The sequence below is a fragment of the Siniperca chuatsi genome, linkage group LG7, assembly GCF_020085105.1.
Source record: "Siniperca chuatsi isolate FFG_IHB_CAS linkage group LG7, ASM2008510v1, whole genome shotgun sequence".
In the NCBI taxonomy this organism is placed as follows: Eukaryota; Metazoa; Chordata; class Actinopteri; order Centrarchiformes; family Sinipercidae; genus Siniperca; species Siniperca chuatsi.
The window spans coordinates 31,124,805-31,185,752 of NC_058048.1; the positions used below are offsets into that span (position 1 = coordinate 31,124,805).

Genomic DNA, 60,948 nt, shown 5'->3' on the forward strand with positions numbered 1-60,948 from the left:
GGTTCAAGTCCATTTAGGGCATTTTGTTGCAAATCTTTTAATTAACAGCAAAAGGCCCCAAACAGCTTTCGGACTTTCCTGCCTCTCAGCCTCCTGAACCTTCTTGAAATCCGTCCTAAAACATCTTAAATATCTTTAAACCCTCTCAGAAGTCCTTCCTGAACATCAGAAATGTCCCCTGAGCTTTCCCCAGACCTCCTGAACTTCCTCTTCAAAATCACCTGAAACGTCTCCCAGCGTTAACCAACACAGCTGGTCTTCTTCTTCGTCTTCATGTCAACACGTGTCCTGAAACAATCAAACGCCGTCGTCCCTGTGGACCAGTGGGCTGAGACGCTCTCCGTGTAATCCCAACTTCACCTGTTCAAGTCTGCCTTTGTTGGTTTAAAAAAAAAACCCAAAACTTTATTGACAAATCAGAACAAGGTGTGCAGACACACAAACACAGCAGCTCCAGAGATCAATCAAAAGTTGGCGACGTTTAAAAAATAGATTTGATAAATTGTTCGGGGATAGAAGTTTTCCACATACAAAGTTTGACATTGTGAACATTGTTGTTTGGATTTATGAATGTGATATTTCTCCAGCAAAGAAGTTTTGTACAGTTCTGTTATCAGTACTAACAGATATTCAGAAAAATAAATGATCAGAATCAGAATCAGAAAGACTTTATTGATCCTCGAGGGGAAACTCTTCGTTACAGCAGCTCGTCTTCACGTCAGCGCACACAGGAAGAGAAGCGCCGAGCAAATCAGAATATAATACGCTGTAATACAGGACAGAGTGGATATAAAGTATAAATCTAAAGCAACTAATTATTAACAAAGACACATCTGATCAGAATGTTTTAGAGTGGCAGCAGGTTTGATACCGATTCAATGTCCGATTCACAAAATGAGCATAAATATCTTTTATTCACTGATGAATTTGTTATGCAGTATTTTGCTTTACTGGTTACAAAGATTCATTTAAAGAATCGCATTGAAACTGGAAACAGCGGAGGCTCGCCGTCTGAAAGCACCTTCACTGCCGGCCTGTGATGTCAAAGGAAAGTTCTGCACAACTTAACAAGAAAAACACAGATGATGTCATGGTGACTCCGTCACTCCTCACCGGGTCGGTCCTGCACAATTACACAACCTCCTGTCTCCCCACCTGTCCCCTCTCTCCACCTGTCTCCTCTCTCCACCTGTCCCCTCTCCCCACCTGTCCCCTCTCTCCACCTGTCCCCTCTCTCCACCTGTCTCCTCTCTCCACCTGTCCCCTCTCCCCACCTGTCCCCTCTCTCCACCTGTCCCCTCTCTCCACCTGTCCCCTCTCTCCACCTGTCTCCTCTCTCCACCTGTCCCCTCTCTCCACCTGTCTCCTCTCTCCACCTGTCCCCTCTCCTCACCTGTCCCCTCTCCTCACCTGTCTCCTCTCTCCACCTGTCCCCTCTCTCCACCTGTCTCCTCTCTCCACCTGTCCCCTCTCTCCACCTGTCCCCTCTCCCCACCTGTCCCCTCTCTCCACCTGTCCCCTCTCCTCACCTGTCCCCTCTCCCCACCTGTCTCCTCTCTCCACCTGTCTCCTCTCCTCACCTGTCCCCTCTCCTCACCTGTCCCCTCTCCCCACCTGTCTCCTCTCTCCACCTGTCCCCTCTCCTCACCTGTCCCCTCTCCCCACCTGTCCCCTCTCCCCACCTGTCCCCTCTCCTCACCTGTCCCCTCTCTCCACCTGTCCCCTCTCCTCACCTGTCCCCTCTCTCCACCTGTCCCCTCTCCTCACCTGTCCCCTCTCCTCACCTGTCCCCTCTCTCCACCTGTCTCCTCTCCTCACCTGTCCCCTCTCCTCACCTGTCCCCTCTCTCCACCTGTCCCCTCTCCTCACCTGTCCCCTCTCCCCACCTGTCTCCTCTCTCCACCTGTCCCCTCTCCTCACCTGTCCCCTCTCCCCACCTGTCCCCTCTCTCCACCTGTCTCCTCTCCTCACCTGTCCCCTCTCCTCACCTGTCCCCTCTCTCCACCTGTCCCCTCTCCTCACCTGTCCCCTCTCTCCACCTGTCTCCTCTCCTCACCTGTCCCCTCTCTCCACCTGTCCCCTCTCCTCACCTGTCCCCTCTCTCCACCTGTCCCCTCTCCTCACCTGTCCCCTCTCTCCACCTGTCTCCTCTCCTCACCTGTCCCCTCTCTCAGATGATGTCATGGTGACTCCGTCACTCCTCACCGGGTCGGTCACAGCGGCATTTATAACAGAAACCGCGATCAGTGGATTCACTCAGAAAGTCAGTGTTAGACAGACCCTTTACTTAAGTACCGCACTGTAAAAATACTCTGTTACAGGTTAAAGTATGTATCAACTGAGTGATTAATTGGCTACATTTGTATATACTGTTGGGTAGTTATAGTGCATCATGTTTTAAAAGTTATTCATACGTTTTGTTCGTCAGATCTTACAGTTATTTTTACAGTTGCTGACTCGCATTTCTCTACAGGAGGTCGCTTTTTCTAAACTCTTCACACAGTTTTGTTTTCAACATGCAGCTCAGCTTCAGTTCATGTCAGATCCACAGACACGCCTCACTGGTTTACAACAGAAACACTCATTATGTAAGGACCAAATAATAATAATAATAATAATAATAACTTTATTTGTATGGCACCTTTCATACAAGAAATGCAGCTCAAAGCGCTTCACATGAATGAACATAAAAGCAGGGGTGGAAAGCCATATTTAATGTCAAATATGATGGAAAATAAAACCCACTAAATAATAATGATAATGATAAAAAATAAAGTTAAAAAATAGAATACATAGAATGCATAAAATCAAGTAAAATCCAGCATTTTAAAAGAAGTGCAGCACTTCTACAGTCACAGCTACTTAAAGGCTAAAGTGAAGAGAGAAGTTTTTAACTTTTTTAAAAACATTTAGCGAGCTGCTTCCCTGATAACAGCTAGTGATGCTGCACAGCTGACAATAACAATAATAATTATAATAATAATAACAATAATAATAATAATAATAACTTTATTTGGATGGCATATCTCATGCAAACATGAACCAAAGTGCTTCACAGACACATCAGGTCAATAATAAACAACAAAGGCAACAGAAAGAAGAAAATAAACGAACAGTTTGATAAAAGACACCAGGAAGGAGAAGAGACACCTGCACAATTACACAACCTCCTGTCTCCCCACCTGTCCCCTCTCTCCACCTGTCTCCTCTCTCCACCTGTCCCCTCTCTCCACCTGTCCCCTCTCCTCACCTGTCTCCTCTCTCCACCTGTCCCCTCTCTCCACCTGTCTCCTCTCCTCACCTGTCCCCTCTCTCCACCTGTCCCCTCTCCTCACCTGTCCCCTCTCCTCACCTGTCCCCTCTCTCCACCTGTCCCCTCTTCTCACCTGTCCCCTCTCTCCACCTGTCTCCTCTCTCCACCTGTCCCCTCTCCTCACCTGTCTCCTCTCCTTACCTGTCCCCTCTCCTCACCTGTCTCCTCTCTCCACCTGTCCCCTCTCTCCACCTGTCCCCTGTCCCCTCTCTCCACCTGTCCCCTCTCTCCACCTGTCTCCTCTCCTCACCTGTCCCCTCTCCTCACCTGTCTCCTCTCCCCACCTGTCCCCTCTCCCCCCCACCTGTCCCCTCTCCCCACCTGTCCCCTCTCTCCACCTGTCCCCTCTCCTCACCTGTCTCCTCTCCTCACCTGTCCCCTCTCTCCACCTGTCCCCTCTCTCCACCTGTCCCCTCTCCTCACCTGTCCCCTCTCCTCACCTGTCCCCTCTCTCCACCTGTCCCCTCTCCTCACCTGTACCCTCTCTCCACCTGTCCCCTCTCCTCACCTGTCCCCTCTCCCCACCTTTAGCCCACTTCAACACGAGGATCGAACCTCCGACCTGCTGAGACTCAAACTGCTGCGATCAGGTTTCTGCGTCTTTAAAGCAGAAAATGTTCTGCACCTCCGGGTTCACATGCAAATATACTGCGTGTGTGTGTGTGTGTGTGTGTGTCGTGCTGCGCAGCAGTGTGTGTGTGTGTGTGTGTGTGTGTCGTGCTGTGCAGCAGTGTGTGTGTGTGTGTGTGTGTGTGTGTGTCGTGCTGTGCAGCAGTGTGTATGTGTGTGTGTGTGTGTGTGTGTGTGTGTGTGCTGCGCAGCAGTGTGTGTGTGTGTGTGTGTGTGTGTGTGTGTGTGTGTGTGTTGTGTGTGTGTGTGTGTCGTGCTGTGCAGCAGTGTGTGTGTGTGTGTGTGTGTGTGTCGTGCTGTGCAGCAGTGTGTGTGTGTGTGTGTGTCGTGCTGTGCAGCAGTGTGTGTGTGTGTGTGTGTGTGTGGTGTTGTGTGTGTGTGTGTGTCGTGCTGTGCAGCAGTGTGTGTGTGTGTGTGTGTGTGTGTGTGTGTGTGTGTTCTCATTACTTTGCCTCCATTAACTGAAACACGACTGAGAATCTGCAACAACTGATTTACATCACACACTAAAGAACCAATCAGGGATCTCGATTCTCCTCCAGCGTTTACTCTGATGTCTCCTCTCTCGTTTCCTCCCCTAGTTTCCTCTCCTTGTTTCCTCTCCTCTCATTCCTTGTTTCCCCTCCTTGTTTCCTTGTTTCCCCTCTTTGTTTCCTAGTTTCCTCTCCTCTCATTCCTTGTTTCCCCTCCTTGTTTCCTAGTTTCCTCTCCTTGTTTCCTCTCCTCTCATTCCTTGTTTCCCCTCCTTGTTTCCTTGTTTCCCCTCCTTGTTTCCTAGTTTCCTCTCCTTGCTTCGTAGTTTCCTCTCCTCTCGTTCCTTGTTTCCTCTCCCCTCTCTCCTTATCTCCTCTCCTTCTTCAGATCACTGACTGAGTCTTTAACTTCCTGTCAGGAGGACGTTCTCTCTCTGTCTGTCTGTCTGTCTCATCAGCTCTCCCAGAATCCCGCTGGGCGTCGGCGGGGGTCACATGGTGTGTGCTGACCTGCTAATCATGTGGACGAGGTGAATCGGTTGTGTTTGACGGACGCACGCCCGCTGTGTCTCCGCTCATTGATTAGTCTGGGCTGACGGACACATTCGCCTCCAGCCGTGCGTTTGATTGGTCGGCCCACAGCGAGGCGTTCTGCTGGTTGGCTCCTCGGCGGGGGGGCGGGGGGGGCGGTGTGACGCGGACCGTCCCGCTCCTGTGAACACATTAAAGGAGCGTTTCACACATACATACAAGTTCATTATCAGCCCGGCGAGGACAGAGAGACAGAAAGATCATTTGAACAACATCGGTTCTCTTCTGTCAGCGCTGCAGCTGACCTGTAACCTTCACTCGGACGCCTGCAGCCGAAGGGCACCTGGGTGGTGTTAAACAGGGTGGAGCAGCGCTCACCCTTTCACTTTCCCCTCCCACATTTATCCCACTTCTCTAACCGTCCGCTCAACCAGGAGCGACTTCACGAAGAGTGAACAGTATTTCCTGACATGTGCACGATAAAGATGAGAAATGAAGTGAAGCGTCTTCGGCGATTCCACCAAGTGGATGAAGGTGGAGGTGAATGTGGTGGAGGAGGGTCAGAGAAAAAATAAGAGGCACGTCACTTTAAGACTCCAGAGTTTTAATCTGAGAGTAATTCACAAAATAAGACGGTGTAGTCCCTCATTCGTCCAGGAGTGCTCCATCGTAGAAAAGGTTTCAGTCGTAGTCGTCTGGACGCTGTTTTCAGAATCAAGACGTTTCGGCTCCCATCCGGAAGTCATTCTCAATTGTGAAAAAATGGACCGGGAACTAGAAATTTAAGCTACTCTGTGTTACATAAGCCCCGCCCACAGGGAGGAGTCTACCTGAGTGTCTGTTAAACTTTGGGCAGATTGAATCTTTTTTTTGTGAAAAAAGAAAACCCCTCTTTGAACAGAAATGGTGGTCTGAGATTCAATCTGCCCAAAGTTTACCACAGTGTATTAGCACCTTGGTCAAGCCAATCACATGCTAATCAGGTACTTAACAGTGATGAGGGAGGTGCAGCCAGAAAACAATAGGCCTGATTACTGATTACTGGGCCATCATGGAAACTATTAGGTCAGTTTCAGGTGAAACTAGCTATTAACAGATACTCAGGTAGACTCCTTCCTGAGGGCGGGGCTTAAGCAACACAGAGTAGCTTAAATTTCTGAGTTCTCAGACCATTTTCACAATTGAGAATGACTTCCGGATGGGAGCCGAAACGTCTTGATTCTGAAAACAGCGTCCAGACGACTACGACTGAAACCTTTTCTACGAAGTAATTCACAAAGTATTTTAGAGCTAAAAGCAGCTCCTAACCAGATGTTCAGACCCGCAGTCCTGGCTCAGGTTCAGGTCCAGTTTGAGTAACAGATCTGTGAGCTGCTCGTGTTACACAAAAAATCTGCAAGAACAGATCTGAGAGGATGAAACTCACCGATGATCCCGTGGATCTGGATTACTAAGTGGGTCACTGACCCCGTGGCCCCGGACCTTCAGGTGACAAATAGCTCGTGGTAACTGGATTAATTAATTAAAATAGGACTCTTACGGCTCCCGCACTTTTATCCAATTAGACACAACTTTATGTCAAAATCCAGTCTGAACACTTGATGTTGTGCGGACAACGAGCATGTTCTTAAATAATTAAATCTCCTCTCTTTCCTTGTTTCCTCTTCTTGTTCGATAGAATAATACATCTGCATTCAATCAACTTATAGCTGCTTTGATTTGATTGTCGGGGGCCCACGGCTATGTTTTTGCCCCAGGGGCCCCCTGGCAGGTTAATCTGGCCCTGACTAACATATAAAGGCAAAACCAATCAAATATATAAGACTTATGATGCCTTGATGCAGAGTTGTCTTCACCCTAACCCCCCTGTGACCACCCCGGGACCACCGTGTCTCTCCCACAGGTGCTGTAGAGGACAGGAAGTCATTTAACGTCACCTGGGGTTTTGCAGAATTGCCTGATATCAACTTTCTGTCTGGTGTTTGGTAAAAGTGGATGAACTGTTCGTCTAACTTCTGTTGCTTCGGGCAGCAGCTGCAGCATTTTGTTGTGTTTGCTGTAAATCTGGAAATTGATGAATTCACCTTTTTTTTATTGTTTTAAGAAAACGTTACAGTTTAATGTGCTGCACCATTTTAAGCCAAATCAAGCTGTCAGTTTTAATGATCTATATCCCAAAACCACAGTTGTGAACGTTCCTGTAGAGCTGCGTGTCAGACAGTGTGAACAGACACTAAGTTGATTTACTGTGACAGCAGCAGATATCGCTCATCATCAGTCCGTCAGTCTCAGCGTTTTCATTGATTCTGCAGATCAGACCGCGTGACTTGTACTTCATTCATCTGACCTGTATTACAGCGTATTATATTCTGATTTGCTCGGTGCTTCTCTTCCTGTGTGCTCTGACGTGACAGCGAGCTGCTGTAACGAAAGAGTTTCCCCTCGAGGATCAATGAAGTGTTTCTGATTCTGACGCTGTGTGGGCGTGGTTTTGCAGGTGCAAACACACATAAAGACACACGTAAGGTTATATTTAAAAATGCTTTCAATAAACTAAGTGAATTAATAGACAAACTGTGTGTTTTCATGTTTCATTTTCCAGAAAACAAACCGTCCACAGACTTTATAAAGGCAGGCGTTGTATTGGACTGCATTAGATTTCACAGGTGTACCTAATAAAGTGGCCGCTGAGTGTAATTCCCCCACTGAGGTGCTGAAGGCAGATGTGAAGGTTCACAATCAATGTTTTCATTTTTATTGCTTTTGATGTTGCTGTTACAGCTCAGCTCAGCTCAGTCGGGCTTCATCACAGGAAACAGACGGGAAATGTGCTATTAGAATATATAACAATGATAATAAATATTGACTTGCAGTTAAAAATACAAATACAAAAAACTTAAATATTGCAATATTTTTTTAATGAAGGTGTGTGTGTGTGTGTGTCCTCAGGTTGTGTTGATATATATATTGATCAGCAGGATCGGCCCTGCCTCCTTCTCCTCGGAGATTACAGAACAGCTACTCGTTACAGTCTCTGCATTAACAGACCTGTCAATCAACCTGTGAGTGAGCGCAGCGACCAATCCTCTGGCTTGGATTTTGGCAGTGGGCGGGGCGCCGGTTCAGTTTACATTAGTGAGAGGGTTTATACATTTAAAGACACGTCTGAGTAATGTTGTGCTTTTAGTTTTGGTGTAGTGGCTCAAACACACACACACACACACACACTCAGCAGTGTTTAATGTGTTGAGTCAACATTTGCTGTCTCTCTCGCTGATCTCCTTTAAAGGTTAATTAGACTCGACCCTCTCTCTCTGTTCAAACGCTGAAACCTGCTGCTGTTTCCACACACGCCGATCACTCCCAGTACTCCCAGTACTCCTCCCAGTCACGCATGCTGGAGTCTATTTTCAGCGAGGCAGGGGGACACGTGCACTCTCACCACTCCACACAAACACCCTGTCCTTTCTGCATATTTAGGTTGTTTTAGATCATTTAAAATGAAGAAATATTTGAGGTGGAATCTGTATTTTATGATAAAATACATTTATTTTTCATTAAAGTGTAATATTCATGATAATCAGTGTAAACTGTTCCCGATGTATAAGGAAAGACGGTCTGTTGATGTTTGGTACAAACCGATAAAAAACCTTACTTACTGTTCTGTAAGTCACAGATGTGTGTGTGTGTGTTACGTTCAGGTTCACCATCAGCTGTAGAAACTGGTTTAATGTGTCCCTGAAAAGAAAAGGGTCTGTTTGTTGTCTGTGAGACCGAAGAGAGTTCATTTCATGATTTATTGCTCTTTAAATGATGATTTAATGGCTACACTTTTGAGGAAAATGTCCATCTCTGCTGACTGAAAATACCTGAGTTGAGTTTTAGGAAGGAACCAATATTTGAGTTATGTAAGAAGTTCTGTTCTTGTCTGACAGCTCCATGTGGACTGGACACGTGTACGTTATCAGGAAACTGAGGTACAGAAAACCAAACACACGTTTATCCATCAGACTGACCTGTTTTTCATCCTTGAACCACAGAAGAATTCGTCCCCGAGGACTTTAAAGACCAACTTCACACCCCCTGAAAATCTTGTCTTTGCTGACCTCCAGTGGTTTGACTTCTCACCTTGCTGCAGTGATGTACAGGTGTACTCCAGGACACTGTGACATCACTGCTGGCCACACCCGTCAGTGATGCTGGCTGTGAAGGTGAAACAGGCTTGAAACTTGCCAAGAGGGCAGCAAAACACTGCTTTTCAGCCTGTTGCTAAGTTACTGTTTAAAAAGCCCCGAAGATAATTTGTATCAGCGTGACCAGCAGGGGGCGCTGCAGAGCCCTCAGCACCCCGTCTTCTCACACCACTACTCCCAGTACCTCTCCCAGTACTCCCAGTGACAACAGTCCACACAACAAACATTCTGTGATTTCTGAACGTCATCAGAGTTGCAACCAAGTTTTACTATTGATAATCTGTTTCTTATTCTTTCAAATAATCGATTTTAGAATCTCTAAAAAGTTGACAATAATAAGAAATGTCCACAGAAAGTTTTGTCTGCAGATTTCTTATTACGGTCAACAGCAACCAGAAACTTTATCATGAAAATCCAAACATTTTGAAACTCTGTGTTTGCTAATATTGAATTGGAAATTAACTAAAAGGATCGATCAGTTATAAAACTCAGCTGATGGTTAATGGACACATGTTTCAGCGTTACATGTGTTTACAACCTTGTTTACAAGATCTGTTTCCTGTAATCTCTAAAAAGTCTGTTTATATAATCTGTCCATGATCTCTGTTCTATAATCTCTAATCTGATGTTCACCTATATGTTTTCAAATATTTCCATTCAAACTCTGGACAGACGAGAGGCGGAGCCACAAACTTGACTGATTTCTCTCTTTAATTGATAATTACATTAATTATTCAGGTACACTGCAGCCAGACAGCTTCTGATTGGTCCGTCCAGTCGCTCAGGTCAAGGCCAGGTAATCTGGGATTGGTCAGTTGGTCTGGTGAAGGTGTGGCCTCAGCTGGGAACAAAACAACAAGGACAGGTGAGACACAGAACGCAAGTTACCTGGGAAGGGCTTAAACAAGCAGTCAGGTACCTGGGCAGGGCTTCAAAAGAAAACCAGGTACTTAGATGTGGCTTAAACAGGGGAGTCAGGCATCTGGGCGGGGCTTTAACAGGTAAACAGGCATCTGGGCAGGGCTTAAAAAGAAAAACAGGGACCTGGGTGGCGTTTAAACAGGTAGTCAGGTACCTGGGCGGGGCTTAAACAGGCAGTCGGTTACCCGGGGCGGGGCTTAAACAGGCAGTCAGGTACCTCGGTGGGACTTATACAGGCAGTCAGGTACCTGGGTCGGCCTTAAACAGGCAGTCAGGTACCTGAGTGGGGCTTAAACAGGCAGTCAGGTACCTGGGTCGGCCTTAAACAGGCAGTCAGATACCTTGGCGGGGCTTAAACAGGCAGTCGGTTACCTGGGCGGGGTTTAAACAGAGAGTCAGGTACCTGGGCGGGGGTTTAACAGGAAGTGAAGCCCTTCCAGTAGAAATTCTTGCAGCCAGCTTTCCGTTCGCGGGGAGGCAGGCTGTTGGGGGAGTCGACGGACCGCTCCAGGTTCATCCTTCCTCCTGTTGCCATGGAAACAACCTCAGCCTCCCGCTGGGTGTCGGCCTCTGGCAGAGACATCTGCGCCAGCAGGTCCTCCACTGCACGTTTACTCCAATCCTGAACAACAACAATAAGGTCAGAACAATTTAATACAAGTTTGAAGATGTGGAGACTAAAAGTGGACAAACATTCTGGGTACAAACCAGCACAGCAGCAGTGCTGATGTAGCCTGCTGTAGTTCAGGCAGGAATGTAACTCACTTTATAGTCACATGTTTCATACACCATCCAATCACGTATGTCCATGACCTGCAGTGTCTCTCACAGTAGGCGGTCCACATCAAAATTTGGCGCTCACTAAAATTTTACGTGCAAAACATATGATGAACTTATAAAACATGATAGCAATGCATCAAGTTCATCACATGTTTTGCACATAAAATATATGAAACTATCCAACAGTATATAAAATAAACATTAAATCAGCTCCACCTCGACCAACTACAACAGTAAAATGTTAACTGGTATTGCTACTTTTACTCAAGTAAAGGATATGAATACTTCTTCCACCAGGTGGTGTCCATGTTGGGGGTTTATGAGCGTCCTGACTGAAGAGTTGTTGTTTGGCAAATAAAACCATCTATGAACAATAATCAACAATGCATTAACATTAATTTCATATCTGAGGAGGACAGCAAGGACTATTTGAAAGAGAAGAAGAAAAACCTGAAAACATGTGTAAATAGTCACATTCAAGACATCTGGATGAACCCACACAGAAGACCAACAAACTTTACTCCAACCAGTCACTGTCATATTTGGAAGACGCAATGTTTGTTAGCCTTTCAGCTGCTGTAAATGAGGTTTGCAAATAAATACTACAATCTTGTCTTATTCAGATTATCCTCAGCTCAGTTTGGTGATGGAGTACCTCAGGGCTTAATGCTGGGTCCTCTCAGTATGCGTCTGTAACAACTGGAAATTTCACTGATCCTGTTGTTTTACGACTATTAATTTGGTAGTTGTGTTCCTGTCGATTCAATAGCTTTACTGTCATCTAAACCATCAAGAGTCTGTCAAAAATCCTCCACAGTGTGCTACAACAACTATGGTAAGTACGGTGGCTCAAACTTGAAACTAGATGTAGCTCTGTCTACAGTTTGTGTAACAACTTTAATGTTCTTTTTGGTTTTCTTTTCCATATATGTAAGTTGTGATCATAAAAAAAACTCATCTCAGTTTTGGGACGGCTTCATCCACAGTGTTGGAGACCGGAGCCAGATCAGAGGTGGAAGTTAACCAGAAGTTACCAAACCTACCAGTTAGTCTTCATCACTGAAGTCTTCTCTCTCATAATGCATAAAATTCATGTTTGTGTTTCTTGTCCAAGTACGTTTTAGAGTGTGACATATTCTTCACCTCATTCTGGTGCACCAAGCTGTGATGTGCTCATCGCTGCCCCCTGAGGCCGGAGAGCAGAAAGCACTCGCTGTAACTGCAGTTGGTGAGAAATGCAGTCATTGTGGGTGCCTTTCCCTCATCCACCAGAAGACGCGTTTTCAAACAGTATGTTTGGGTTTTATAAGAGAAAAGACTTTAAGGATGAAGACTAACTGGTTGGTTTGGTAAATGTAAGTGTGGTTAACTTTCCCTCCTCTGATAAAGAGTAGCACACAGCGGATGAAACTATCCAAACACTGGGCTGAGTTTCTTTGTTAGCACAACTGATATGGACAGGAAATCCAAAAAGAACATTAAAGTTGTTACAGAGATGGTAAACAAAGCTGTGTCCTGGTCCAGCTTCAACCCACCTTACTTACTGTGGGGGATTTTAACACACTCTTGGTTTTCTCTTCCACATCAGTGGTTTAGATCACTGATTCAAACCTGACTGGTGCCCTGTGGACTTTAATAGTAATAATAATAATAATAATAATAACTTTATTTATATAGCACCAGAGTTTAAAAAGTGCTTTGACAGACAAAGCAATGCAAAAGCAATATACCCAGAAGGCAACATAACAAAAGGAAGCCAAACAGAAGCAAGATCAAGTTAAGGTAAAAATTAAATTAATTAAAAAGCAAGTTTATAAAGATGGATTTTAAGAAGTGATTTAACTGATCTTGCTAGCCTTGTCTCCTCAGGCAGGTCGTCCCACAGCTGAGGGGCCCAGAGGGTCACCTCTAGATTTAAGCCTCGACTTTGGAACAGCCAGCAGGGGCCCACCTGAGGATCTAAGGCTGCGAGCCGGCTCATATGGGGTCAAAATTTCTGCTGTGTAGCTTGGGGCCAGTGATCAGTAAAATCTTAAAACCAAGTTTGAAACGAACAGGGAGCCGCACTGTTTGCTGCACTGTATGACTTCTATTACTTGTGCTATTTTTAAGCATTTACCATTATCCTGTAACTGTCACAAAGGTACCAACGAGGCTTCAATTCAGCAAAAGCTAGTGTCACTTTGAATCTAAAAAAATGCTACACTTTTATTTTCACTTGAATTAAAGCACCTCCAAATCAACTCTTTACAGTTGATTTCTAAACTTTAACAGTAATCTGGGAGGACATTTTGTGGGTTTTTAGCGCAGAAATGAAGACTTTCAGACTAGTCCAAATAACTGGCTATTATGTATTTTTTTCAGTAGAAAAGGAGCGTTCTGATTGGTTGTTGGCTCTCTCACCTGTGACAGGAGTCCGGCGCTGCGAGCACGTTGCAGCAGCCGGTGGTGACGCAGCTCCAGGTCCAGGTCCTGGTTCTGGTACTGGTCCTGGTCTCTGTCGAGCTGAGAGGAAACACCTGGACCACACAGAACCAACGCCACGAGAGCCAAGATGGCGGGACAACGAACAACGAACTGCATACCTGCCAAAATATCGGGGGGAGAAGAAGAAAATATACACTGAGGTACCTGAGGAAGGAAAATCAAACACCAGAAACAAAGCAGAAAAGACAAAATAAAGACATAAGAAGAAAAGAAAGTTCCTACTGTCTGCTGGTCTGGTATCTTCTACTTGTCCTGGTCCCGGTCCTGGTCCTTGTTCTGGTTCTGGGCTTGTCTCTGGTCCAGGTTCTCTAGGTGCTGCTCTTTTGAAGCCTGATGCTCCTCCTCCTGCATGTCACATGTGTTTGATTGACAGCTGGCGGGCTGTGAGGTGATGTAGGAACGCTGACATTCAAGTTAAACAAACGTCCATTAGTCCTTATTGACTTTAAATGGAGTCTGAACAATAAAACAATAAAACTATCAGCAGCAGCAGGGTTCTGCAGCCGCCGGCGCTCATCTACAGCAAATACAACGGCAGAATGTCCGGCTGAAGAGGAGAGGAATTAACGGAGCGTTCAGAGGATTAGCAGACTTCATTAGCACTTGCTGATATCTCCATTAAACAAAGAGGCAGCAGCAGAGAGTCGCCCACTCAACATTTAGTCAGAACAAACACGACTGCTGCTTCACTTTAATACTGCAGAAAAACACTTTATATTAGTTTAAAATGTTCTGCTGTGGAGAGACAGAGTGGATGTGACATCAGGGAATCACAGTCACAAGGACTAAACGTAGTTTAACGCCACTGTGTAAAAATACTTCAAGTAAAAGTTCAGAACTGGCATTATCAGTAAAATGATAATGAAGAATAAACGTTTTTGCTGCCATATAGTGCGAATGCTTACTTTGGAAGTGAAGTATCTTCAGTAAAACTCTTTCACACCAAATTCAGTTCATCTGAATGTAATTATTGTGATGTAATTATTTAGCTAATTTTGCTGATTTCATACAGTGTTTCTCTGGGAAAAATGAAAATAGCAAATTCATGATCAACAAAAAGACGCAACAGTGTTCTCATATGTTCTGTTTTAGTTGGTGAGCGAGCCTCCAGAACTGCATGTGAAATGCATGTGATTCAAATACATTTGATGAAATTTTGTCACTTTCTGGTGGAAAACCAGTGGTGGAAGAAGTACTCAGATCCATCACTGCAGTAAAAGTACTAACACCACTCTGTGAAAATACTCCACTGCAAGAAAAAAGTCCTGCATTCAAACCTCACTGCAGTAAAAGTATGTGAGTATTATCAGCTAAATGTACTTAAAGCTGATCCGCATAATAAGAAAGTTTCGTTACATCGCAAGATATGTTGTTATAACGTGAAACGTTTGTTTTTTAATACAGAATCTTTTACGTAAGAAAATATTAAATTATAACGTGAAAAGGACCAGCTGGCCCTCGTCGAGTGTCTCCTCTGCAGACACTTTTACGGCTAAACTTGTTTCTCAGGCCTTTGAGGTCCGCAAGGGTTTATGCTTCACTTTTTCCTCCTCTGTGTTTTAAAATTCTCCTTTATTTGTTTGTGTGTGTATGGGTAGTATTGTTGTACCAGGTTATGTTATTTTCTTGTATTTGGTTGTTTTTAAATGTGCTTTATAAATAAACTTGATTTGATTTGATAGCAAGAGGCTGAGCAATTTCTTTGTGTTCAATATTAAATAAATAAATGAAACTGTGAAACAGTCACATGAATAAATTGTGTAGAATAGTCATATATAAATCAACCAATGATTTGAGAACTATGTGAAGAAATAATTAAAGATCAACTTATTATTATGAAATGTTAATTCATCATTTATTTTCACAATAACACGTTTTATAGGTTTTTATTTAATAATAGAAATTTGTATTTCAAAATTGCATTTTTCAATTCGCATTGAATTGACATTTTTTTTTGTGTGTGTGTGTGTGTGTTAGCATTGTTTGTCTGTCTGTCTTTTTGATATTCAGAGTTGTGTCTTTTCCTGAGGACTTTAGAATCAAACTGTGCCAGAAGTAACTCTGAATGACCCAGCTAACGTTAGCTGCTGCCGTTAACACTGTCTCAATAAGCCACTCTCACAACCCCGCCTTGCTAGTTAGCAGGCTAGGTAGATAGCATTAGCAGCCTTGTTAAGCTAAGGCTTAAGAGCTTTAGTTTCCGTGTCTGTGTATTGTTTAGTTACAGCAGCTGGTTGGTTGATTCAGAATAACTGACATGGACATTTAACAGGAGATAACTGTCTAATTCTGGTAGCAATTGTTTAGCTTGCTAGCTTGAGAGGTAGAGTACATGTGATTGGCTGAAAGGCGAGAGGGCAGCGACAACACCACCGTCACGAAAAGTGACATCATGAAATAAAAGCATACTTTAAAAAAAGTCTAATATAGGAAGCAGTGTTTGAGTTGCGGGGGCGAAAAAAAGAAAAATGGCGGCAGCTGTATGCGGTGCGGTATATGGCGCTGCAACGCGTTTTCTCCACTGGAAGAGCATCCAAGAGGGCACCCTTTTTCCGAACATGGTCCACTGAGTCCACCAGTGATGGATGAAATAACAATTTGTAATAATGAGTTAAGTTTTAATAATGTTTAAAAAATATTTCACAAATTGTTGTTTCATTTATATATTTACACAATTTATTCATATGACTATTTCCTGATTGTTTGTGACAGTGAACACTTTGGGGTAAGCTTTGACGATGAGTTGACTCAACTTTGTGCTAACTGGAGGAACTGCACCGTGTTATACTGAGAGGTGTTTCCAATATTTTATTTCTTTATTTAACAGGGAAAGTGCACATTAATAAATATTGCTGTAAATGCGCCAAGAGGCAGTTTTTCAGCTGTAATCCTGGACAGATGTTACAAAGTCACTCTAAAAACAGAAAATAAGATTAAAAAGAGAATATTAATGTTGGTAAAAAAATATCATAGACACCATTATACTACATTGTCAGGTGCTATTTAAAACGACATGCAATATCAATGAAATGTGGGATTGTGCTGCATTATCAGACACTAATTGAAACATGCAAAGCAGAAGCACAGACATGAAAACATACGGTGGATTTAATATTAATACCTCTGAGTATAAGACAAACATCAGCAACTTCATGAAGGGAGGATTTACTGCAGGACTGTTGGATTAAACAGAGTCAGCCAGTTGTTCCTAATAATCTGCCTGGACACTGAGTGTGTATGATATTATCAGACAGAGTGAAGGAACATGTTGTTATTTATTCAAATACATTTCATGGGACATTTAAATGGGAAATAAGAGCTGAAGAGAAGAAACTACAGTGGTGTGAAAAAGTGTTTGCCCCCTTCCTGATTTCTTTTTTTTTTTTTGAACAAAATGAAGACTTTGGAGTGGCCTAGTCAAAGTCCTGACCTGAATCCTATTGAGACGCTGTGGCATGACCTTAAAAAGGCAGTTCATGCTCGAAAACCCTCCAATGTGGCTGAATTACAACAATTCTGCAAAGATGAGTGGGCCAAAACTCCTCCACAGCGCTGTAAAAGACTCACTGCAAGTTATTGCAAACGCTTGATTGCAGTTGTTGCTGCTAAGGGTGGAGCAACCAGTTATTAGGTTTAGGGGGCAAACACTTTTTCACACAGGGCCATGTAGGTTTGGATTTTGTTTTCCCTTAATAATAACAACCTTCATTTAAAAACTGCATTTTGTGTTTACTTGTGTTATCTTTGACTAATATTTAAATTTGTTTGATGATCTTGAATAAGAAATCAGGAAGGGGGCGAACACTTTTTCACACAGCTGTAAATAAGGTTGACTTGACTCATCTCGCCTCACCTTTGGTGGCAAAGTGTCCCGGGGCCTGCTTGAGGTCATAGGTTGAAGAAACTAAGCTGTGCTAAAGTTAAACCTGAAGTTAAACCTCAGTCTGAGACTCAGTGACCTCTGGTGGCCGTCAGGTTGTTTTTTAAACCTCTAAATTTCTGTTCATAGATCAGCGTAGAAACACCCACATCACAGGGTCTCCGCTGCTGGATGGAGTATCCCCACAAACACTGCAGCTGTCTGTCAGGACTCCCTGACCTCTGACCTCTGAGGTCCATGACGTGTTCACCTGAAAGGAAGTCAGATTCCTGAGTCCGCTCTCAGCTCTCATTTCTAGTCTTCAAAATACTTTAAAGTCTTTAATAATCATTTAGTTGTGTAAAATCTTAGTTACATCCTTATTGCACCAACACAGGAAGCAGCGTGTCTTCAGTGTGGCGAGGACGACAGTAACGGCTAATCTGAACTTCCAGGAGGCAAAACAGCCAGAATCCACGCAGATTAATCCTGAGGACAGAATCCTCCAAGTCTTAGATAGAAGGGTGATGATGATCCCCATCTCCATCTTTATCTCCATCACCTGCATCCTCCTCCTCCTCCTCATCATCATCAACATCTCCATCTTAGTCTCCATCATCATCCTCGTTTTCATCTTCATCACTTTCTCCGGATGCTAATAAACAACACATTACCTGCAGCTGGTTGCCATGGTAACATATTAACAGTGAGCCGCCGTTGCTGTGGAGCCGCTGGCATGAACACACACACACACACACACACACACACGCAGGGGCATGATGGGAAAGTGGTGACATCACGCTTCCTCCCTGTGATGCGTACAGTTTTTGTTTCCACACTGAGTCACTGAGTGAAGTCGCAAACAGGAAAATTACAGGAAAACAGTTTCATCTGGACTCAAACGTCTCATCACAATCAAAGTGTTACTGGAAAAAGAAATTAAAATTTAAATAGTGTTTCATTTGGGGAACATTAATAACAGGCAGGGTTTATTAGCTTTATTACTCTTTAAATATTACAACATGTGATTACAGTACAGCTCAGAACGTCCTGCAGCCAAATACAGTTCATTATTCTCTAGGTGAATCTTGCTGTCATGTTAAACCTGTGTCCAGGACTGTACTGCTTTCTCTTCTACACACGTTTTTCTTCTGTACTACAAATAAATTATGACTTTGATTATTATTACTGAGACATGTATGATTTAACTGCTCTGTTTGTTTAGTACACAATTCACTCTTTTTCTTTATGTCGGTCCACTGCAGCTCAACAAGGAAACACTGAAACGTAAAGAGGGAGATGTCCACTTGATTTGTCTGACTCAGACTGTTAGAGCTTCATATTAACTTCGGATAAACTAGAATATGTTTTTTACTAGGGGTGTAACGGTACACAAAACTCACGGTTCGGTATGTTTTCGCTACAGCAGGGGAAACAGAAAAATGCAGAAAATAACATTTCTGTCATTTATTTTGAAAAATGCAAACATTACACAGTGGCTCATTGGTCATAATTCTTACTGTTACAGTTAAGACAATCAATTACTGCCATATTGTCAATAAGAAAAAATGAATTCCACATATATTAGTACGTCCCCACTGTAAGACTCTGACCTGCTGATAATTCCTGAACAGCTGCAGCTTGTGCTGGTTTATTCACCTTATTTTCAACAGAAATACGGACACAGCCAGTTGACTTTTTCTGTGCGAGACTTCCGGTCATTGGCTAGCTAACACAGCAACTCTCCGGACCACTGTGGCTTTGAGGAAAACCGGAATGTTTTGTGCGGTTAAGGGCCGCCATAATAACCGGTACAAACTAAAGGTTTACTGGGAGCAGGAGTGTTTTCAACCCGATATCAGAGAAGTGACTGGGCTAACTTACTGAAGCCCCAATGAAAACTCCAAGGCGACGTCTTGTCGAGAGATTAACAACCGCTGTTTGAATAGCTACGCTAGCTAATGCTAACTCTTATTAGTACCGTAAAACTTAAATTAAAAGCTGAACCCCAATTACTGAGTCCCTTTACTGGTCGTGTGGCTACACACACTCTCAATTAGTTTTTATAGAAGTCTTTGGGATGTATAAAACCTCTGAAAGCCCACCGGGTCGCCTGCTTGAGCTAGTTTAATCGCGCATACAAATATAAATGTTTAAACTTTTGTCAATATGGACATGCTAACGTTACACATCGTTAGATCGGTTAGATTCTCCACAATTCAATCGCTCAGTTCATTTTAGAGAAACCATGAGCACCAACGTATAATTCATCCAGATTTACCTGCATGGTAAACAAGAGAGACGAAAAAAAAGTGGCGACTCCCAAACGTTACCTTTGAAGCGGTCATAAAGTCTGATTATGTGTCACTTCTAAGATTATTATATTCCTTTAGTCCGTAAGCGTCCACCGATCAAAACAATCAAAACTTTTTTTCATAAAAAATAATCCAAGTTGTGGATGTTGTCACGTGAAGTCCATTGCTCACTTGCCTACTAACTTTGTTCGTCAAAATAAGACTTTAACTGACAAACAACATTTTCCTTCAGATTGAGGGTGTGGCACCGACCTGCCATTTAGATTTTTTATTGATTTTGTGCTCCCGCGATATCGTTAAATAAGCTCGTTAAGCCAGCGTTAGTTAGCTCGGGGAAACAATCAAACGGAAGTGCGGCACAAAAAACGGAAGTTCTTCGACCAACTGTTTACTTCCGCATTCGAAAATAAGGTGAATAAGAGCAGCACGACGGACTGACCGACCGTCACATTGTAGCGGGGCTCAAGCACTTTGACCATAAGCTTAAATTGTGTATTACCACCGAGTATGGTCGCATGTCTGCAGCGATAAACGCTCCCATAGCATCAGTTATTGATTTGGCTCGGTCTGAATCTGCAGAGACGCTGTGGGGAGGACGACTCGCCTTCCAGTCTGTTTCTGTCTCGTTCTGCTAATCGACACATTCGGCCGGTGCCTTCGTAAGTGACGTGTTTGAAGCGTTTCCGCAGACAAACCCGACTTCAGTTGAACAATGTCGGCGTACAGTCTGACACTAATCGTTGCCCATTTTCGCCGTAACAAACCGTGAAACCGTAACGCTCCCACGTGGATCTAAGAGTCGTGGGAGGAGCCTCCAGCTCTGGTCGCTCATTGGTGTTTGCCATTCGGAGGCAGCAACACTACAGGAGCTTGCCTCTCCGAGCAAACCCAAGCCCGCAGGAAGCGCGCCGGGCTTTCAAGCCAGCTTGACGTAGCGGCCGAACCGTGGAATTACAACTTCCGGGTCCGTCACGTGACGCACCCTGGCCCAAAAAGTCTTTCTTCCATAGACTTACATTGTGAAAGAAGCGAAATGACTTGTTTCACTATCAGAATTTGATCCATTTGATCCGATAACATTTGGAAAGTCTAGAAGAGCCGCACGGTTAAATCATTTTATCCCCATTCAAGTTAGCGGAGGGCTAAACCGGAAGTTAGCCGGCCGGCGGAGTTTTTAGTGCGCTTGCTCTATGGGCCCCACGATGCAGAAGATCCAGGTAATTTTATATTGGGAAGTCAAACTTTTTTGACTTCATGTGCCACTGAGCAGCTTTTACAGAAATGAACAGGGCCCCGCCTCTAACGCTGTATCCAGTTCTCTTTATACATCCATGGGCTAACTGGACTAAGCCAACTAGCATGCTACGGCTGATAGACAACAACTTGTGCACTGCCAAAACTTTCACAGGGGGAACCCGAACCGAGGGAGTCGCATACCGAACCGAACGTCCTGTACCGAATAGTTCGGGACGAATACACGTACCGTTACACCCCTAATTTCTACACAGAACGGGGACTGTGGATTTTGTCCTCCATCACTTCCATTGAGAGCGCATTAGAAAGGGATCTTTAATGTCCAGTATGAACAGGAGGAATGATTACAGTAAACCCTGTTTCAGTGTTCAAATGGACACCTGACTGTTGTTTAAAGACTAGAAAAAACGTGCACCTGTCCTTTAACCTGTGTTAGATGAGATGTGTTTTGTGGCAGATTTAAACCTTTTTTAATCACCTTTTTGAACAGGATACCACAGGAAGTGACGTCTGTAAAACAACATGTTTATTAAATTCAACAAGAGTCATATTCACAAAACAAAAATAATGTTATCCCAATTTATCACAATATATCAGTGGATTTAACAATAACAAGATAAGAGTATGTACAACTGAGAACAAGAAGCTTCTGAAGCCTTTTAGATGATTTGAAGATAATGTGGTCAGACTGTAAACACTTCTTAGTATTTAATTATATGTATTTGTACATCGACACTGTGTTTAATATCAAAGAATACAAAGATGTTCAGTGTTCTTGCAGTTATCAGTCAAAGGTCCAGAACAGGTTTATGACAGAAGACAACTACGAGACCCAGAGTGCATCGCTGTGAGACTCATCCAATCAGAGAGCTCCAGACTCTGTCGCTGTGCAGAATATAAAAACGTGTTAATCTTCTGGGTTGTTCTTATTCACTTCGAGTTTTCATGGAGCGCCATGTGGTGGCTGCTAGAGGAACTGCAGCTGGACCAAACCTTCTTCTTCTTCTGTGGCGTTTCAGCTCTGCCCTCCTCTGGCAGGGGGAGGTACTGCAGTTCCAGTCATAGTAGTAGTATTAGTCGTATTAGTAGTTGCGACAGTAGTGTGAGCAGTAGTACTACAGTAGCAGTAGTTAGATTAGTAGATAATGGTAGCAGTAGTAGCAGTACTTCCAGTAGTAATAGTAGTACTTGTGTACACTGATTTTCTTCTACATACTCACACAACTGTGAACTGTGTCAAGTATCAAAACATCAGTAGTTGTATTAGCAGTAGCAGTACTCACAGTAGTAGTAGCAATAGTACTATGGATGCTTATGGTAGTAGAAGTTGCAGTAGCAGTACTGAGAGGTTGTAACTATTAGTAGATAATGGTAGCAGTAGGAGCAGTAGTAAATGGGTACACTAACATGCTGATTTTGTTTAATACTGATAACTTGGTCGAATATCAAAACATTATTGTTTAACTGGAAAACAACTTGGTTTTAAGTATTGTACACCAAGTACCACTGTACTATAGCGGCAGTGCAGTACTAGTAGTGAAAATGATGACGGTAGTGCACATAGTACTGCACTTAATCAGTGTACTGTTAGTAGTAGTAGTAGGAGTGATACTAGTCTTATTACTCCAACAAATGTAGTATAAGAGGCAGGATTACTACTACTAGTACTACTACAGTAATGGTACTTTTAGTAGCAGTTGTAGTAAATAAGCAGGTGCTAATTTACTCAAGTGTTGTACTGAAGTACAGTTTTGTCATCTCAGAGGGAAGTCCTTGACTTTTCACTGCAGTACATTTATCCATTACCAGGTTTTACGTTCAGAACTGGACGTGCTGTCATTAGCTCTTATATTAACACATCAGTAGTTTTACTCTAAAAGAAACTAATCTTCAGAATGGGTACTTACTTTGGATACTAATGTACAACTTTACTGCCAGTACTTTGTTACTTTTACTGTTTTCAGTGCACAGATTTTAATGTAGCGGTAAAAGTATTTGTGACATTGGGGCATTGCTACTTTAAGGATGTGGCAGTATCAGTAGCAGCAGTGCGCTCGCACCAGCAGCAGCTGACTGTAACACACTCGGAGGTGTTCTGATTCGAGAAGCATAAAGCTGTCCTCTTAACTTTCTGTTGCCAACACTTCTCACAAGCACACGAGTCCACAGGAGCAGAAGTAGCACCGTTATCAGTAGTAGTAATATCAGTAGTGTTAGCAGCAGTAATATTTACAGTAGCAGCATCAGCAGCAGTAGTGTTGATGTTTACGGTCGCTTCATACAGACTCGACAGCGGCTGATCAGACTGCCTGGAAACTCTCCTGTATCAGTCTGAGTCTTTGGTTTACTGCGGGGCGAGAGACAGACACACAATCAGGTGAGTTGATTAAATCTAACTTGTTCCACTTTCAGATTTAGACAGTGACTCTCATTCAGAAAATTCATCAAACATTTCTTAATTTAAATGAAATGTTCAACAGGTAAAGTTTACTTTTGTTTTACTTCACCGCATCATCCATCACTTTGTTTTAACGCTGCCCTCTGCTGGCGTTTAGGAGGACCGCAGCGGGATCATATCAGACACTGAACTTCATGGTCAAAACTCTCAAATTTAATGTTTTGTCTTCAGTTTTATAACCTGGTTTTATATTTTATTGTAACTGTATTTGTCATAGTTAGATTCACTAATATATTTGACCTTTAGGCTGAACGATACTGACAATACCAAATATTACAATACTGTAGATTAAACACCTAAATACACCTGTGGGTTACAATTCGCTCACAAAACAGTCGACAGTCAGAAAACTGCTTGTTATTTAAACGTGAATTTTAGAAACAAAACAACAGAAACTGCATAACAATATAAAAGGAAAACCATAGTCTCAGAGTAGAAAGGGTTTCAGTCGTAGTCATCTGGACACTGTTTTCAGAATCAAGACGTTTCGGCTCCCATCCGGAAGTCATTGTCAATTGTGAAAATGGTCTGAGAACTCAGAAATTTAAGCTACTCTGTGTTGCTTAAGCTCTGCCTCAGGGAGGAGTCTAGGAGTGTCTGTTGATTACTCTGCCTAGTTTCACCTGAAACTGACCTAATAGTTCCCATGATGGCCCAGTAATCAGTAATCAGGCCTATTGTTTTCTGGCTGCACCTCCCTCATCACTGTTCAGTACCTGATTAGCATGTGATTGGCTTGACCAAGGTGTTAATACACTGTGGTAAACTTTGGGCAGATTGAATCTCAGACCACCATTTCTGTTTAGAGAGGGGTTTTCAGAGTACAGAGTAGCTTAAATTTCTGAGTTCTCAGACCATTTTCACAATTGAGAATGACTTCCGGATGGGAGCCGAAACGTCTTGATTCTGAAAACAGCGTCCAGACGACTACGACTGAAACCTTTTCTATGTGAATGTGTTGTGTACATGTCCTTAAAGGTGTGCCGTACCTGAACATGTCGTTGGGGTTGAGCGCAGCCAGCCAGTAGCTGAAGGAGTCGGTGTAGTAGCTGCAGGTTCCTCTGCCGTGACACTCGATGAAGGCAATCTTCCTGAAGTTTTCCAGACAGGATCCAGGAGAGGCCAGAGGCTGACCCGACCCCTCCGCCCCCGCTCCTCTTTCCTAGAGACCAACAGCATCACCAGCCAGGGTCAAAGGTCAAAGCAACAACTCACACACTACAACCGTGTTCGTGTATCTCTGAGATGAAGAAGAACAACGCTCCGATTCAGGTCCTGAACTACGATAACAGAAAGTCGGTGAGACCTGAACTGTGGATTGTTTGTTACATCATGGCCTCTGAAAATGATCAGTTCTGATTGGCTGTTAGCCTGTATGTGTGCACCTTTAAACATTGCTCAGGTCAACAGTTTAACCTCTTTTCTACATCAGCGCTTAAGGAGCATTAACCTGCAGGTGACCATGGCAACGGGACCGATGCTTCAGACTATGCTAGCAGTTAACTCAGCGGCCACCAACCCGTTAATCGCAATCGACCTGTTAGTCTTTGCGGTGCTGCAAAACGACTGCAAAGCATTTGAGTTAAAGGTGAATTTAATTAGACGCTTTCGATAATAATAGTAGTACAACACGAAACAGAAATGCTTTGTAAACCTCATAGATACCTGATACTTTCTGACAGATAATGTTTTTGCATCTTTGCTTCACTGTGCTTTAACGTCTTATCTTTGACTACGTTTTTTATCGACTGTAACTAAAAATATACCGTAGATTAAATACATTTGTTTTAACCCGAAAAACGTAGTTGGCAAAATTCTTTTCAGCCCTGAGTAGTGTCTGCAGGTATTCCTTTCAGGCTGCAGACAGCCACAACAACCTTCACCAATAAGGTACGGCAGTCTGTATGTAGCCTGAGAGGCAAACTCAGGGCAAAAAAAGCCCTGAAATCTGCTCCTTTTTTCATATATTACATCTGTCACATTTGAACTTGTGTGTTTTATGCTGTTTTTGGGAGGAAACGGTCTTTTATTTCATATTGTGCCTCAGTTTCAACGGCCACATTTAGTTAAAATGCGCTGTAGGAAAAAAGAGGCGGCATCCGTTAGCGTTTGAACTCCCCTGTCCATTCAGTTTCAGTCTCTTGCTTGGAGACGATTGGCGGCCGCTGAGTCTTCTGGCGGCTGGAAAACAAGCCTAACTGACCACAAACACGCTTATGTGCCAGACGTTGAAATTGAAAATACTTTAAACTGTTCTCCTGATGCACATTTCAGACGAGAACAGCCCAACAACATGCGCTCACCATTACGAAGGAGTATCCGAACCACAGCGAGTCCCAGCCTGACGGACAGGCTGGAATCGAGCTGGTCTGGCTGTGGACGGCGATCACGTTGGCTCGGGCCTCACATACGGTGCACCTTCAACACGGAAACACACGGTAACACACATGTTCACGGTAAACACATATTGTTTGGCATGTGTGTGTGTGTGTGTGTGTTACCGGCTGATGTATTTCTGCAGGAGATCCCCGGTGATGAACGTTAGGCTGCTTGGCAGTGGTTCATCGGTGGACAGCCAATAGGAGTAGTCATTGCGTGAGGCGTAGAGACAGGTGCTCTGAGTGTCGCAGACCAGGAAGGGCATGGTGGTGAAACGAGGGAGACAACTGCCTAATGTACCTGAGGACAGACGGAGACAAAGGGGTTTGGATTGAATGGCAGTGAAGGACGTGTTTTTATAGTGTTTAACTAACTGGACAGATCGTCCCGATCGTACTCCTGCTCTCCTGTCTGTCTGTCTGTCTGTCTGCCTGTCTCAGTGTCTGTCTGTCTGTCTCTTGGTGTCTGTCTCTCAGTGTCTGTCTGTCTGTCTGTTGGTGTCTGTCTGTCTCTCAGTGTCTGTCTCTCAGTATCTGTCTGTGTGTCTCAGTGTCTGCCTGTCTGTCCCTCAGTGTCTGTCTGTCTCTCAGTGTCTCTCTGTCTCTCAGTATCCGTCCGTCTCTCAGTATCTGCCTGTCTGTCTATCAGTGTCTCTCTGTCTCTCAGTATCTGCCTGTCTGTCTATCAGTGTCTCTCTGTCTCTCAGTATCCGTCTGTCTCTCAGTGTCTGTCTGTCTCTCAGTGTCTCTCTGTCTCTCAGTATCCGTCTGTCTCTCAGTATCCGTCTGTCTCTCAGTGTCTGTCTGTCTCTCAGTGTCTCTCTGTCTCTCAGTATCCATCTGTCCACCATTGGTCTCATGTTACCCAGGTCTTGTCCGTGAGCTCGGTTTTGTCCGTTGATGAACAGCAGTGAGTATCCGCTGTACATCTGAGCAGATCCTGCAGGGCATTGTGGGATAAGGAGATCCTGGCTGTGTCTGGTGAACATGAAGCCGTCCTTCTCTGGTGCATCCATGCTTGGACCCGGTGGACCCGGAACACCTTTAGGACCAACCTGACCTCGTGAACCTGTGCTACCTGTCAACACAGAGTCAGTCCTGGATGAAAAAGAAGTTCTCTGCTTATCGTCCAGCAGTATACAGCTCAGTCAGATCGAGGACAGCACAACACAACTGTCCAGTCAATACTGTACTTGAAGTATTCCTTCTGATGCTTTGAGTACTACTATTTCAAAGATTCAATTTTGACTCCATTTTAAATAAACGAAAAAACTAAAAACTAATGAAACTCTTCACACCGATGAACTTTTACTTCAAAAATGAAGAAAAACACATGTCTTCAAAAATAAATGTGGGCAGCCCTCAAGACTTGCAGACGTCCCGGGAACGTAAGTCAGTGAGACTGCAAGTGCAGGGAAGTCCAGACATCCAGACAAGACTTGAGTTATCAGAGAACTAGTGAGTATTTAGGACTATTTAATGTTCTGGACGAGTTTAAAATGAACGATAAATAAATTAATGAACAACATTAAAATATCTAAACTCCTTTTAGTTTACAGAGTCTGTAATATTTCCAGTGTTAGTTGCGTGGTTCTGCTTAACATTAGATTTCTTACCTTTTTGTCCGGGCAATCCTGGGTCTCCCCGATCCCCTTTCAACCCAGGACGACCGCCTTGTCCTTTTTTACCAGCCTCCCCTTTGCTGCCCTTAAAACCTGCAGCCACAAAACACAGAACTGCTTCTAAAACTCCATGTATTCAGTTTGCATCTAAAGCGGCATTTCACACCTGAAGCCTGAACATTGAGACTGAAATATTATTCCAGACTCACCTTGACTTCCAGGTCTCCCTCGGGCCCCTGGGGGTCCTTTTTCTCCTCTGGGTCCCGGGTCTCCAGGTGAGCCTTTGTCTCCTGACAACAGCTCCACCGGCCTGGATACGTCCTTCCCCCTCTGGCCTGCAGGGAGCAGTATTCAGCACTACATTTGGTATTTCTACCAGCATACAGTATTCAGTACAGGGCAGTACTATCACCAGATGCAGTACACTGTAGTATTAGTACTCAGCAGTACTGTGTTGCAGCAGTATTCAGCTGTGTGGCTGCTATGATTGGATCATTTGTTGTCCACTGTGTGATGTCACTGTGTTACCTGTCATCCCAGGTGGTCCTGGAGATCCTCGCGGGCCGGTGTTACCTGGTGGTCCGCGCTCCCCAGTCAGACCTGAAACACACACAAGGAGCCCACAGAGGCAGCTCTGCTGTACAACGTTACAATAAAAACATTTTACTTTACAACAACTTCACCTTCAGACAAACTAATGTGGCGGCAACAAATATTAGATTTACACTCTGAGACCAAGTTTATCTTGCATGAGTTTTTCTAGCTTCTATTTCAAACTCTCCAGAGACGTCGCAGCCGCCGGTAAATTACCAAAGAGCTTGCCGAGATAAGACTGTTCTGTTCTCCCGGATGATGACCATGGATGCTGACTGATGAATGCACATGTGGCTGGCAGAGAGTACGCTTTGTCTGTAGTTGTACTCTTCAGTGTACTGGTTATCTGGAGTTCTTACCGACAGGTCCTGTGATACCAGTTTCTCCCATCTGGCCTTTGTGTCCACATGGTCCTGGTGGTCTGTCTTTACCCTGTAAACAACAACAATAACAACAACAACTGTATTATATACTCACACGTGTGTGTTAAGACTATGGTGATTTAATCCAACACACATTTGGTTGTGTTCAGCACTAAAGCTTATTTTCTGCTCAGCATATTACTAGATACTTGCAATCTTCCAGTCAAAGATTATTTAGTAAATTCTTTTAATTTAACGTCATTGACCAGATGCTTCCAGTCTAAGATCCGAGGTCTAAGACAAACTGATACTGAATACTGAGTGTATATAGATTCAGTTGAATTCCTGTGGTACATTATAACTATGGGATGTACTGACCGGGTTGCCTCGTGGGCCAGGGTCTCCAGGGCAACCAGATGTTCCTGGTACACCTGTTGCTCCTTTATATCCCTTCTCTCCTTTAAAACCAGGACCTGGAGGACCAGGAGGACCCCGTAAGCCCGGCGGACCTACAGAGAGAGAGACTTATGTTCACGTATTGGCTCCCTCACCACAGTTACATTCAGCAGCTGTGTTCTTTTCACCTTCATTTAGAGCCACGTATAATGTTAAGAACCCTAGTTGGAAATCTAGTTCACCACATGATATTGATTTATTTGATTTATATTGGCTCGGCACACACCAGAGCTAAAAGGCAGCAATGGAAGTTTTTTCCCTTGGTCAAGACCAGCTGAACTAAACTGCAGGTGTGAAAGAGACCCCAGAGTCTCAGCCATGCTAGCAGCTCTGTGAGGCTGAGCTCTCCATCTCCTTCTCTGACAGTGCCCTACCAGCTCCTGATACTTGTCCCTCTTCCCCCTGTGGGCCTCCTTGATCTGATCCTCTCAGGGAACAGAAAGTGCTCAGAGTGCTCAGAGGAATGGAAATTTGAACATCAAGATCAAAAGCTCCAGAACAGCTACTGAATGGACCTTATAATGAAACCGTTTTGTCAGTCAACTCATTGTTTCATCCACTCAATGTGTCCCATCACCTTTGGGTCCTCGTTGTCCGGGGAATCCGTTTTCTCCTTTGCCTCCTTCAGTGCAGACTCCCTCTATGCCGGGGCAACCAGGAGGACCAGGAAGTCCAGGAGGACCAGGACAACCTTGGGGTCCCCCAGGACCACAGGGACCAGGAGGACCACAGGGACCAGGAGGACCCTTCTCTCCAGCACACCCTGAGGAGACCAGAGGGGGTAGATAGCGTGTGTTTTATTTCTTCTTCTTTTGTTCTGACAGAAAACTAAACTCACAATCACACCTGAGGACTCACCAGGTGGACCTTTCTGCCCCTCTGGGCCCTGGGGTCCAATTCCAGGATCTGGGTAAAGAAAACAGAAGAGGAGAGAGAAACAGACCACCACCAGACTGGGTTATGAGCTGAATCAGAAACCTAAACTAAACAAAAAAAAAACTGAACACATTTATATTCAACCATTTATATTCAACCAGAACAAAGATGGTGGCTAATCACTGTCCAATCAGATTCAGTTTCATCCAGCCTGGTCTCCTACCTCCCATGGCTCCTTTCTCTCCAGGAGGTCCAGGTATCCCATCCTGTCCCTGGTTTCCTCTGGGACCAGCTGGACCAGGATCTCCAGGAGCTCCCTTGTTACCTGAAAATGAAGTTATAATTTACCCACTGAGAGGACAGTAATCAGCCTGTTTGTATAACTTTATGTTAACAGACGGACGGACAGTAGATCTGTCACTGCTCTACCACATTAAAGTTTAAAGATCAGTGGCAGTGTTGTTGCCATGGGCAAGTAGTAGGCCTACTGCTACCTGATGCCATTAATAATACAGTAACACTGGTTTATGTACCTGTGAGGCCGGTTGGTCCTGGAGGGCCATTTGTCCCTGGAGGACCTTCATAACCCTTTTCACCAGGAGACCCAGGATGACCTGAGACAGACATACAGACAGACAGAGAGACAGGCAGGCAGACAGACAGACAGACAGACAGACAGACAGAGAGAGAGACAGAGACACAGACAGAGAAACAGACAGACAGAGACACAGACAGAGAGACAGACAGACAGAGACACAGACAGAGAGACAGACAGAAAGACAGATAGGTAACAGAGGCTTTTGTTCAGCTTGAGGAAGGTGTTGTAATCTATGCTGACTTGTACTGTATATAGTGCAGATATTTGATGTATAAACTGTGATGAATCAGACCTCTGCATCCTGGGGGTCCAGGATTTCCTTTGGGGCCACAGGGGCCACACTCTCCTGGAGGACCAAAGTTTCCACTGTCCCCTGGTTTCCCCTTCACACCTGGAGATCCAGCACATCCTGGATTCCCCTGAGAGGAGGAGAAGATACTTTATTTTTGTTTAAAATGAAAACTGTCTGTAACGGAAGATATCCAGATCATAAATACACAAATATGTTAGATGTGTCAAATTAAACAACCATCAAAAACAAATATAGAGGAGACAAAAAGAAAGAGAGACTTTTTAAAATAATAAAAGAAAGTATTTTTTTTGTATATTTTGCTGTTTATTTTATGCTACTGAAGCTTTGTATCGGGGTTAAAATCTGAAACGCTCCATTTAAAAGTTGTTGTTTTTAACCAAAATACACTTGGCTTTGAACAGCATGTGTTCCTGAAAGATATGAAATAGAAGTGAAAGAAGGAGTAAGAGAGCTGAATTAGGGGAAGGGAATAATGGAAGTGTAAAAAACAAATGTGAGACAAAACGTGATTTTTATTATAGAGAATTATGGCTATATAAAAAAACTGGTAGAGGCTGGGGGTCAATGGAAAAATAAAGCAGATCATCATCTGCATACAAGGATAACAGGTTAGGGGTAAATGCACCTTGAAATTAATTTACAATAGGACATCCCATAAATATTGACACTCCACCAATCATGTGCCTTTTCTGCAATTGCAACTAATTGTAACAGCTGAACCACCAGCACAAATTTAAACTGATGAATCTGATATTGCTGACACAATTCATAACTATTGTACATTTTATGGAGAATTATTGCTTTGTAAATAGCCTTTCTTTAATGCTGTTATCTGTTAAGTATTGTTTTATTCACTTTATGAGTTTTCTATCTATTTTCCTGGTTAAAAAAGGTTGAATACAATTTGTTGATAGATAGCGGCGTTATTTGTTCATTAAACTGGCACTAATGATAAAAAGTAATGTTTGTGTGTCTCTGTATATGTGTAATACCTTCTCTCCTGGAAATCCTTTGAATCCTGGTCCAGCTGGACTTGGTTCCCCTTTAGGACCTTTAAGTCCTTCTGGTCCTGGTTTTCCATCTAAACCAGGTTGCCCACAAGGCCCTGTACAACCTTTCTCACCTTTACAACCTGGACAGAAAATACCATAAGGTCTTAGAAAAGTAGGGAGACAGAGATCATCTAAGTGAAAGTTTGTCTTGTATACTGTTCCAGAGACTTAAGGTTTATGTTTTAGAAGTCTACAGTCTGTTTCAGACAGCTAAAGTTGTTCTTTTTTATGCTTTCGTGTTGCTGTAGAGCTAAGTTTGATGTTCTTAAAGCCTGTGCATTGTTCCAGTCTTGTTTCCAGACAAATCTGGTGTTTTAATATTTTTAAATCTATTTAATTAATGACTTTTGAAAGGTAAGACTCTCAAGCAGGTGGATCAGTATTAACTCAGTTTCTCTGTAACTGATCAACAACCCAATCAACCCCTGCAGATACAGATCATATCTGTGATGAGATAATCAAATCCTACTCCCACTGCCTTAATGTTTTTGTTGGGGGGGACGTTACCTGGCTTCCCCATCTCTCCTGGGTTACCGTTGAGTCCACGGGGACCAGGAGGACCTTTCGCTCCATCTCTGCCGGGGTCTCCAGAAAATCCTGACAAACACACACATTCATCAACTGTTAAATTATAATTGATAGTCATGCAAAATCATAAAAACATGTTGCAAATAAGAAGTCGTCGCTCAGGGTTTTTATGGGCTGGAAGAACATTTTTCTGGACTTTTACTTTGACTGTCTTGTAAAGTGTCACTTTTAGGTCTTCAGTGGACTTCGGAAAGAGTAGATACTACAGTGCTGGGAGCTAATGAGAATCCTAACAAACAAACACATTTTCAGTTAGTCGTGTTCACCTCGCGGCCCAGGATTTCCAGGTCTACCATTGCTGCCATCGATGCCTTGTGGACCAGGGAGGCCCCTCTCTCCTTCAGTACCAGTGAAACCTATGGGCCCTGAGGGTGAGACAGGAAGCAGACAGACAGGTCACAGACAGGTAGAACAACGCACTTGGAGTATATTTATTAGAAGGTGGATCTCAAATGACTTATAGAAGCAGTTCCCAATTTTTTTTTTGTCTGACGTACCCCTACAACTCTGTCTGATGAGTTCAAGTACACCTACATGTGTTGTCTACATCTTTTAATCTGAATTTTATATAAATGAATGGCTACATTTATATAGTGCTTTTATCCAAAGCACTTTACAAGGTTTTTGCCACTCATTCACCAATTCACGCACTCACACCCACAATATTCATATTTTTGTACAGATTAAACAAAGAAGATATGTTAATCAAAGAGCTGTAGATGTGCTGGTAGGTGTATTTTGTACTGTTTCAATTCTTTAAGCTAAGCTAAGCCAACCAGCTGCTCTGCTGTTTGACAGAGTCAAAGTAAAGAAGTATAAATGGACAATAAAATGTGGCCCAGAATAAAACCTTAAGGAATGCCGAGGACAACATCTGCTTAGCATTACAGGCTCACACCGGCTGAAAATGAATCGATGATACCCAACACAGTTACTCACAATACAGGTTTATTCCTATAGAACTGAATAGAATAAAGTACCAGGGTTTCCAGGGTCTCCAGGATCTCCATACATATCCACATCTGTCTGGATTCCTTTTGGTCCGGTTTCTCCTCGGTCCCCCTGAAGCCCCGGAGGCCCCTGAGAACCTCTGACCCCATCTACACCCATCGGACCTGAAAGGCAGACAGGTCATGGACAGTTGTCAGACAAAACTGATTGATTGTTTGACTGATTGATTGATTGATTGATTGATTGATTGATATCCATCCATCCATCCATCCATTTTCTACCGCTTGGTCCCGTTAGGGGTCGCGGGTGACTGGAGCCTATCCCAGTGACTTTGGGCCTTAGGCAGGGTACACCCTGGACAGTGGCCAACTCGTCGCAGGGCTAACACAGACACAGACAAGGACAGACAACCATTCACTCTCACATTCATTCATTGATTGATAGATAGATGAAACCTTTTGGTCCTGGTTGTCCAGTGTCTCCTGGTTTCCCTTTATCCCCTGGACCCCCGGGGGCTCCTGGAGGTCCCACGTCCCCTCTGATACCTAAAACACACATATATGTGGATGTTACTATACTTGTAAGGACACTGCATTGACTTGTATTCACAAGTTAGTTTGATTTTTACCCTAAAAGGTCTACAGCTACGCTAGCAGTTCAGTGAGGCTGAGCTTTAGCTAAATGCTAACATCTGCATGCTAACATGCTCACAATGGCAATACTAACATGCTGATGTTTAGCAGGTAGTGCAGGTAGCAGTTTACCATGTTCACCATCTTAGTGTTAGCTAGATGCTAACATAATTTGCAGTAAACCCAAAGTACAGCTGAGGCTGATGGGAATATCATCAGCTCTGCAGGTATTTAGTCATAAACCAAAGTATTGACCTGATGATGGCACTAGATGAAAATTCAGAGGATCACCAAAGTTTCAACAATTAGTTATACAATTCAACCTGAGGGGAACATGAATGTCTGAACCACATTTAATCACAGTCCATCCAATAGTTGCTGAGATATTTCAGTCTGAAGCAAAGTCATTTCAAACTGTGTATCAGAAGGTTTGAATCCAAACAGAAATAGTAATGTCAGAAATATGTATATATAGAGCAGGAGGAGCAGGTGTGGACACACCTCCTTACCTGGGCTTCCTGGATACCCATTGGTCCCTCTCTGGCCCTTTAGTCCAACTCCTCCTACTGACCCTGGAGTGCCATCAAATCCTGGGGCCCCGTACGGCCCCTGAGACCCCAGGGTTCCAATGCCAGGCAGCCCAGGGTCACCCTGCAAACCCTTTGGGCCCCGGGGCCCTGCAAGACAAGATACTTGACACTGAGAGACAGGTGAGTTTTCAATTTTTCCAAATCCTATAAACTCTCTGCTCAGGAAATTAAGGGACTGATTCGTCACTTTAAAGGAAAGCTCCAATTTTTTGGAAATCATCCTTGTTAGCTGTTTTACCCAGAGTCAGATGAGAAGGTGGATATTAGATTCTGTAAAGGGACATAATTTCTACTGTCACCAGTTTGTAAAGTTGTTACCTGTGAATCCGATGACACCCATCTGTCCCATCTGTCCTTCAGGTCCAGGAGCTCCAGGTAAACACAGTCCAACAGAACCAACAGGACCGGGCACACCATCTCGACCACTACAACCTGTGAGACACATGACGCTTAGTGTAAGTTCACTCAGGAAGACTGACTATCTTCATGCTTAACTATTTATTATTTACTCTGTCTCTGTCTGTTCCTGCTTCCAACTCAATCAGCTAATTGAGGGCGTTTACTCTTTCAGTTAAACCAATCAGATGTTGCCACAACCTCTGTGAGCCAATCATCTGGTTGCTGTCAACGTTTAAAACTGTTCCTTTCTCTGCTGCTGTCAGCTGTCATTTCCGTGTCAGATCGATGCATCCCTCCTCCACCCCATTCCACTCCCAGTTGGTCCTTCACAGAAGTCCCGCTCCACATCTCATCAATCCAGATCTTCAGCCATTGCTCTTCACCCCTTCACCACCACCACCAGCACCACCACCAGTTTAGACTCCATCGGGGGATATTCCTGTACAGCTCATGGCATCACTACCCCCTCAAAATATGACGCCACAATGGGGTCTAATCGCCAAAGACTCTGAATTTTTCTTCAACTTTACTATTTGTGTCAATACATTTTATTATTCTTTAAATTAAGTCTCTCCTGATTGAAAATGACTTTACTTCAGTCCCCTTTGGTGTTTTCAAACCTGTGTTGTTTAGTCTGATTGAAACAGACTCAGTTTTGCTTTTCTTCTTTGGTACGATTTGTTTGGGCAGACCTGAACACAACAATCGTAGTCGCCCCAAAACAACCTCACCGAGACCCTTTAGAGGAAGTGGTCTGGGTCCCGTTCACAAACAAATTCTGAAGCGGTTTGGGAAAGTCATCTGACCTCGATCTGACTCTGCAGGTTTGAGCAAAACAAGTGAGTGAAATCAACAGTTGCTAGCAGCTAGCCGGAGAAGAAATGGAGGTCTGACCTGGACTAGTTTCTTGATATATTGGCAGATAGGAGCTTCTTTAGGATCTTCTTCCTGTGATAGATGTCTCTCGCCCACTCCAAACACATTCTCACCTGGCTTTTATTGATACATTTTAGTTTGTCTGAATTTTTTTCTGTGTGAAAAGAAACCGAACCAAGAGTAAAACACAACAAGTTTACCAACTCATCCACTGATTCAGACCAGAGCAAATCAATTGTAGGTTTGAAAACAGCCTTTAATTTAGTTTCATGTTTCTAACGTCTGTTTTCCATCTTCTATAACATGGACTGGAGTCATGTGACTGAACATAAGACAGCAGTCTCATATGTAACCAACAACTCAAAACAAGATGTCCTCCTAAAGAATTTAATGAAGAAGGTGAAGGTGAGTCAGATATCATCTGTATTTGGACACGTGGGAGTCCATTAGAGCCATCAGCACTGGTGGATTCATTTTTAACTAGTTATAGTCTCTTGGTTCTGGCTCCAGGACCCTACAGTACCTGTTTATCAGATCTTAAATGAGCTACCTTTGGATCCTGGTGGTCCGTCTTCTCCTAGAGGTCCTGGAGCTCCATCTGGTCCTTGGGGTCCGGGGTTTCCTTGGGGCCCAACAGAGCCATCTTCTCCCTGGGAGCCTGACCGACCCTGCTGACCTGGAAAACCGATACCTCCGTCCCCCTGTGACCACAGAGACCAGCAGTAAACCACCACAGGATAAGGAAGACTGCTGACAGGCTGCTCAACATGACTTCTGTTTACATCCAACAGCAAAACAGTAAGTAGTGTGATGTTGTTATGTGCCACATCCAAGTCATATGGGAGTAATAATAATTAGTTAGTAGAAATAAATAATGTGTAGAAATAGTTTCCGAGCTGTAAACAGTGTTCACATCAACATCAACATCCAAGTCATAATTATGACCGGAAAACTCTGATATCTCACTCGGTGCTGAATAAAACAGAATCTGAAAACCAAACAAACATGGACACTTCAGTCTGTCGATTTTAGGGAGATTAAATATATGAGCGTCTGTACACGGCAACAAGAACCTCATTTCTCTGTGTTGAGAGATTACTCAACACAGAGATGACTCAAACCCGCCTGTTTACTTTCTTTATGTTGAGGACTTCCTGTCTGTATGAGTCAATGTTACCTTGGGGCCCGGCATCCCTGGAGGGCCTGATGGCCCCGCCCGTCCCTTGATACCAAAACTTGGTAAACCTGGTGCTCCTGGAAAGCCTTTGTGTCCTGAGCCAGACAAAAGCAATGTATTACTGTAATTTATCATCTCCGGTTCATTTAAAGCCTCAGCTGACTGCTTTATTAAACCCTGTTCATAAACCTGACCTTTGACCCCCGGGAAGCCTGGAGGCCCCTGGACTGAAAATCCTTCATCTCCTTGTTCTCCCTTTGGACCAGCAGATCCTGGATCACCTGGAATTCCTGTCACACCTGAGACCAGCACAGACAACAGGTGAGTCAGCAGGTAAACACACAGAGACAGAACTGATAGAGCTGCATGTTTTAGTTTGTTAGTTTGTTTTGGTGATTATGTGGAAAAGCGTGTTATGTGTAGACCAAACCAAGCTGGAGCAGATACACTGTGTGTGAGGCTCATCACTGTTCACAGAAAAATACACAAACTGATTTTGACTGGTTTTATGTCCATATACTTCCAAAGTTGTTGCATTTCCTGCTGCAAGAAGACACTGATCACAGACATCTACAGTAAAATAAGTTATAGAAGAAGAAGGCCCCAGTAAATTCTCCCTTCCTCCCCCTCTCTAGTCAAAATGTTTTGCTTTGTGATAATCTCATTAAAAAACATATATTTAGGAACATGCAAGATGAAAGCGCAAAACTGAAACAATGAAGGTCTGTAAACTCTTCAAGGCAGAGCCTCAAGATTAGATAATAAAACAGGCCCCACCTTAAGGTCCGTAGGAGGTCAGCTGATACTGTTTAAGTGCTACATATTTCCAAATAGATTTTCAAATAACTTCGCACAAACCAGTTGTCATCAGTAAGCCGATACAGTAGACAGATCTGTCTCACCTTCAGGTCCGGGGTTTCCAGATAAACCTTTCTCTCCTTTCTGTCCTGGATCTCCTGGAGAGGTTCTGATTTCACCTGGAGAACCCTTTTCCCCTGAATGAACCAACAGACAGACAGATAGACAGAGTGGTTGTTCAAGCATCCCATCATCCAAGTCCAAGTAAGTTTTAGTCCTCTCTCACTGAATCATAAACCATCAAAGCTTGATTTTATGACTGTTGAAGCTGTTGGTTCAGACATCACTGTGTCTCAGCTGCATTTTCTCAATTTAAAAAACATTGGGAGGACATCAGTTTCTGCAGGGACAGCACGTGTTGTCCTCTGCATCCGACACAAAGTCAGTGAGAAATCATTCTTTTTTTATCAAAACCACCTTTTAATAAGCTTCACGTCATCAAGCGCTCACAAATCTCCTCTCACAGGATATCTCAGTCTATCCTTCATCTCCTGCAGCTCTAAGAAATATCAGACAGGAGTCATTTCTCAAGTTAATAACATTGAGTAGATCAAAAATGCATCACTCTGAGAATTTTTGGCTAGTTAGGAGTGACTTCCTCCTCTGAGACGTTTGATAAACGTGCAGTCCCGTCCTGCAGTCCAGACATTCTCACCTGGTTTTCCAGGATCTCCTTGCTGTCCTAGGATTCCCACATTGCCTCGAGGTCCAGGAGGTCCTAGAGCCCCGATTCCAGGAGGTCCTGAAGGTCCCATCTGTCCTATAAGTCCTCTAGGACCAGGCTCCCCAAACGGGCCACTGTCACCTTTCTGCCCCAGAGGCCCCTGAGAGCAACATTAAAGAGAAACAACAAACCATCATCTACATATCACATGTATTATCCAACGACAGAAATGATCTTTTCTTGTCTCTGTGCAGACACAGGATTGGATGATTTGTTGCCACGGAGACGTACCTCACTCCCTCAAAGTCACCATGTGAAGGATCATAAAATAATTTACTTTGGCTCCATCTGGTGGTGAAATCGATGAAGACACTTCTCTCCCAACAAAGAAATTCAGCTCACAGTCACTTTAAAGGTCCAGGAACATCAGCCAGGAGCCCATATCAACATTGAAACAAGTTTTTATTGCTGCAATCCTTCCTCCTGTTCATACTGGACATTGAACTTCCAGTGTAAGTGATGGAGGACAAAATCTACAGTCCTCGTTCTGTGCAAACACGTTCTAAAATTTATATGAAGTTCGTATGAAGTTTCAACAGTCTAAGTTAGACAAATCAAGTGGAGATCTTCCAAAGTTACAGTACTTAGAGGCCTGTAAAGTACAACCCCACAACCCCATCGTGACGTGGGGGCCCATTAGTCCCTCAGGGCCCCGTCTTTGAACGATATATAATAAAACAAATAACCCCTAACATATTAAAATTAAATGGGACACACATTATGATGTTGAGAGTATTTAAAGAGGCCTGGTGCCCCCCTCCCCAGCCAAGATTTGGAGATGGGGATCTTTGTGGATGGAGTTTAGTATATTTTGTTACAGATGAATTTAACACTGATGAAGTTTTGGAGAGCGTTTGTACTTTTTGTCATCTGTTCGTCTCACATCAAGACAAACTGCTGTTGGCAGCTGCTTGTTTTTTTAATTTTATTTGAATCATTCTGAACATTAAAATGTGCGTTTTATCAGAGGGCAGGGGGTTAAAGATAAAGTCTGTGAGTGTGTGACGTTGGCCTGCTGTGAGCTGCACTTCAGATTTACTGTGGATTTACTCATTACTGAACTCTGATCCACAGTGGCTTTTAATACCATGACAAGTTATTGAACGGGCTGCATCTTTAGACTGAACTGGACTCCAGTGAGAAAAGTCAGAAAATCAAATGGTGATTCTTAGTTGTTATTTGAAGTTTCCAGTACTCACAGGGTTTCCTTTCTGTCCCAGAACACCTTTCGGTCCTGTGACTCCTCGACGTCCGTCTATCCCCTGAAAACCTGGTGGTCCCGGCTCCCCCTGGTCCCCATCCTCACCCTTCTGCCCCACTCGCTGCATGATCCCAGGGTCACCAACAAGTCCTGGAGACCCCGGGAGGCCGGGGATACCAAAGGGGCCCTAAAGACAGAGCAACAGACAGAGAGAGAGACAGATGGACAGTAATGAGGTATCTCAATGATCACACCTAAGTTACAATCTTAATATCCAATCAGAAAGCTTTCTACCAGAACCTCTTGTCTTACAGTTTACTCCAGTCTCGTTCAGATTGGACAGTAAATAAGCAGCAGTGTCATTGGTTAGTCAGATTCAGCTCAACATGCGATCAGAAATCATATTTTAATATATGTGACCGTGTTGGATCTGTACTCAGACAATTACAACATTTTCTTTATTGTGAATTCATCACAAAATGCTCCAACAACTACAAATTCTGTCTATTCACTAAATAATTTGACACAAATTCAGACTTTAATGAAAAATATTTCATATGCTCAGAAAATGTGATCTACACCAGCAGGCTGTGAAACTATTGCTGAACATTGATTCACAAACTCTTTTTTCTTATTTTGTGATGCCACATTTTATTCATTTGTCTGATTTCTGGACTGCAAAACTGTAAGAGGGATTGTATTTTGTGAAAACTAGTGTGCTCTGTAATAATGCTTTTTTAAGGATTGAAACGTGTGCAGCATCATTTACATTTATGCCTTTGGCAGACCCTTTTGTCCATAGTGACATTCAAATTAGGTACACTCAAAGCCACAGTAGATCAAGTAGAACCTTTGAGAGTAAGTGCATCAACACTCAGTTCCACGTTCTACCTGACACAAGTGCGGCAAGGTGCGTGAAGTAACATATGTGCCTAGCAAAAGACAATTTTTAATTCTTTTTTTTTTTAGAAAGAGCTAGAGAAGGGTCAAGAGATAGATATATATAGAGAGAGCATATTAGGTGAGTGAGTAGTCATTTTTGAAGACAGAAAGGGAGTCTGCTGACTGAATCGAGTTCGGGAGTACACAGGAGAAGAGTCTGGATTGAGATTTCCTGCCTCGCAGTGACGGTAGGACTAGTCGTTCTGCATTTGGAGATCGTAGTGAATGAGAAGGCTCATGAATCTGAATAGGGAAATTCATGAAAGTGGTTGCTGTGTTTGTGACTGCTCTATAGGCGAGCATTAGTGACTTGAATTTAATGTGAGAAGCAACAGGGAGCCAGTGGAGGGCATTAAAAAATGGAGTGACAGGAGCTGTTTTTGGCTGGTTGAAGACCAGACGTGCTGCTGCATTTTTGATCATTTGCAGAGGTTTTATTGTGCATGCTGGCAGCCCTGCCAGAAGGCCGTTACAGTAGTCAAGGAGAGGAATGACCAGTGCCTGTACTGGAGTTGAGTCAGATAAGACCTGATCTTTCGGATGTTATCTACTGTGAAGCGACATGACCGCTTGACAGATGCAACATGCTCAGTGAAAGTTAGTTGGTCATCAATTACGATGCCCAGATTTCTTGCAGACTTTGTTGGTGAGAGTAAGGCAGAGCTGAGCTGGATGTTGAAGGTCTGGCTGGGATCACCAGGAGTTCAGTCTTAGAGAGACTGAGTTGAAGATGGAATTCCATCATCCATTTTGAGATATCAGGCTGATAGAGCTGGGTATCATCAGCATAGTAGTGGTAAGAAAAACTATGTGATCGGATAATTGGACCAAGGGAGGTGGTGTATATTGCGAAGAGTAGGGGACCAAGTACAGATCCTTGCAGTACCCCACTGGAGAGAAAGTGACACTTGGACTCTTCTCCTTGCCATGCCACTTTGCTTTGTCAGGTAGAACTCAAACCTGTACCAGAGATGCCTAGTTCAGATAGGGGGGACAGGATAGTGTGGCTTGTCCTAAGTTTGGAGTCCAGAGAAACTCACACTTGTGTAGAAAATGTTCAGCGAAAACCGAATATAACAGAGCATCAGAGGAAACTACAGTTATCCTCTGTCATACAAGAGTTTATGGAGGTGATCAGTGAGCTCACCTGTGGACCAGGTGGTCCTCCAACACCTTTGACCCCTTTGTAACCTTTGGGTCCTGGAAAACCGACTGAACCTGGAAACAGAATGACATCACAAAGACAAAGACAGGTGAGATTTACCTGTTCCTGGTGTCTGCTGTTCTGGTCACTTATTATTCTGTAACAATGTGAATTAATTGTTTACAGCTACAGTTAAGAAAAAATGTTATTTCAACACAGTCAACATTTTCTAATTCCTGGTTATCTTCATATTGTGTCCTCTCTTTGAGACAACTTTTAGGAAATAAAATACCTAAAAACTCAAAAAATTAACAACTTTTACTTGGACATGGACCTTTATTTTAGAATGTAAGGCGGATGTCTAGCTGTCACTCTGTCAATCACAGGATCAATAGCTCATATAATCAGATTAAAACATCTCTGAGTCAGGTGTGATTCTTACCTGTCACCCCGCCTTCACCTGTCTCTCCTGGTTTACCTGGAGGTCCGGGGGAGCCATAAACAACTTGACAGACAAAGCACACCTCCCCCTTCTCACCTAAAAACACCAATCAATCAATTATGCAAAACACGCAAATCTCAAAGTATATCGCACTGCATCGTACTTCCTCTTATTAAACTGTATACAGAATAAAAACTGTATACAGAATAATTTTTCATTTCAGATTTTAATCAGATCAGAGGGTTTGTATAAGAAACTACATCCATTAATATCACCTCTGTGAAGTTGAGCTCTGAATAGCTTTCTACTGATAATATACTGATAATCTATATCAGTGGTTCCCAATTTGTTGTTCGAGGGTTACTTTTGGTCTGCGGGTCCGTTCTGTCTCTCAAGCATATGGTTAAAAAAACCTGCTTCCTAGTTCTAACTTCTATTGCAGTGGTTTTTAAATATTTTTCAGTGCTGGGTTTAAGCTCCAATTTTACTATTTCGCTGTAATTACTCTCATTTTATTGAGTTTTAAGCCCCAGTTGTGCTTTTTTAAATGTATTTTTTATTTTAGCTTTTATTTTGTGTAATAAAATTGAAGTGTAGCTCAGTGGTTAGCTCTGTCTCCTTACAGTAAGAAAGTCCTGGTTTGAAACCACTCACAGGCAGAATGGATGGATGGAAATGAACTGAATGGATGTTAAGTTGGTCTGTATCTGTACCGTGACCTGATGTCTGAGGAAAAGTTGGACCCTCTCACTAGACCAGTTGTGAACCACTGATCTAGATTCTATTGACATGAGTGTGTTTAAATATGATAAAACATGTATTGATTGTTGTAGATTCTGTTGTATTGAATGTGTGAATATCAGAAGAAATAATTTTGTTGCTGTCTTAAAAATCCCATTCTAAACATCCATTGAATATCTGCTGTTTTAACCCTGAGTGAAGCTCAGGTCCAGATCAGACTACAGAAACATGACATCACTGGACTAGTTTATCTTATATTATCATGTCATGTGACATCATGACTCCCCCTTACTCTCACCCACTCACCCGCTTGTCCGTCCTCCCCTCTGGTTCCAGGAAGTCCCATCAGTCCTTTTAGACCTTTAGTTCCTGGAAGACCAACGTCGCCCTGCAGGAAATCTGACAGACAGAAAACAAAACTTTAATCTGACAGACTTGGAGTTGGAAAGTGTATGTTTTTCCTTTTTGATGTAGCTAGGCCAGCAGTTTCCTCCTGCATTTAGTCTTTGTTAACCATGTGATGGACAAAACTGACATCTTCTCATTCGACTCTTTCCTGACACTTAACCAAGCACTGTGATTATAAAAAAGTTTAATAATGCTGTAGTTAGACACTGTTGTCAAATATGTTCATTAACATGTCCTCATTATGTTAATAGAAAACACAATCCAGCCATCTTCAAAACATATTTGCTGTTGCAAATGAATTGTATATAAACGTAATTTCTGAAAATTAATGTTGGACTATTTCGTTTTAATCTATATAAGGTTTATTAGAAAGATCAGAGGCTCCAGGATGCTTCCCTGAGGGACTCCACAACTTATTAAAGACAGAGAAGAAGAGGGTTTACTGAAATGTTTCTTTAGAGAAGCTGCCTGCCTGTAGTATTGTGAATTCTGTATTGTGCTGCATTGACACTTGAATTTCACTTGGGATAAATAAAGTATCTGTCTGCTGTTGTATATTTTATATTTCCTGATTTCACCGCAGAGGAAATGTTTTACAGATGATTTTTTGACCTACAGGCATCACTTTCCACATAATTATGTTAAACTTTCATTAAACCAAGTTTAAGATTTCTGTCAAGTCATTTCTAAATCACAGACTTGTCTGAAGGTTTTTTACAATCTGTACAACATATGACTCCCTCTGTCCTCAGATCTTTGATTCAGATAAAGACAAATTGTTTAAGGCAGAGTGTAAAAGTGTTTGGAGTGAAGACTGTGGCTGTGACCTGACCACAAACCCTCCTCAGTACCACAAAGACCTGGACAGAGAAACACAAACACACAGGAGACAGAACATCACCTGGTATTCCTGGTTCTCCTGGTTCTCCTTCAGCTCCACGACCTCCTGGGACTCCATCCTGTCCAGGGGGCCCGCTGATTAGGGGCCCCTCCTCTCCTGGTTCTCCTTTGGATCCAAATGAGCCAGGCGGCCCCTGGGGGCCCGGTGGACCAGTGGGAGCCACACCTTGAGGGGAAAGAATAGCCTTTATTTTGAGTCTTATTGTCATTAGAGAGGAGCCAAACAACAAATCTGTGTTAGTCCTGACGTCTGCAGAGAAACAGGTTCAGGTTCACTTATTAAACAAATTTTTTGTTATTATTGTTGTTGTTATTATTATTATTATTATTATTATTATTATTATTATTATATGTTTGTAATTAATTTACTTATCAAAGTCATTGTGTTTCTTCATATAGTAATTTTACTATTGTCTACCTTGTAACGATGACTTGTCTTCTTATTTTCACCTGCAGATTTCAGGCTTCACACAAATTTGAGATTTTGAGTTTTTGGTGTGTTCGGGGCCAAATTAACCCACTCAGACCTCCCGGGGCAAAAATTATCTGTGACCAATATTAAGCCTCCCAGAGACAACCAGTTTTATCCAGAAACCAACCAGTATTTCTACACTAGAGCACTAAACTGCCTCAGGTTTACTGTGTGTCAGTTAGTTTGTGATTTTGTGATTGTGATTTCCCATTGGGTTTAATAAAGTTCTGGGAGGGAGGTTTGTGGGACCTCAAACAATAAGGAAGTAAAGCCAATGTCAACAAAACAAATCACAAGAGTTAAATGTATTAAAACTAGATTTGGCCCCTGTGTTGGATGGGGCCTCAGGATTGGTTAAAAATACAGGAGCCACTTTAGGAACCCTCACCATTTCCTTTTTAAACTCTGCTTCAGTGTAGCATATCTCCAAAAGTGTAATTAATCAAATTATCACAGAGTCAATATCACATAGACAACATGTGGCTGAAGCACTTTGTCATCACTAGACATGAGCAGTGATTCGACGATAAGGAATATAACTATAGATTCAAACAATAATTACAACAATGTCTGACAATAAATACATCCAGCTGGATACATCTGACTAAATATCATTTCAGTACTGTGATCTGATTATTGTTATTGATTATTGATTGTTATCTGATCATTAACCCATCAATGGTAATTGAGGAGTCTACCTGGCTCGCCCTGCAGTCCAGGAAAACCAATGAGTCCTGAAAGAAAGCAGAGAAGAAGAACATTACTGTTTGAGGATGAAAAAACTGTCTGCTTACAAACAAAATAAAAACATTTATATTACAATTACACAAAAGTATGAAGTATGAACTAATGTTTACAGATTCATGAATAGTAGACAATCCTAAAAATGTATTTCATTAGTTTATTCTGGAATATTTTCTGAGGAATTCTGGACAAATCATTATGATCTTTGTAATTAATTTATCATGAATTCTGTCTCTGGACTGTTGAGAATAAAAGAGATAAATGAACAACTTAAACAACGAAAAAATAATTCTAAAATTGTTCATATAAATATTATAAATAAGACATCTAAAGGATTATAACTTAAAAGTCTCAACCATCACAGTGTTTTTAACTTTTCATGTTTGTCTCTATACTACCTCGTTGTCCGGGGGCTCCTGGGGGTCCACGGGGGCCGGGGACACCGAGCTGGCCCTTCAGCACTCTGTGATTCCAGACCGTCTGATAAAAACACACAAACACATATTTAACACGAAGACATACTGCTGCTGGTTCACAACAGGAAGGAAGTATACGATTGGCCCCGCCCTTATTGCCCTTGTCTCGCCCCCATCTTTTGGCCCTGCTTCCTCTTTTTGGCACCTGATACCTGTCTGAAAAGCTGTTAAACTTATTTTCTATAACTAGATGTTTTCTCCTGTTGTAGCCTGGTTAACTGCCGATCCAATAATGAATGTACCTTCATCTGTTTACTGTTTCATAATCATTAAATTAACTGCAGAGGATTCATCTATCACAACAACTTTAATATTCAAGTAAACAGGATGAAGAAGCACATTTAATTATTCACCTTCTGTGTAAACCACAGCGTCATCATCGTGCAGGAGAGTAGCATTCATGCTGCCTCACATCACTTTCAGGTTGGAAGGTTTTCTGTGAATTTTAAAATACTACTTGCTGTGATTATATCATTCTTTTCCCAGGACTACTCACCATAAATGAAGTTTACTGCTGATAATTAATAATAAAATTGTGTTTATTATAATATCCTGATTCTGCTCTTTCGTATTCGTCCTGTTATGTAATAATAGGTTTTTAGTAGAACAACAACTGCGTTTACGTCTGTGTTCATTCTTTGACGTTTTGTTTAAAAATTCAGGTGATCTTCTTCACTTGATGCGCCACCTGTTGAACTCTGCAGTCTGTCCTACTGATCTGATTCAAGACAGTGATCTGCAGGTCTGATTAAAGACATTTGTTGAACCGTCTGCTTTATTCAGTCTAATCAATATTTTACCACAGAGCTGAACTATGAGCTGCTATTTTAACATGAAAAGCACCTGTAAGAAACCTGCAGCTAAGAAATAAGTGTCATGGAGTACATCTACAACAGTGCAGTGTTGTTTCAGTACATTCTTCAGTAGGTGAACACACCCGGATTCAGCCCTAGTCTGAAAGACTTAAGGCTTATCTAGTCCTGTGTTGTTGTCGTTACGTTTGTGTGTGTTTTTGTTTTTACCATCCTGGATCTTATTTTGGTAGAATTGACCATCCTTCCTGTCAGTTACGTTATCATTTTACTCAGCAGAGAAAAAAACAACAAAACAACAATCAAGACTTCAGACTCACCTCTCCTGGAAGACCTGGAAAACCACGAAAACCTTTCTCTCCCTAAAAACACACACACATCATAAACACTCTGACACAACAATGAGTGTACTACTGCAGTAATACTTCCTGTACCTTATACAGTACTCACCTTGGTTCCCTCGATACCTGGAGGACCGAGGTACCCACGAAAACCTGGGTCTCCCTGCAGACACACAGCTCAAGTTCATTTTATTTCTACAGCTCAGAATCAGTGATCAGTCTCAGAGGTCTTTACAGTCTGTACAACACACGACCCCCTCCATCATTACAGGCTATCATCCATCTGACTGGCGCAGATACACGTCCATTTTATTTATGGTTACAGTTTGTCTACACAGGAGGCTTTTCTGTGAAATTCTGATGCCTGAAACTGACATGAGATCAGCTGAAAATAACTCACCACTCTTGTTCTGTTCTCTACAAAAACACTGCTCCTACAGAGCTGTTACAGAGTGGAGCTTCTGTCTCTAACTAATGATCTTTGACCAGTAAAGACAGAACATTAACCACACAACAGACACCAGACCACAGACAGGGTTCATTTTGAACTTGGAGCAAGAATTGAAATGTGTGGAGACTAAACCAGCTCTGGTGGTGCTGGTTTTGGTTCTGGTTGTGGAGTGTACCTGCTTCACTACGCCATCATGTGGCAACAAAGACTAGCCAGTAACAGATGGACTCTTCAGTAGGATTTGGACTCACACAGATCTGGCTTTTGGTTGTCCTTTGAATGAAGCAGATTGCTAAGCTATCATTAGCAGGTTGGTTAGCATTCCTGTTAGCTTAGCATGTTACCTGTTCTCCCAGCTGTCCAGGGACTCCATCCTTCCCCGGTTTACCCTAAACACAAACACACAACAACATGTTAGACCAAGATTACACCTGTTCAGGTTTCTGATGAGGTTTAGGTCGTAACCACAAAATGAATAAATAACAATAAAAATATAACATTCAGATATGAATTAATAACTGCTTGATTACAGGTTTCTGTTGAAGTCATGAGTTTAAATGATATTATATAGATCCATGTTATCGTTAATGAGCACTCAGGTCTTTCTCTCTCTCTCTTACTAGCGAGCCAGGATCACCTCGCCCGCCCTTCTCTCCTTTAACCCCCAGTTTCCCTGGCACACCCTGGAGGAGAAAACAAACGCACACATCAGTCTGACTCTCAGATAATAACAAAATGAGACAATCAAAACAATAATTAACATGGTCTGTCATTGCTTTTGTGGATGAGATATGCTTATGATTCTGTCAGGCAGTCAGACAGACAGGTTGTCAGACTGTGAGACGGCTTTAACTTACAGGAAGTCCAAGACAACCTTTCACTCCAACTTCGCCAGGTTCTCCCTGAAATATAACAACAAAAAATATCAGTGAAACCAGGCAGAGAGCCAGACAGACCGACAATCAAACAGTCAGACAGACAGACAGATATAACGACAGACAGACCTTCAGTTCTTTGGGTCCTTCAGCGTACAGTTTGATTCCTTTCTGTCCAGGGATCCCCGGCAGGCCGCGATCACCCTAAAACCAAACACAGCTGATGATGATGACAATGATGATGACAAAGATGATGATGGTGTTGACGATGATGGTGATGGTGTTTCACAGGTTAGAAATGTCAGAATGTCTGTCTTATATCACAGTTGTCTGCTCACATTACAATCAGAGTGTGAATTACCAGGTGATGTGACTTTATGTAAATGTATAACCTGGGAATTAGCATTAGCATTAGCATTAGGCTTAAATCCGGACCTGTTAGCTTACCTTCTGTCCTCTGGGACCTGGTATCACTGGACTGGGACCCTCCTGACCCTGAAACAAAAACACAGCATCATCAGGACCGAATGATCAAACAAGATATTAAATTATGTGAACAAGATACTGACTTTGGGACTTCCGTGGTTCTATAGTTAACATATTTGTTAGGAAGTTGTTATGTGAGGTCACTGTTTGGTGGTGTTTTTTGTTTGGTCAGTGGTTAAAAACAAGATTTTTTATGAGTAAAAGTGCGATGATTATGATTGGTCAAATTTACAAACATTGTGGGGACAAAACCAGTAGTTATGTTACTGAACAGACCTGAAGAGACAAACCTCAGGTCAGCCTGTCAGCACACTAACCTTCTCTCCTGGTAACCCTGGCAACCCTGGACTTCCCTGAATTAAAAAACAAAAAAAGCGGTTGTCAGTTGATTGAACCACCGATCACTGTAAGCGTTTAAATAAAGTTTGATGGTTTTAGATGAAGCGTACAGGAACTCCAGCGTATCCTGGTGTTCCTGGCAGCCCTGGTTCACCTGGCTCTCCAATCAGCCCCTGCAACACAAACAGCCAATCAAAGCCCACTCTCCACTAGCCAATCATAAGAAACTCTCCACCAACTAATCAGAGGAGTCTGTCTATCAGCTAATCGGAGAAAAAAATCTAAAGGTTAAAAATTATTTTTTCAGCACATTCTCATTGCTTTGATAACTTGCTCACATATCCAAAACATAAAAGGTTAAGTCCTCATCTGTAGTAGTCTAAAAGGTAAATTTAGTCTGGATCATATTCGCCACCATCACCGCTGGTTGATGTGAAATGCATGCTGGGATACCACAACTCAGCTACCCAAACATCCTGAGTAAAACAGGCAGAAGAACACTTCTGGTAATTTGGAGAACACAAGAACTGAGACAAGACCACAGACTGAGGAAGACCTTTGTCTTGTCTGAATGACAAAATGTGTGACAGTGACTGACTTTTTCTCCGACTGGTCCTTGTGGTCCTATTGCTCCTTTAATATCCTGAGTGACGGGAAAGACGAACGAGTCTCCCTGAAACCAGAAACAAACCGAGACAGAAACAGTCAGAGTCAGAAAAAGAAAAAGTGTTAGGCTGCTGCAGACAAAAAACTGCCTTTGAGGAAACAGGTGAGGAGCTCAATATCAGTTTCATCTCTGTTTCTATATTTAAGATCTGTTGAGTGTTTCCTGTAGTCATAAAGCAGTAAGTGTTTGAGTTGTGGGAGGAAGATTTTCACATTTTTCACCCACACTCAGTGGGTTTTAAAGAATAATGAATGAGAATAAAGATCTATGTTCACATAATAAATGTTGTTCTGGGGCGTCACGTTGGCCAGAGGTTTTATTAAGCTGACCACGTAATGACAATGTCTGCAGTTTGAGTCCAGCTGGTGGGCTGATGTTGCATGTCAGCCCTCATACCCCCAAATGTTTTGTCACCTCCCTACTATCTCCCACATAATAAAGACAACAAAACATTTTAAAGAATAAAAAATTTATGTAATAAATGTTGCTCTATGACATAAATTACATCTATAAATACTTAAATATATCAATAATACATGTACTGTAGCTCTAACCCTTGTTAGTTCTCTGCTTGATATTAACTGCATGTGTGGTTCAAGTAAGGTAAAAACACTTGTTATTTTATACCAACAAACAACTGAAAAAGATGTTTGAAGAATTGGAGATACAGGCTTTTATCATGACAGTATGTGAATGTGACGGTGTAGTCCCTCATTCGTCCAGGAGTGTTCTATCGTAGAAAAGGTTTCAGTCGTCGTCATCTGGACACTGTTTTCAGAATCAAGACGTTTCGGCTCCCATCCGGAAGTCATTCTCAATTGTGAAAAAATTGGACAGGAACTAGAAATTTAAGCTACTCTGTGTTACATAAGCCCTGCCCTCAGGAAGGAGTCTAGGAGGAGGTTTTCTTTTTTCACAAAAATGGCTTACTTGACACCCCGTTCAAACCAGAAAGAAAAAAGAAAACCCCTCTTTGAACAGAAATGGTGGTCTGAGATTCAATCTGCCCAAAGTTTATCACAGTGTATTAGCACCTTGGTCACGCCAATCATATGCTAATCAGGTACTTAACAGTGATGAGGGAGGTGCAGCCAGAAAACAATAGGCCTGATTACTGATTACTGGGCCATCATGGAAACAATTAGGTCAGTTTCAGGTGATAATAGCTAGAGTAATCAACAGATACTCAGGTAGACTCCTTCCTGAGGGCGGGGCTTATGTAACACAGAGTAGCTTAAATTTCCCGGTCCATTTTTTCACAATTGAGAATGACTTCCGGATTGGAGCCGAAACCTCTTGATCTCTGAAAACAGTCCAGATGACGATGACTGAAACCTTTTCTACGATAGTATGTGAATGTGTTCAGGTGTGTTCTGACCTTTGCACCTCGCAGTCCTGGTCGACCCTGAAACACATGAACACAGTTAGCTTTAGCTTCTCAGAGCTATTTAGCCTAGCTTAGCTTCAGCCTGCAGTCATTCAAATGTGTTTCACTAAATGACTGACAGGTAAACAGGAAGTCTTCACAGCATTCAATCACTGCTTTGTATAGGAAGTAGGCAGGACTTACTTGAAGGCCGACAGGTCCTGGGACCCCGGGGAACCCTGGGTAACCAACATCTCCCTGGAAGACACCAATCAATACATCATTCAGTGTTTGTGTGGATGAGATCAGGAGATTTCTGTCTCAAGTAGATCATCCTCTGAAGAGTCAGGAGATGGAGCTTAAAAAGGATTATACACTCACTAGATTACAACTTCTGAAAAGTGCATCAACTGTAACGTTGTGATGCTGGGTTGAAGGTAAAAACAGCTTTGAAAGTTCTGAAAATGTTTCGCCTGATAGTCCTGTCTCCTCTGATGTCTTCAGTCACTTCAATAACCTTGTTGGAATAAATGGAAATTGTAGTTTAATTTCATTGTCTATAAAACATACTTGTGGTGCACCTCAGGGTTCGATTCTAGGACCTATTCCATTCTCCATTTACATGCTTCCAATTAGTCACATCGTTTGAGGACATAATACGTCTTTGCAGATGATACACAAGTGTATCCTGTCTACCTTTTTGATAGTAATGATCCGCATGACCAGATTAACCTGACCCTGAGGAAATAAAGAGGTGGTGGGCCACTATTAGTTCCCCTTTCCTCCTGTCTCTGTGCAATGTGAGCAGTCTTTCAATTATGGAATATTATCTGGTCCCAGATTTTCTCTATGGTCATTTCCCTATACACATTAATGTAAGAAGATGCAACACAGAAGCACAAAACTGAAATAATGAAGGTCTTAAAACAAACCCTCTTCTGGGGGCCTAACATTAGGAGACTGAAAAATGTCCCTACAGGTCGTCTGTGCAAGCAGCTTATTACGACTCATGTTTACTTTTATTGCAAGACTGCGACCTCTAGTGGCTGTGGTAATTATGACGGGAGCAAAGGAGGAAGTCAGGTGACGTAGTATAAAGAGACTAACAAACACAGGACTTTCACCCAAGAGACTGGGGTTCGTGTCCTGTGTTAAACCAAAAGTTAATGTTGATTTATTTAAGAAAATCACCTTCACATATCTGTTTTAATTGTCGTTAATGTAGCAAATTTCAAATCTTTAATCAAATTATACACAAACCAGTTAAACACCCACCCACCCCCTTAGTCTTTCAATCAAAACAAATGAAAAATGTGACTTCATGCCAACTGATACCCAGGCCTCTGGCAAAAACTTTAGGCGTAATTTCAGGCACACTGGAAACAAACTGCCTTCAGTAAAATACGATAGTGCAGGGAATCATCTCTACCTTTGTCCCGTTGCATCCTGGGAGTCCTGGTCGGCCAATGGTTCCTTGATGTCCGGGAAGTCCCTGGAAAAACACAACAGTGTTTTCAGAAAATGATAATGTGTTATAAATGTTCAACAAATCACGCTGAAAAGAATCTCCTTCTTATCAGGCCATTTTGTCTGCAACTGAGACTTAGAAAGTCACATTTTCTTCGAATGAGTGAGAAAATCTGTTGCAGTCAGAATATTTCAACTGCTTTCCAGTGCAGTTACATATTTTTTAAGTTAAATTTTTTCTAGTGCAGCGACCTGCCTCATTTTTCAGTGTTTCAATATTTTAAAATTGTTAAAACAAGTTGTTTTCTGATGAAAACAGAGTGAAATATTCCTGCTGCACTGGCAGATTGTTTTCACTTATTTTATGAAAATAAGATTTTTAGGGCTCATTTATAGATAAAAATTACTTGGGAAGCTGGAGATTTTTTGCAATGTAGGAATATGTAGAGATGATTTAAACCTGCAAAAAGTTGACAAAATGTCCTGGAAACATCAGTTTAGTAGAGCATGACCACAGTCTAAATTATCTGTATGCTTTAAATTCTCTCTATTCTCTTGTGTACATGCTTTATGCTCTCTGAATGTACTGATGTACTGAATGGTATGTAATGTTTCTTACTGGCAGTCCTGGAGGTCCTGGAAAACCTGGTTTTCCTGGAAGACCCTGGAGAATACAGAGAGACAGACTGTTACTGACGGACCGTTGTTTAACTTCATATGATGGATCTTTCACTCCTTTGATCTGTATTCAGTCAAGTTAACTAAGATACCAAATCTTTCAGGACGAATTTTGGCCAAATGTGTCTAAAATTATGCTCAAGTCAGAGAAAATCCAGAGTTTAAGAGTTAAAGAGGTTAAAACAGGCAGTTTAATAAGAGGAGAGTCATCATGTTGCCCTCAGAGACACAATCACAGATCACAACGATGAAATCAAATTTACATTTCAAACCAGAATTCAGCAAATAAAAGACTCCAAAGTTGTACTGGGAAATTTGGAGGGAAATATTAATGATTCATCATCATCATCATCATCATCATCATCATCATCATCATCAGTCATACCCGAGAGCCTTTCAGTCCTGGACCTCCTGCTGCTCCCTGCTCACCCTGAAGACAAAAAAAAGTCAAGAAAAGAATCATCATACCCAAGAATTCTGCAGAGATCGCTGACATTTATTAATATTCAGCTGAAAACATTACTACAACTGTGTTGCTACAGAACAGAGGCTGAGAGCAGCTGATACTGTTTTTAGGGCCTCGAGACCACACAGTGTCCTCTTCAGTCTGGACAGTTGGACGGACAGAGAGTTTTAAACTGTGGGTTTTATACAAAACATACAAGATGGGATTGTGGATGTCATTGTTGTGAAGTCACAAGTCAGTCTCAACTCCTGGCTATCAAGTCAAGACCAACAAGTCCTCAAACAGCAGTCATCACCTGTCTGCTGCTCTGCTCTGACAAACACACCTTTACCTCCTGCTCTGAAACCTGATTGGCTGCTGTCAGATTGATTCAAAGTTTATCTGTTGTCAGAAAAAGGAAGAGTTTTTATGACATCGTGTTTAATCTTTGGACCTGTGGAGGATATCAAGTCATTGGTGTCAAAGTCTTTTTAGATTTTGTCAAGTCTGAAGTGACCAGATGCATATCTCTGAAATTTAATCAATAAGTCATTGTGTTTGAGCTGCAGACCCGCAGTCATCAATCTGGAAACAAACAAATAAATAACTTTCTCCAAATGAGAAAACAATACAACTGCTCTGATGTTTGAAACAATGACAGCAAGTTATCTTAATAAACTAAAGGCAGATGGCAGGAAGAACTCCTGAACTGTAACATCTGTTGCTGAAATAAAAAGAGGACCTTGGAGAGAACCTTGAGGAACTCCACAGTCTGTTAAAACATCTGAAATAATAAAGTAATAATAATAATAATAATAACCGTCTTAATAATAATAATCTGTCTGCTGTGTTCAGTTCAGAGGCTGTTACCTTTTCTCCAGGTGAACCCTGGTGTCCCTCGTTGCCAGGGTAACCAGTAACTCCTGGAAGTCCGTCGTATCCAGGGTAACCAGGTTCACCCTGTGGAGCACGAAAACAGAGGTAGATCACATGAGGTGTAGAACAGCTCCTCGGTCAGTTCCCCTGTGTCCACACAGAGGCGGTAAACTCAGGTAAACTCAGGTGTACATAGATTCTGGCTGAGGTCTTGATTCATTCAAGTTCCTGAGCGAACAGACGGATGTTTCATGTTCAGCAGAGAGGAACCAACCTTTATTCTCCTACTGAACACACCTGAGATCACAGAGTTTATACTTGGGTGGTCTAAGGTACCACACCTGAGACACACCTGACTGCAGCGGGGGGGGCGGGGGGGGGGAGGTCCTCTGACTGTCCATCCATCACAATTCAGATAACACAAGACAACAGTTGATAAAAATGTTTCTACGTCCATCATGGTCACTTTTAGTTATCACCCAGAGGCCAGTGCTTTCAGGACCTTCCTGCCCTGGGTTTTGCCTCTCAGGTTTTGTACAGGTTATTGTCCTGCCCTCTGATTGGTTGAGGTTGTAATAGCCTGTGGGGAAGACACTACTGAAGGCTGGAAAAAGTACTGTAAACATTTTTCAGGTTAAAAGAAAAAAACAAAACGATAAAAACATTTTCATTTACAGTTAATATTCTCCTAAAAAGACTCAGAAGATTCAGATATCAATCATAAAGGACAGCAGTCTCTGTAGTAAAGATGGAAATACAATAGTCATCTATCATAAAGTATGACGTCTCTGTCAATGAAAAATAAATGTGATTTTAATTGGCATTATGTTTATCAATGAGAAATAGATAGATAGATAGATTGATTTAAAAATTGTCTGTGAGACAGAACCAGGACTGAATCACTTCCTGTTCTGACATCAAGATAACATCTGTGTCCCATCCGCTCACCTTTTGACCTTTGACCCCGTCACAGTGACAGAAAGACTTCCCGCTGCAGTGACACACCTGCAGCGAGAGAAGACAAGAAAATCCAAGTTTAATAGAAGTTTAATATATTCTGAGTGGGACCTTCATCGTCATGGTTACAATGATAACCTGGTGGTTATGGACTCTGTGGGTTTAAACCCAAACACCTTCATGGATCCTGCAGGTAAAGTTTAGTCCTGAGTGAACTTAATCTCAGGTTTAGACTGTAGTGAAGTTGTTAAGCATGTTTCTTCATGATGTTTTTATCTCTCAGGCATATTTCTGTGTGTTTAAACCCAAACGCCTTCATGTATCCTGCAGGTGTAACAGTGTTCTTCCTGCAGACAGTCAGACAGACAGGCTGATGAAGGTCTGATGTCGTCTTATCTTCATTCCTGTCTCACATCCCGCATGACGCTCGATGCCTCGACACGTCCAGCAGGGCACTGTGGGTAATGTTCTGCATTTATTTTCCTGTGAGGGTTCGGGTGATTTCACACAGAGAGAAACAGATCTGCAGACTTGCTGTGTCTCAAATACAGATCAGATTATTTTCATTTGTCTCTGTGCATCAGATGACGCTCACTGTGGAGGTGCAGAACAAAAACTATGATGTAAAAAGACAAACATTTATTCGATCGAACATTGTTCTGTCCAAAAGGTCAGACTAAAACAAACTCTCTTCTCTGCAGCGTTCAAATGATACAACAACAGGAAACAGACAAACTCTTCAGGTGTCAAATAACTAAACAACAACTGAAACACCTGAAATATTCCATCGCAGGTTCATAAACGCACCCTGGCAACATTACATTATGTTTTATAAGTTCATCCTGTTTTGTACGTAAAATATATGAAACTACTAAGTATAAAAAATAGTTTAAATCAGCTCCAACTCAACCAACTACAACAGAAAAATGTTAATTACACATGAATGCATCAGTAATAATAATACAATAATATAATATGAATATTTTTACTTTTGATACTTTATGTACATTTTGCTGATAATACTTGTACTCAAAGGTCCAGTGTGGAGGATTTAGTGGCATCTAGTTGTGAAATATCAGATTTGAACCCCGCTCGCCTCGCCCTCCCCTTCCAGGCGTGTAGGAGAAACTACGGTGAAGCAAAACTCGCGAAAACGCGAAATGCCCGCTCTAGAGCCGGTGTTCGGTTTGTCCGTTCTGGGCTACTGTAGAAACATGGCGGTGCAACATGGCGGCCTCCGTGGAAGGGGACCCGCTCCCTCTGTAGATATAAAGGCTCATTCTAAGGTAACGAAAACACAATGATTCTTATTTTCAGGTCAGTAAACAGTAATGAAAACATACTTATGAATATTATATTCCATTTCTGCCTCCTAAATGTTTCACACTGGACCTTTAAATTAAGTAATGTTTTCAATGCAGGACTTTTACTTGTAACAGAGTATTTGCACAGTGTGGCATTGCTACTTTTACTAAAATAATTGATCTAAATACTTCTGCATTTATACAACGTTTTTATCCAGAGTGCCGCTCATTCGCCAGTTCACACACACACACACACACACAGTCTATAACCCACGCAGGTGCTGGTCTGACCATGAGGATCAGTTTGGGGTTCAGTGTTTTGCTCAAGGACACTTCAACAACACGTGGACAGGAGGATTTATTAGCTTGTTTGTTAGTGGACGACCTGCTCTGCCTCCTGAGCCACAGCCGACCCGTGACATGGGTGCATATAGCTTGCAGAAATATGTTAATGCATTTGGTAACTTGGGGTTAATGTGTGTAATCGATAAAGAAAAAACCTGTAAATCCCCAAAAGTTTGTCACAGAAATCTGATTTCTGACCAGCTGAGTGTCTTATTTCCTGCAAATTGGAGTCTATATGATTTAAACAAATGAAGTTCTTGAACTAAAAAGTGAAAAATGAGTTGACAGGTGAAATTATTTCATTTAAATGTTTTCATTCACTGTGCAGCTGCTTTCTGTCGTTGATTTACCTTTTCACTGCAGCTCAGCAGATCAGATCACTGTGAGTGTGTGTGTGTGTGTGTGTGTGTGTGTGTATTTGGGACAGTAATAACAGCAGATCAGGACAAAAGGCTGAAACAGAAAACAGACGAACTAAAACAACAGACAGAGACCAGCCTGTCTGACTGACTGCACAGAGACAGACAGACAGACAGGTTTTATTTCCTGTCTGACATTCTTTTTACATTCTTTGATTTCCGCAGTAAAAAAAAAAAAGGCAGAAAGTGTTCAGATCAACCTGCTGATAAAACGCCAGCTCCACTTCGTACTATGGAAGGGGGGACTCTTGAGAGACCACTACGACCTGCAGGGTCACATGACCGACAGCCAAAGGTGTCAGAAGGCTAAAACCTGATGATGGCGCTAGATGAACCAAGTCAGAGGATCACCAAAGTTATTACAGTTCATCCTGAGGGCAACGTGAACGATGAAGCACGTTTCATCACAGTCCGTCCAATAGTTGTTGAGATATTTAAGTCACACACAACACTAACATCTTCATCATCAGTCCGTCTCTTAACGTTGGAGGGAAACCAAAGCTGATGTAAAAACGGATTGCTGTTGAGGCTCTGAGGCATCTTCAGATCAAAACTCGGGGATTATTCAAAGTATAAAAGAACATCATCAGCGAAATGAGACACATCAGACTGTAATGGACCATGAGCTTCAAATGGAGACAGATCCCACTGAAAAGAAAACCTGATGACCAAACGTCAAACGTGACCGGGAGCAGAAGTGTGGCGGACGAGGAGAGGGAACGATGGATAAAAAAATAATAATACGCTTTATTTATTGCTCGCTTTTCAAGATACTTAAGATGCTTTACATGACAAACTAAAGATCCTACAGAACTAAAAAGGCACGAGGACATGAAAACATCATCAAACAGGTGATCTATGGGGTGACATTGCAATAACAGGTCACGCAGCCAACAGTGAACATGCTAACAGATTAGCTCACTAGCGGCAGTGCTAGCTCAGTTAGCCCCTTTAGTCATGTGACCCTGCAGGTCATAGTGGTCCGTCAAGCCTCCCAAAACACACCGAGCACAAAGAAGTGTGTAGTAGGAAAGGAAGACGGATGGAGGTAGCGGAGAAATACTGAGCATGCTCAGATACTCTGAACATTACTGACTGATGGTGGTCTCTGATTGGTTAAGAATGATAAACAGCCAATCAGGAAAAAGCATGTAGGGGGAAGAGAAAATCCTAATTCAGGTGTCTGCAGACAGATGGATTTAACAGGTCTGAAGTCCACAATTCATCTAGTCCAGAATTTACCAAGACCATAACTCACCAAGAGCTGAACTCACCAAGAGCTGAACTCACCAAGACCAGAACTCACCAAGACCAGAAATCACCAAGAGCTGAACTCACCAAGACCAGAACTCACCAAGAGCTGAACTCAGCAGGAGCTGAACTCACCGAGACCAGAACTAACCAAGACCAGAACTCACCAGGCCATACTATAGTCCACTATAGAGGATATGACGCTTCTCACTAGATATTTCACAGTGAACAGAGATTTCAAACACATCAGCTGCAACTCGGGTCCACCGCTGACTGAAGACGTGTCACATCAGAGTTTCTGATCTGTTCTCATCAACATCCATTTTTCTGAACGCTCCAAACAAACATGGACGCCTCACATCAGCTCAGGTCTTTCCTTCAAATGTAATGAACACATGTCGAAGAGAGTGCGTGCTTCTGTACTAACAGGAAAACTAATTTAAAAAACAGCTAAAATAACAATATGTACAACACATACTTTTTATACATAACTGTGTATCTTCCTCGTAAATTATACTCTACTTTGTTCTGTTTTATTGTTTTCTTCTACTCTAATTTACGACATTTGACCTGTTTACAGTGTTATATTGTTAATACACAGTATTTTAACCCTCACCTGACCGACTCTGTAACCATTCAGGTGTTTGATGATGTGAACGCTCACACGTCATAAACGACATTAAACATCTCAACCATCACACATGATGAAAACCAGCAGAATACACTACTTCACAGTACGACCCATGATTCACGGCAACATGGAGGTGATGGTGTCAAAGAGAAGTACTATTGTATTATTATTATTATTATAATTATTATTATTATAATTAGTAGTAGAAGCAGTGAAATAGTACTACTACTAATAATAATGGCAGGTTTATCAGTGTCACAGTCTACTGTTAAAAACACACAACAATAAAAACTGAACAAACACTGACTTCACACACACACCAGTCTGTCTGTTACCATGGTGACACGCGCGCGCGCACGCGCACACTGTAAGGCAGCAGGTGAATCAGTTATTGATCAGCTCACACACAGACTGATGAGCTGATAACAGGATGTGATGAAACAGACACTTACACTAAAATGCAAATTAAACAACAAACACTTCTTAAAAGATTCTTGCATATTTTCACAATAAGAGCCCCTTTCTCTGAGCTGAAGAGAATATCATGTTAATCAGCAGATATCTGAAGCAGTTCAGTCTCTTGTTTGATCTCAACAGTTTCTTCTCTCAATAAAAACTACACACACTTTTAATGAACTTGTATTAAGCCATCTCTCTCTGTGTGTGTGTGTGTGTGTGTGTGTGTGTGTGTGTGTGTGTGTGTGTTCACTCACCCTCTCGGCGTTTCCCGGAGCGGCGGAGCAGCAGAGCATCAGAACCAGCAGCGGGACGATCCTCCGCCTCGGGCCGCCCGGAGCCTCCATACAGACGGACACACAGCTGAGGGTCCCCGCCGATCAGACTGAACTCAGCACGGCTCGGTTCCGGCTCCTCTCACCGGTTCTGCTCGGTTCAGTCCAGAGGGGGGGTCCGTGCATCTGATCCTGTCGGGCCACAGCAACCTGCTGCGGGCTGCAGAGAGACAGACAGTCCGCTGACTGAGGAGTCAAACCCGCAACACTCAGACCGACGCTTCCGGTTCACGTTTCAAAATAAAAGCCTGCACTCACAGAGCTCTGATGAGTAATTACCTGATTAGCTGAGAGAATAATCATCAGATTAATGAAAGCAGTTGTTATCTGCAGAGTTATGAGCGTCATTCTGCTTTATATTTAATTCCTGTAACATTATTAGTCTCGTTCACATTCAGCTGCGAGAAACCTTCAACACTTTCTCTGCTGCTCCACGATGATAATCTGGTGTTTCTGTCTCTGCTTATGATGTAAGAGGGACCAAACAGTCCCGATGGAGACATGATGCGCCACAGCGTTTCTCACCTGTACAAGGAAACATTTGACTGAAACCAAACTCGAAGCCTGAAAACAGATTTATATGTAGAAATACAGGATCTGACTAAACTAACGGTTCAGCTTCACGGAAATATCAAAACATGTCAAACTCGAACTCCTGTTGTTTTACAGAGAGAGGGAGTGTTTCTGCAAAAAGGTAAAAACAACAAACAGTTGGTC

At 42.6% G+C, this 60,948-nt stretch overlaps 2 protein-coding genes and 1 long non-coding RNA gene across 4 annotated transcripts; 1 reads left to right on the forward strand and 2 right to left on the reverse strand.

Annotated features, from left to right (window-relative positions):
• Positions 1–9,833: 9,833 nt before the first annotated feature.
• sst1.2 (somatostatin 1, tandem duplicate 2) lies at positions 9,834–13,709 on the reverse strand. The gene is made up of 4 exons (XM_044203153.1): positions 13,551–13,709; positions 13,245–13,426; positions 10,465–10,683; positions 9,834–9,981 (listed from the first exon to the last, which is right to left on the reverse strand). Exons 2-3 carry the CDS (start codon positions 13,422–13,424, stop codon positions 10,477–10,479), a joined length of 387 nt encoding a protein of 128 aa, XP_044059088.1. The 5' UTR covers positions 13,425–13,426; positions 13,551–13,709; the 3' UTR covers positions 9,834–9,981; positions 10,465–10,476.
• A 7,551-nt stretch (positions 13,710–21,260) lies between these two features.
• col4a3 (collagen, type IV, alpha 3) lies at positions 21,261–60,450 on the reverse strand. The gene is made up of 52 exons (XM_044203154.1): positions 60,154–60,450; positions 55,482–55,538; positions 54,528–54,617; positions 53,598–53,642; positions 53,154–53,198; positions 52,497–52,559; positions 51,272–51,325; positions 51,080–51,106; positions 49,633–49,707; positions 49,145–49,207; positions 49,013–49,048; positions 48,657–48,704; positions 48,339–48,413; positions 48,192–48,236; positions 47,955–48,017; positions 47,679–47,723; positions 46,993–47,046; positions 46,863–46,904; positions 45,653–45,734; positions 45,209–45,244; positions 44,040–44,204; positions 43,037–43,129; positions 41,990–42,085; positions 41,551–41,621; positions 39,460–39,648; positions 38,192–38,360; positions 37,581–37,673; positions 36,873–36,977; positions 36,679–36,773; positions 36,052–36,202; positions 34,545–34,658; positions 34,146–34,313; positions 33,460–33,549; positions 33,034–33,168; positions 32,320–32,418; positions 31,973–32,062; positions 31,406–31,545; positions 30,393–30,519; positions 30,036–30,116; positions 29,726–29,827; positions 29,485–29,532; positions 29,204–29,389; positions 28,549–28,679; positions 28,168–28,240; positions 27,743–27,814; positions 27,424–27,549; positions 27,209–27,307; positions 26,458–26,670; positions 25,716–25,893; positions 25,518–25,632; positions 24,204–24,376; positions 21,261–23,103 (listed from the first exon to the last, which is right to left on the reverse strand). Exons 1-52 carry the CDS (start codon positions 60,241–60,243, stop codon positions 23,022–23,024), a joined length of 5,004 nt encoding a protein of 1,667 aa, XP_044059089.1. The 5' UTR covers positions 60,244–60,450; the 3' UTR covers positions 21,261–23,021.
• On the forward strand, positions 35,380–39,615 carry LOC122879248. 2 transcript variants are annotated; one of them, XR_006378662.1, is made up of 6 exons: positions 35,380–35,464; positions 35,816–35,906; positions 36,083–36,299; positions 36,945–36,999; positions 37,587–37,740; positions 39,481–39,615. It is a non-coding gene; the product is annotated as an uncharacterized LOC122879248 (long non-coding RNA). The 2 variants fall into 2 exon arrangements; XR_006378661.1 differs by having other exon boundaries at positions 36,948–36,999.
• Positions 60,451–60,948: the final 498 nt, after the last annotated feature.

Coding starts and splice junctions, on each gene's coding strand:
- sst1.2 (XM_044203153.1), bottom strand. CDS start 13,424: ATGCAGTTCGTTGTTCGTTGTCCCGCCATCTTGGCTCTCGTGGCGTTG. Junction 10,684..13,244: donor GCGCCGGACTCCTGTCACAG/GTGAGAGAGCCA, acceptor GTTGTTGTTCAG/GATTGGAGTAAACGTGCAGT.
- col4a3 (XM_044203154.1), bottom strand. CDS start 60,243: ATGGAGGCTCCGGGCGGCCCGAGGCGGAGGATCGTCCCGCTGCTGGTT. Junction 43,130..44,039: donor AGGAGAACCAGGAATACCAG/GTGATGTTCTGT, acceptor TCTGTCTGTCAG/ATTTCCTGCAGGGCGACGTT. Junction 26,671..27,208: donor AGGATTGCCCGGACAAAAAG/GTAAGAAATCTA, acceptor CTGTGTTGACAG/GTAGCACAGGTTCACGAGGT.